We start from the raw sequence: 72,089 nt of genomic DNA on the forward strand, positions 1-72,089 counted from the left end.
TATGCTGAGTGAAGTAAGTCAATAGGAGAAGGACAAACATTATATGGTCTCATTCATTTGGGGGAATATAAAAAATAGTGAAGGGGATTAAAGGGGAAAGGAAAGAAAATGAGCGAGAAATATCAGTGAGGGTGACAGAACATGAGAGACTCCTTACTCTGGGAAACGAACAAGGGGTGGTGGAAAGGGAGGTGGGCGGGGGTTTGGGGTGACTGGGTGACAGGCACTGAGGGGGGCACTTGATGGGATGGGCACTGGGTGTTATGCTATATGTTGGCAAATCGAACTCCAATAAAAAATATACAAAAAATAAATGGAATACAATTAAATAATATAATATGCATGCAAAAAAAAAAAAAACATCCTCATGGCTCTTTAGAAAATAAGATTAATTTTACTCAACAATTAGTATTAAGTTATTGATGAATTTAAAGGTTTTAGTCTAGTAAGATATTTATCTTGACCTGACTCTTCTACATGGCAAAGAAGGAGCTAAGTATGAGCACAATCAGAGGCCTACATTTATTTGATCTGATATGCATACACTCACACCAGAATAATGCATATACAGTATGGAAATAACACTAGCACAAGCAATTTAAAGGATGATAAGATTGGCAAACATCTACTATTACAGAGGTCGAAAGTTGGTGGGGGGAGTGCATTCATTGGAGTGAACGGTACAGATATCATCAATGACTTTTCAGACAGTAGCTTCTATAAAATGTTGGGAATTGACCACAGATGGCAAGCTGCTGGGGAGTAAATGAGTGATGAGGGAATAGAAGAAAGTGCTGAGTGTATTTTACTGCTGTGGATAAGAGATTGTGATGAGATCCTAAAAAGAGACCGGGGGGTTTCTGGCCAGCATAAACCTATAGTTCATGCATTTAAATGTTCTTTTCCCTTCAAAAATGGCAATGATAATAGTAAATAAAAACGAAGCAAAATGAAATGATATAACCAGAAGCAAGAATGAGATATTTCCATGGATCAGAATATGAATAGAAACACAGTGTAGCAAGCAGAGGCTGAAGCTATGTGCCTGCTGGGATCAAGGACTGAATACATGAAGAAAGGATCTGAGGCTTCAGTTCCTGGATAACAGGGTCTAAAAGTACCTTAGGCATTACTGAGCATCAAAGTCTGGCTCGCCTTGTGAAACCAGAGGTTGGAGCTCCCTACCTATTAACAGAAGCTGAAAAAAACCTATGCCAGTTGCCTGGGGTTTGCATATAATTCCCTGCCTTCGTTGGCTAGAGGAAAAATAGAACTGGCAAAAAGCACATGGGCCAAGCTGAAATGAAGCTAGCCCCAATATCAGCAAATGCCTCAGAAAGGCACTAACAACTATGAATCCAAAATATGGGATGTATACTCCCCACTATCTCTTTGAGGATGAGCCTGAGAATGAAAATTTCAAAATAAATGGCAGGAACTAACACCCAGATTTATAGCCAACATTTGTAAAAATGAGGACTTTGGGCTATGTTATGCAAAAATACAAACATGAATTATATTAAAATACATATTTTTAATTCCTCAGATAGATCATTGTAGTACTGACATGTATTATAGTAGCATGATCAAGGGAGAAAGTTATTATAAGCACAACTAATAATATGAATTACCAATAGGTGTGTATGAAAGAAAACATATAATATAAAAAAGAACAAATAAGATGAACTAGAATTAGAATTAAGAATAATAGATCGGGACACCTGGGTGGCTCAATGGTTGAGTGTCTGCCTTTAGCTCAGAGTGTGATCCTGGGGTCCTAGATTGAGTTCCTTATCAGGCTCCCTGTAGGGAGCTCACTTCTCCCTCTGCCTATGTCTCTGCCTCTCTCTGTGTCTCTCATGAATAAGCAATTAAAATCTTTAAAAAAAGAATAGTAGATCATAATTTGTAGGCTGGATATACATGAAGTTGGAATTTAAAAACAGGAAGATGATCTTGAAAAATTCACTGTTAATTAGCATTAAAAATGTGGTGGTTATAAAAAATCAAAAACCCAAACAAACTAAATCTCTAGTGTCACCTGGCTTAATGATCAAAGGAAGAGAAGAAAAGTAGATTTCATTATGGTAAGAAGAAGGTGGATATAATGGATTTATGTCTGGAATAATAAAATTAGAATGCAGTGGGCAGCAAGATTCCTGAACCCCACTGTCAATTTCAAACAGAACTGGATTCACAGTGATTATTATAGATATGGATTCTAGCATAAGAAAAAATGATGTCAAAGGATGGTAAGACCACCAAAGACTAGATTTCAAAAGAAAAAAAGAAAAAGGAAGGAAGGAAGGAAGAAAAGAAGCAAGAAAGCAAGAAAGCAAAACAGAATTCTTACATGGATGCCAAACAGCAACAGTTTCAAAAGAAGATAAAAAACACAAGAGCTGTGGTAGATTATAAGGAATCAAAGGGGTACAACAACCACATAGAACGGATAGTCTGGATTAGATCAAACAACTGAGTGAATATGAATATAGACTGCACACGAGATGATGTTATGGAATTTCTATTACTCTTGTTAAGTGTGGGCATGTCATGGTTGGCCATATGTGAAGAGTATTTTAATATTTAGGACATACGATGAAGCATAGGACAAATGATGTCTGTAATTTACACTAAATATTCATCAAAAATAAAGTTAATACCAAGAATATGTTTAGCGCATAGTCCATAGGTGAGAATGGAAAGTAAAACTTTAGGTTTATCTTTTGGGAATTCAGCCAAGATGATCTGAACATGATTTCTTACTTTTCTGAAAGTTGCTCTGTTTTTAAATAAAGGGAAATGCTTTGGAGGCTTATGGGAGTAATCATATTTCGAGGATCCCAAAGAGAGTATCAGAGATTATTGAAATGTTCCCATAAGCCACATAAATTGTCCCTACTCCTTACCCCAAGCAAATGTGTCCAGTATTTTAAATGGTGAATTCTCAGTTTACTGGACTACATTGGTCCTAGCACTGAAAACCCCACACTGTAAGAAACCTCTTAGATGGCTAATAAACTCTAAAAGGTAGAAATATTATGGGAAACTTTGACTTTTTATGCAATCCGTGCATGAATGTACTTACATCTACAACTCTGTCTCCATAAATGAACTCTGTGTTCACAATTGTTTCTATGGTCCAAACATCTTTTGTTATTAATTCTCTGATTTTAAAGGGATCCAATTTACCAGTTCACTGACGCAAATTATGGCTTAAGTCTTTCTACATATATCTGCTTTACTTTTTTGTTTGTTTGTTTGTTTTCATATATCTGCTTTAAAATATAAACTGAACATTGCAAGTATCTCTCCAAACCCAAAATGTTTAATGAACAATTGAAATGTAAAGTGTATATATCTCTTGATATTATCTCATATACACACTTTAGTGAGAGCCTTTATTAATTTTATATTTTATAATATTTTTAAATGAAGCTTCATATGCAAATTAACATTATAAAACCAAATTTTAGGGGGAGTTGATTCATTTTATGTGAAAAAACTGTTAAGGAATGTATTTTGTACAAACTCTACCAATAACATACTTACTACAATCTTCTTTATTCTTTCATTAAGTTAGAAATAACAGTATTTCTACTTGGCAAGAAGTTAGCATTTTGTTAACCTACTATAAATATCACAAGTAGTAAAATTAAAATAATGTATATGAAAACATTTTAAGTACAAGAATATTATGCAAGTGTTAGTTATGTTTTCCTTTCCTAAAAGCATACTGTAAGTTTTATATTTTACTGAATCAACCCTCAAATCCCAAATACTTAGAATTTACTGCAGAATTATATATTAATTCTATTTGTGACTTATCTCTATTACAACTATTTCATCTTGACAATTCAGCCTTTTCTCCAGCACCATACTAAGTTTGTTTAGGAATCATCTTCAATAATATAAACTAACCTATCTTGGCTTGAAAAATGATATGTTTTTCATTGATTTCCCCTTAGCACTATATATATATATATATATATATGACTATGCACATCTTCTCTCTCTCTCTTTTTTTTTTACATCTTCTCTCTTAATAAGATTATGGCAGTAAACAAAATAAAAATAACTTTTTCTATTCTCTCGTCTATTGCTCATAAGATGATAAATACTGTGTTATTTATTATTGAGTTCCCAATGCAGGGAAGCAGTAGGCATTTAGATTAAGCAACCACCATTTTTTTTCTTTCTGACCTCTGTTCTTTGGCTTTTGCTTATCTGTTTCTGTATCAGGAATATAGGAAGTTACACAGAGAACCAATGTAACTTCACAGGAAAAATAATCCCATGAAAACTATTTCCAGCAACTCATAGACATACTCACTTAACACTAACTTCAGATACTCTCATTTTGATTTAATAACGATAAAATACCTGATCATTACACAGCAAAAGACCCTGTGCCTAGGGTATTGTCAGATATGCCCAATTATGGGATGGAATGAGCACAGACATAACTTATTTTAATATGGCAATAGTTCATATGAAATTGGATTTGAGCACATATAAAAGAGAGAAGGAAATTACATGGTGAGGAAGTCCAGACTCCCATGTTATCTGTCTCAGTTGACCTATCATCTCTTTCTCAATTCATGCTATTTATGAGTCTTTGCAATCCCTCTTTTCAGACAATACATTGTAAATCCTATTAACTACATAGTATTAGAACCAGCATCCAGAATTATTCTGAAACTGAGAAATGTGATTCCTTCATAAGGGAGGAAATGACACAAAATTAAATGACACAAGATAATCAGTGCAAATGTTTGCACTAGCTAAGGAAGATATTCTACTTAATTACAACCCATCTCAAGGATGACCTAAAACTTAATGATGAGGTAAAATCCACTGTCTAGTGGGAAAGGAGATCTGAGGTTATGGATATACCCTGAACCTTGGGTAGTGAAAAACAGCCACATGGTTTATTTAGAGGTGAGGCCTAAAAGAAACAAGATTGCAAAAATCAGGTTAAGGTTAATTGAAAAATAGGTACCCATATAAATATATGAATTTAAGAACAAAAGCCACAGCTTTTTTTCTCTTTTCTTTTTTCTTTTATATTTTCTTTTCTTTTTTCTCTTCCTTCTCCTTCTCCTTCTCCTTCTCCTTCTCCTTCTCCTTCTCCTTCTCCTTCTCCTTCTCCTTCTTTTTTGGTGGTCTCCTAGCAATGATCAGTAGAGATAATTCACCACAGATCAATTCCTCAAAAACTGTACATGGCATAGGTAACTCATCTGTGGTTGCTAATCTGACTCCTCCCTGATCATTCCTGTACTTGTATAATGTGCTCATGGTCAGAGTAACCACTGAGGAATGAGTGGAATATTTGCATGAGCCCTAAAACAGGGCTTTGCCTTCCCTAAAACTGTGCTAGCTACCGCCATCATTGAATATTCAACATACCAGCAACAGAGACCAATGCTGAAATATTAATATGGTATCCATCTTCAGGGCTATCAATCCTAATGCTGGTTGGTCAGTCTCATCAAACCACATCCATTTTAGAGACTCAACCGTATCAGAATCAATACTTAGACTAGCTATTATTGCCTATGTGTGGTATCTGAAGTACCAGATAATGCCTGGAAAATGTGGTTGCCTATATCACTATCTAAAGATTTATAGAATGCCTAATCTATTGACTTGGTATCCCACATAATATCCCATCTAACCTTCACAGAAAAGGAGCCGTGACAGTGGGCTTATACCCGCACTTTTCACTGGTAATACTACTGAATGGACCAAGAATCAGCCAGCCTGACTGAACGGGGATGCTGCTGTTGAATTGGACTGCTAAAGGCTTAATTAATGCACCAATTTGGCAACCACTTGTGGGATTGAACACTGTCTTCCAGGATGCAGCTTATGTATGAATCAATGGTTTATATCGAGTTCAGTGTCCCTAATATAATAGTACATTGGTAATGAAGGAGTAGAAGTAGGATCAATATCTCACACAATCACTCCCATTTGTCCACTTCAGGAATTTATACTTCTCATTCCCCAAATCTTAGGATCTGTCAGGTAATTGGTCCTGCTTCCTGAGGGGAACATATTGCTGTGCTCTTGCCAGGGAATATAGTAAGCTATCCACTACAATCTGGGGTTACCACTTTGCTTTCTAGGCTTTTCTTTTGTGGGAAGTAGTACAAAGGAAAGAGTTATACTACTAATAATCCATTAGTATTTTCTCAAGAGTGATAGTGAGCATATGTTTGCCCCAGGGGATCCATCAGGCTTTCTTTTGATGGTGCAGAACCCAACACTATATGAAAATAGTCAATTTCACCAACCATATCCCCAAGGACAAAGGGCAAAACAACTAAGTGTACAGACCACCATGGGCTCAATATGGACTATCCCTCTAAGTAAGCAACCCACATAAGCCAAAGTGATGGTCAAACATTAGGGGAATCTAAAACAGATGGGACAGGAGATAAATGGATATAAACATTGACTCCTGGGATCCCTGGGTAGCGCAGTGGTTTGGCGCCTGCCTTTGGCCCAGGGCGCGATCCTGGAGACCCGGGATTGAATCCCACGTCGGGCTCCCGGTGCATGGAGCCTGCTTCTCCCTCTGCCTGTGTCTCTGCCTCTCTCTCTTTCTCTCTCTCTCTGTGACTATCATAAATAAATAAAATTAAAGAAAAAAAAAACATTGACTCCTGAATTTTGCTTAAGGGTTTTTTTTTGTCTTCATAAGCCTTTTAATCTAATCTTTTGGGAATATTTAAACTGATGGTTACTTGAAGAACTAGATATGGCCTCAAATGAGGGCAACTTCCTTTTCTGCATGGTCTAACTGCACAGGAATGACATAGAAAATGGCTTTTGCTAAACTATGTGCCACCCAAGATATGCTCAACTTCACCTATTTCCCCAACTTCAACCTTGAAGAATATCTTGCTCCAAAATGGCCCTGCAGATGGTTCAAGTCTGTATTTCTGCAGCAAATGCTACCACCACCACCAGAAAGTAAGAATCTCACGTGTGCCAGGTGACAACAGTAGACAGCTGCATCTGTGTGCTAGCCTATGTGAATACACAGAGCCTCTGACATCCCCAAAAGCTTAGGTAAGGGGCCAAGTAACAGATCCTGGACATACAGATTGTTAATGACCTGTGCATAGGCTTTGATCAATAGGGAATAGAGACTGGGAAGAAGCCAGCAGATAACTTATTCTCACAGCCTACTTTTATGAAATTCCCTGAAATACAGAAATTTTACTTGGGCTTTCTAAGGCTGTCCTGTCATCAATTGTGCTTATTGAGAACTAATGCTCCTTCACTATTTGTTCTATTTCTCTGCTTCACTTCATTTAACCTTCACTTTTGCTTTTCTCTGATTAAACTCCTATAATGTGATAGCATGGAAACTTTTGCCCTAGGATCTGTTGTCTAGGAAACCTGAAATATTTAATTATTTCATATTTATATACTTCTCATATTTTTTCCTGAATATATAATTCTTTCAACTCAACTGAATAACATTTGAGATGAAAAAATAAATAAATGCTCTGGACAGTTAGTATGTGGCAAAATTTTGTGTGAAACATTAGAATTAATCATGGACAAAATTAGAGTTTGGTGAATATCTTGCCATTCCTAGGCTCTTCTCTTAGTGTTTACCGTACCACCAAGCTGCTGCCACTTGGTACCTAAAGAAGAAACAATATATTTCTAGTTACTATTAACTATTAACATCCCATGTAGCATTAACTCAGTTGTATTCTTTAATGGTGGTGATGACTTAATTAGACAAAGCTGTACCAAGATAGACTGCTAAGTGGCAAATATAGAAGGAAAATATCTGGTATTTATTAGTCTTTATGACTTTACTTTTCAGACAATACTTTGTATATCATATTAACTACATAGTATTAGAACCAGGATCCAGAATCATTCTGAGTATACAAAACTTTGATTGGAATTTTATATGCTATAGCACAATTACAAATCTCTTCTTTGAAATGAGAAACACAGATATACCAATTTCCTTTACTTGACAGCCTGTGGATTTACCTACTTAGGCAATACTCTATTCAAAAGTTACAAATTCTGAGCTTTAATCCATGGAGAAATTAAGCTACTCATGCAAGAGTGATAAAATATTTGTCAACCTCTAGGTCCCTCAAAATGTTCTTACTTTCTCCAACCACTCATCCCTTTGTAGCATCCATGACTAGCATTCATTTTTCGCAAGAGCTTATTCAATTAATGAAATCCCTAGAGTAACTCTCCTAAATTCTTCTCTGGTTTCAGCCTATATCCCCATTTCCATGGTATCAGTCTGTACTGTGAGAGTGAAAAAAAAAAAATCCCTTCACAAAATGAGGTTAGTTTTACAGGAACAAAAAGGCGACTGCATTTTATTAGGCAGTAGCATATAACCTTCCTTGGCACATACGTATACATCCACTTGTTTATTATTCTTTTAGCAAATATTCATGATTAATAAAATAGTCTTCCTTTTGTAATGTCATTTTCTTCCTTGTGAAACCTCAAATGTCTTCATAAGGAAGGATGGATTGGTGTTTGATTTGCACAACACTGATAGATGCCATGAAAATACACAGAATCACTTTAGGAGCAGAATTTAAAGACCAGCCTGGTGTTATTTAGTAGCACAGGCAGAGAGAAGAGCTCCATCTGATAAGCTGCTGCCAGCCTTTCACTATTCTTTTCACATTTGATCCTAATCCTCAAAAGGAAGAGTAGCACCTTTTTGGCAGAGTGACAATCTAGGGCTGCTGAAAGGAACACAACTAAAATAAAGGATTTGAGTGGTGCTCCTTCTCACTGTCATTTCCCAAACTCTTAGTTAATCCTACAACTTGGTTCATAGGCTTGCTATCTAATCCAGCTTCTGCCACCATTTTTAGAGACCTTGCTATACAAATAGACATCCCTTGATCTTATAAACAATAGTGATTTCAACATGTTTTCATCTATATAAAACTATGGTTGTATATAAGACTTGGCATCACAGATACTCTACTACTTCAGAATACCTATACCACCTTAGAAATCTTCAAAGCTCTGATATCATTTTTATTCACTGACATTGAGACCTCCACATTCTTGCATTTTTTATACTCTTTTTTTTTCATTTTAAAATCTGTGGTCTTTTGTCTTTATTCCATCTTTAGTGCTTTGAGTTCATTGTTTTGTGTTTTGTTTTGTTTTGTTTTGTTTTGTTTTCCATAGACCACCAGTTTCTTTTTTCTTGTTTCAGACTTATAAGCAGACTGGACACTGTGTTTAGTGAGACACATGATAAAGTACACAACTTACTGTAACTAGCAATAATTGAAATTTAATACTGTGTGTTTGAAGGAATATGCAAATAAGAACTTTGCTTCATGATTATTAATAGAACTTGGTCAGCATAATGAGTTATTTCAATGAAATCCAGACAAAATCCTGAAAGGTAAATGAGCGAATAGTACAAAACTGTGAAGTATTTTGTTCTTAATTTTTAGATATTTGAATTTTTGTTTAGCCTGTGCAACTACTCATGCATTACACAGTATATCAAGAGTCTAGCAAAGAAAAGATCCACTGCCCAGATCAGTTCTAGCATTTCCACTACCTTACCCTATCTGCTGTTCACTGTGAGTGTTTTATACTTTTACATAATTTAAGTCAGAATAAATGTTCTGCCTTCAATATCCAATAATTCTCAAAGCAGAACTCACCATCTTTCCACATTCTGGTAGTGTCTTCTCCTGTTCTGTTAGTCACTATTGGCAACTTTGCCACTTCCTTCAAAATCTAAATTGTCAAGTTTCAATCTCCCAATTACCTACAAAATTTTCAAATGTCTTTGCCCTTGGAAAAAAAGAAAAAAAGTCTTTGCCCTCTTCTTTTTCCCCCTTCAGTCCAGATGGAATTTTTTCAGTGTGAGTATAATTCTACCAATTTCTGCTTTTACAGGGAGGAAAGTGTTTTGGCAATTTGTATGTATCTGGCTTCCTTTTATTTAATGCTTTAATAATATAAACCACAGATGTTAAAACTAATTTAAATTCCAAGTGGGAAAGCCCGAGTGGACTAGTTTTGCTCAAAAACCCAAGTTTTGCCCAGAGAAGGCAATGCAATTTTGTTTTTTTAAATTAAAAAAAAAAAAAAACATTATTTGAGTATAGTTGATACACAATGCTACATTAGTTTCAGGTATACAACATAGTTATTCAACATTTCTATATGTTATACTATGCTCACCACAAGTACACCGACCATCTGTCACCATGTAACACTATCACAATACCATTGGCTATATTCCTAATGCTGTGCCTTTTTTTCCCCATGATTTACTTACTCCATAACTGAAATTTTTATCTCCCACTCCTCTACACCCACTTTGTCCATCCCTCACTCCCTTCCCTCTGGCAACCATCAGTTTGTTCTCTGTATTTATATGTCTGATTCTGCTTTTTCTTTGTTTATTCATTTGTTTTGTTTTTTAGATGCTACATATGAATGAAATCATATGATATTTTTCTTTCTCAGTCTGACATACCACTTAGCATAATACTTTATATCCATCCATGTTGTCACAAATGGCAAGATCTCATCCTATTTTGATGGTTAAGTAATACTCCATTGGGTGTGTGTGTGTGTGTGTGTGTGTGCACCTTTATCTATTCATCTATCACTGAAATCTTGGATTGTTTCCATAATTTGGCATTGTAAATAATGCTGCAATAAATGGGCACATATAACTTTTTGATTTTGTGTTTTCTTTTTCTTTGGATAAATATCCCATAGTGAAATTACTGGAACACATGGAATTTCTATTTTTAATTTTTTGAGGAGCCTCCAAACCATTTTCCATAGTGGCTGCACCAGTTTTCATTCCTACCAACAGTGCATGAGGGTTCCTTTTTCTCCACATCTTCACAATCACTTGTTATTTTCTGTCTTTTTGACTTTAGCTATTCTTACAGGGTTAAGAATATCTCACTTGGTTTTTGCATTTCCCTGGTGATTAGTGATATTGAGCATCTTTTCATGTGTATGTTGGCCATCAGTGTATTTTTCTTTGGAAAAATGCCATTCAGGTCCCCTGACCATTTTTATTTTATTTTTTCAAGATTTATTGATTTATTTTAGAGAGAAAGACAGAAAAATAGAGAGTGAGCAGGAAGTAGGCAAAGGGAGAGGTAGAGAAAGAATCTCAATCAGGCTCCTTACTCAGCATGGAGTCAGATGTCGGGCCCAATATCACCACCCTGAGAGCAAGCATGACCTGAGCCAAAACCAAGAGTCTGATGCTTAACTGACTAAGCCATCCAAGCGCCCCCTCTGCCCACTTTTAAATCAGATTTCTGTTTTGTTTTGATTTGATTTCTTGGTGTTGAATCGTGCAGCTTCTTTCTGTATTTTGGATATTAACCCCTTATCAGATATATCTTTTACAACTGTCTTCTCCCATTCAGGAGGTTGCCTTTTTGTTTTGTTGATGGTTTTCTCCATTGTACGAAAATTTTTTTTATTTTGATGTAGTCCCTATAGTTTATTTTTGCTTTTGTTTCTCTTGACTTAGAAGACATATCTAGAAATATGCTGCTATGGCCAATGTCAGAGAAATTACTGCCTGTTCTCTTAGAATTTTTATGGTTTCAGCTCTTACATTTAGGTCTTTAATCCATTTTGAGTTTATTTTTGTGTATGGTGTAAGAGAGTGGTCCAGTTTTACCAGCACCATTTATTGAAGAAAAGGTCTTTTCCCTGTTGTATATTTCTGGAACACAATGCACTTTGACTGAGAATTTTACCCAAGTCACACGTAATAACCCAAAGAAAAATTAGTGTCATGCTGGAAAAAAAAGAGGCTGAGTCATAGTTAGAAAGCCTTTCCCTATCCTAGCTTGAATGGGGAATTCACCTATATTTTCTGTCTGTATTTATATGGTTTCATTTTTTACATTTACATTCATTCCATTGACCAAATTCATACAGCAGGTAAAGGGTGGATTTGAGATATCAACTGGAATATGTCTAAACCCAAAAGTCTATATGATATTTCATTAGTATTTTTCTAACTTGATTACAGATCATACTGCTTTCATTATTTATTTTTATTCATCTCCACTTCTACAAGTTGTTTTCCCTTGCTGTATTTTCAAAAAAAGACAAGCATAGTTTTAAAACTATGGCTTTGATTTAACCATGTCGTACATGTATATACAACCCAAAGCCATTCTACTTCACAGAGAGGTTTTTGAAATTCATGTTTTAAAAGATTTTAATCTATTTATTAATGAGAGACACAGAGAGAGAGAGTCAGAGACACAGGCTGAGGAAGAAGCAGGTTCCATCCAGGGAGTCGATCCTGGGTCTCTAGGATCACACCCTGGGCCGTAGGTGGCGCTAAACCACTGAGCCACGTGGCTGCCCTGAAATTAATTTTTTTTTTTAAATAACTTTCTATTGTCCTACAATCCTAAGCAAAATCAATTCCATCCTCACTACATCAATGGTAGGCTCTCACCAAGATCATCACTGGTTAAGAAGTTAATGATCTTGACCACTCCCTATTTTGAAGTCATTAGAAACATATCCTTTCTTTAAAAAAAAAAAAGTTTTAAATTTAAATTCAATTAGCCAACATATAGTACATAATTAGTCAGATGTAGTGTTCAGTAATTCATCAGTTGCATTTAATACTCAGTGCTCATCATACCATGTGCCTCCTTAATGCCCATCACCCAATTACCCCATTCCCTGCCCACCTCCGCTCCAGCAATCCACAGTTTGTTTCCTATACTTTAGAATCTTTCATGTTTTTCAAGTCTGAAAGTAGTTATTTTGAAACTTTGGATAAAGAACTTGTCTTCCTGAACTTCTGTATCTTCATTAATAGGACATGATTATAGTAATAGCTACCCTGACATTCATGGCCTTTAAACTTTATCTTACTAATCTTACAGTCAAACAAAAAGATTGGAGCTCCAGCCAGAATTATTTGCTATCTGATTTGCCCAAGTATTTCCCAATTTTGTTTATGGACTTGTAATGCTTAAGAAAACATCCCAGTGACTACTATATTGTTACTGACTTTTAATTTTGCACAGTAAGGAGATTTTTAAGACTGCATATTCCATGTTGTTTACTGATGCTCCATGTAAAAAAGAATATTTGAAAGAGAACAAACTGGTAGTTACCGAAGGGGGAATGGAGGGAGGGGGAGAGATGCGTGAAATAGATGAAGGAGATTAAGAGCACACTTATCACGATTAGTACAGAGTAATATGTAGAACTGCTGAAAAACTATATTGTACACCTGAAACTAATATAATGTATGTTAAGTATACCGGAATTAAAACTAAAAAAAAAAAAAACTTAAAAAGTAAAATATATATAAAGTGTATATAATTATATAAAGAATATTTTTAACTGTAAAAAAAAAAGGCAATATGGTGGTGCCTGGGTGCCTCAGTCAGTTAAGTGTCTGCCTTTGGCTCAGGTCATGATCCCAGGGTCCTGGAATCAAGCTCCACGTTGGGCTCCCTTCTCAGCAGGGAGTCTGCTTCTCCCTCTCCCTCTGCCCCTTTCCCCTGCTCATGCTCTCTCTCTCAAATAAAATCTTTTTAAAAAAACAAGCAATATATAATAAAATAAAGGCCTTTATATCGAATAAATTTAGCTTTCATAATCTCTTATTTACTGATTAGTTTTGAATAAAATATCACATAGACAAATGTCTAGGTTTGGCACTGGCATATAGGTGATCTGTGATTTACCACTTGTGTGCCTGAGCTAACATTGTTCCTTGTATCTAGGTTAGTCTGTTCATGGTCTGGACCAATTCTAGACCTGCTTTTACCTTAAGGATCATACATAAGCTTCTTTGTGAAGCTCTTCCTGAATCTCATCTGCAAATTTTCTCTCTTAGTCCCAATCAGAATGAAAAATAAAATCTAGATCCAGAGAAATCTTTGACAAAATAGCCTACTCATTTACAATTGAGGCAACTGAATCTCAGAGAAAGGGAATGACTTATAAAATGGCATGCATTTTTACAATAACAAAGTGTGGCCTAATGATTCTGTTATGTCCAATTCTCTGCCTATGATTATTTCCTTTTTAGGCTAAGAAACAGTAGATCATGTCCACAGTGATCTAGTTGCTAATTAATTGATCATGGATTCAATCCCTCACTATTAGACCATATTCAATAAACCACTACCACATATTCTACAAAGATAAGTCTTAACTTAATACACTGATGTGCTACAGTTTAAGAAGAGATGAGAGGATTCCACTTGGTCATGACATTAATCAGAAATCCCTCTCACTTCTTATGGAGTTTGAAGCACTGTCCTGACACTCTGACCTATATATTATGTATCTAAATACTTCTCTGAAAGGAAGAAGTGCAATTCACAGGGAGATGGGTCAGTACACTAGAAAACAAAGGAGGACTGTTCACGAGAAAGTCCATGTTAATGTGGGACATGTTCAGTTGTCAGTAAGGTGACTACTGACCACATAATCCCTCTGAGGCTGTTACTCTGTTATCAAAAATTCAAATATCTAAATCATCTCAACTACAGTAATATCATGGTCTGTTTGTAAACTGAGAGAATTATGTTTGTTTTTAACCTAGAGATTAAAAAAAAAAAAAAGTTTTTTTTTTAGCAATCCTGAACACTAGGATTCAATTGCGACTAATCTCCACTTGGGGCATGCACGAGCCTTAATTCTTGTACCTTAGCTAATTCAGAAAACACATGAGGTGAATCTCTTTAATCCCTATCTGTAAAGGATGGAGGAGGCCACTCCCACTTTTGCATATAGGATATTTATGTGACTGAGTTTGAGAAGCAAGTGACTGGATTTCATTTATTTATTTTTATTTATCTTTTTAAAAAATTTATTTATTGGGACGCCTGGGTGGCTCAGCAGTTGAGCCTCTGCCTTCGGCCCAGGGTGTGCGTGATCCTGGAGTCCCAGGATCGAGTCCCACATCAGGAGACTCCCTGCATGAAGCCTGCTTTTCCCTCTGCCTATGTCTCTGCCTCTCTCTCTCTTTGTCTCTCATGAATAAACAAATAAAATCTTTTTTTTAAAGATTTTATTTATTTACTTGAGAGAGAGAGAGTGAAAGAGAGAAAGAGCCAGAAGAGGAGCAGAGGGAGAGAGAAAGGCAGACTCCCCACTGAGAGGGATCCCTGAAGCAGGGCTCGATCCCAGGACTCTGGGATCATGATGTAAGCTGAAGGCAGATGATTAACCCACGGAACCACCCAGGCACCCTGAGTGACTAGATTTTAAAGAAGGATTAAGGGGCCTGACAAGAAGGCAGAGTGTGAGTGTCAAATCAGAAACTTGCTCCTCACAGCTTTCACAGCCCAATGTCTTGCACTAAATATGGCAAAGCCTAGCAAGGCACAGTAATATTCTGAGTAAAGAGAGAATATAATTTAACAGGGCAGAGGTCTTTTATAGTATCAGAGATAAAGATTAAATTAGAACCATCATTGTCCGGGGTTCTGCAGTTAATCCTTTCTTGAACTTTAATCTTAGGCAATCCTAATACATGCAACAGATAACAAGGGTAGCGCTGCTTTGCTTCAATAGAATAGAATCCCATAACCCTGTCGCTCATTTCCCTTAATATCTACTGATAGTTCTGTGAAAAGCCATTCAGACTTTGTGGACCACAGTTTTTAGACATCCAGACTAGAAACAGAACTTTAATCTTGAATGTTAGACTGAGAACTTTTTGTGGTAGCTACATGATATGTGAGAAAAATTCTAGTCCATCCCTAAGTAACCGTAGTTAAATAGATTTGTAACAATCACAGGGCTTGCATTCGGCAGAAAAACACTCTTCTGTCTACAGATAAGAAAGACAATAAAATTCTCTGGATTCCCCAGCTCTCAACAGCAAAACAGTATCAATGAAGTATCAACAAAGTATAAAAAGCCAGTGCCATATATGTAGGTCTGAGTTATAAGGGGTCACTCTATGGACATAATTGCATTCTTCATATGTGGAATCAAGTCCCAAGCCCTTGGAAATTACCTTTGCATGCAACTTCCACTTAAATAGAAGAGATAGTTACTCTTTTCCACTTACTTTTGCCATTTCAGTAGGGCAGGACCCATGCCATGGTGGTCTTCAATTGGAACCAGGCTGCTTACTGTCCACAAGTCAAATATACTGTCATGCATGGCAATTATAAAGAAAATAAGAATCAATGAAATAGAACACTGTCTTAAATATATTAAATATATTCTCCTACAGAATGTCATATTACCTGACTACATGATATCTGAGAACAATTCCTTCAGTTTACAGCATTTTGAAATGCATTCTTCTAGTGTTTCTTGGGGACATCGGGAAATTTATGTCAAGATATAATCTCCCTAATTTCCATAGAAAACAAAATTCTTGCTCTTAGAGCGAGGATATGATAGTTTGATGATAAATTCTTGAAGACTTTTTGCCAAGGACTCTCTCTTCTTCTGTTTTTAGTTATAACAAACTCAAGAGAATAAGACCGAGCTGTTAATAGGAACTGCATACCAAAAGAAAATACCCTTTGTCTCTTCAAAAGTGTTAGACACTGGAGAAAAAAAAAAAGAACATTTCCAATGGTAGGACAGCAAACAAAATCCCAGATTCATTAAAAGTTAATGATGTAGGATGCAGATAATGAGAAATAGAAATGGAATGCATAGAAACATATTATCCTTCTGATGCATGGCAAAATTTAATGCATAATCAACATTACTCAACAGTCCCAGGGTCTATTTTTATCCCAGTGCCTTTAAACCTTAAAATCCATTAAAGATTCATGATCCCCAGGCCATGTGTTCTCTACAGTTAGAAACAATTATGTCATGTGAGTAAACTGCTTGCTAATAGAAACATTTGCTATTTTGCATTATAATAAAGACAGCACAGTTTTGCATAATATCACTTATTCTTTCATTCTGTAAGTAATAAGTGAAGGCTAGTAACTTGCTGTGTACTTGGTTAACCAAGAAAAGCACAGGACCAACTTTAAGAGACTTGCATCTACCTTGGGAAAGAAAAAAAAAAAAAAAAAAACCCAAAAAAACTCTTGGTATCATGTTAGATCTGAGAATACTTGAGGTTAAGAGAAATGTACTCATCCGCTATCTCGGTCTTCCCAATCTTACAGAAGAGGAAATAATACCTTCAGAGGTTCACTGTCTCATGGCTGGTAAGCATCAGAGTCCATGGACATCTGAAATTGGCTTGTGTTCTTTATACCATAACATACTCTATCTGCCATCTTTTTTTTTTTAAAGATTTTATTTATTTATTCATGAGAGACAGAGACAGACAGAGACAGAGACACAGGTAGAGGGAGAAGCAGGCTCCATGCAGGGAGCTTGACATGAGACTCAATCCCGGGTCTCCAGGATCATACCCTGGGCTGAAGGCAGCGCTAAACTGCTGAGCCACCCAGGCTGCCCCTCTATCTGCCATCTGAGATAATTTCAAGTTTGATTATTACACTCCTGCCAGAATTCTTGTGTACATTCAAAAGACTTCCCCTTGCAGTCCAAACCCCACAAAACATAAAGTTAGTGTGGGAAATAACACCAATATTATTTTTCATAAAACATCAATGAGCAAGAGGCTCCAACCACCAAAGGTATGGGCAACACATTCTTTGTTGTTTTTTGTTTTTGCCTTTTTTTTTTAATATCTGAGTTTCTCTCTATATATAACTTTCCTCTCTCCTCAAGACCAGATGAGCATTCTGTTTTTCACTGCTATAATCATTTGGCTGCTGTCTTTGTTCCCTCCATTGGCCTGGAGGACATTATAGCACACATAGAAACCCTTGCTAAATTCACCCAGCAAGTCTTAAATGATAGCCAACAAAGTGTTTTTATTGAACACTGAAATACCCCTAATAAAGAAAAGCTATCTTCCAAAATAGGATGGCCCTGGACTTTATTACTGCCTCACAGGAAGGCACCTTGCCATTAGCTAAATAGAATGCTGTGTGTTCATACCTGATGATTCTGCTAATGGGTCATTTTTACTAAATCACATGAAACAGAAGTGAACACCTGAATGATCCATCCCCCTCCATTTGGGACTTCAGAAATCAGTGGTTTAAATCAGGGGGGCTGTTACTAGATAAAGCTGTCATTGATTTGGAAATCATTGTCTTAATCTGTGTTTTCTCTTGCATGAACCTATATTGTTGCTGTGACATCTACCTCCAATGCAGCAAAAGAGCCACCTCCATGCCAGTAAAACACCCTTCTGACTACTCAGGCCATGTTATGGAGAAGAGGAGTATGTGAGATTTTAAGAGCTAGTCTGGAGGGATGGAGTGTGGAGGGAAGTCATCAAGAAGATGTAACCAGCACCTGACCTATGACCTGGACACAGGCAATTGGTGGCTCCTCCCTTGCTCCCTATCCTTAGTATGTGCATCCCACTTGCCTTCCCTCCTTCCAAAAGTTGCCTCAAGGACACAGTCTTGAGAAAGTAATATGGTATTGATATCATCTGGACAATGTGACCAAACCTGGCTAAAGCTTTATATAAATGCTTCAGGTGTTGGTGGACAGGTGTGGAGATTTACTAATTTGCAGCTGCTCATCTAAGCCTAGCATGAGTCCCTTGCTTATTAAACAAAACAAAACCAGTAACAAAATGGCAATAAAAATGTTATCTATTATTAATTACTTTGAAAGTAAAGGGACTAAATGTTCCAATCAAAAGACTAAGGGTGACAGCAGTTAAAAAAACAAGACCTATTATATGCTGCCTATTATATTTTGCCTACAGACCAAAAGACACCAGTGGACTGAAAGTTAGGGATGGAGAAATATTTGTTATGCAAATATGAATGTCAAAAGAAAGCCAGAGTAGCAATACTTACATCAGACAAAATAGATTTTAAAACAAAGATTGTAATAAGAGACTAAGAAGGACACTATATAATAATAAAGGGGACAATCCAACAAGAGGATATAACAATTGTGAATATCTATGCACCAACATGCAAGTACCCAAATACATAAAACAGCTAATAGCAAACATAATCAATAGTAATACACAATAATAGTAGGGGACTTTAATACCCTACTTACTTTGATGAAGAGATCATCCAAACAGAAAATCAACAAGGAAACAGCTTTGAGTTACACACCGGACCAGATGGATTTAACAGATATATTACTGCAGAATACACATTCTTTCTGAATGCACATAGAACATTCTTCAGAAGAGATTATGTATTAGGCCACACAATAAGTCTCAACAAATTAAAAAAACGAAAAGTCATCTTCATTTTTTTCTGAGCAAAACGCTATTAAACTGGAAATCACCACACACACACACAAAACATCTGGAAAGAGCACAATACATAGAGGTTAAATAACATACTATTACGGGCATCTGGGTAGCTTAGTTGGCTAGGTGTCTGAGTGTTGATTTTAGCTCAGATCATGATCCCAAGGTCATGGGATGGAGCCCTGAGTCTGTGCTGAATGTGGAGTATGCTTGTCCCTCTCCCTCTATTCCTCCCCCTGTTCCCATTCTCTCTCTTTCTCTCTCAAATAAATAAAATCTTACAAAAAGTAACATGCTATTAAATAGCAAATGGGTTAGCCAAGAAATAAGAGAAGAAAACAAAAATTACATGAAAATGAAAGTTTAATGGTATAAAATCTTTGGGATGCAGCAAAAATGGTTCTATGAGAGAAGTTTATAGCAGTATAGGCTTACCTCTGGAAGCAAGAAAAATCTCATATAAACAATCTGACCTTATACCTAAAGGAACTACAAAAAGAACAAACAAAACCAAACCCAGCAAAAGGAAGGAAATGATAAATATTAGAGCAGAAATGAATGATATGGAAACAAAAACAAAAACAAAAACAAAAAACCCCAACAGTAGAACAGATCAATGAAAGCAAGGAGCTAGTTCTTTGGAAAAAATCAACAAAATTGATTAACCTCTAGAAAGAGAAAAATGACTCAAATAAAAAAATTCTAATGAAAGAGGGGAAATAACAACCAACAACATAGGAATACAAACAATTGTAACAGAATATTATGAAAATCTATGTGCTAACAAACTGGACAACTTCTAAGACATTGATAAATTCTTATAAACATATAACTAACCAAAAGTAACACAGGAAGAAATAGAAAATTTGAACAAACTGGTTACCAGCAATGAAACAACCAATAATCAAAAAACAGAGTCTAAGACCAGATTGCTCCACAGGCAAATTCTACCTAATATTTAAAGAAGAGTTCTTCTTGAACTATTCCAAAGAAATACAAGAGGAAGAAAAACTTCAAAATTCATTCTATGAGACTAGTATCACCCTGATACCAAAACTAGATAAAGATACCATTAAAAAAGAGAACTATAAGCCAGTATCTCTCATGAATATAGATGAAAAATTGTCAACATGGGGTGCCTGGAGGGCCTCAGTAAGTTAAGTATCCAGCTCTTGATTTCGGCTCAGGTCATGATCTCAGGATAGTAGGATGGAACCCCAGGACACATGCCATGCTTAACATGGAATCTGCTTGTCCCTCTCCTACTGCTCCTCCCCCTACTGATGCACATGGGCTCTCTCTCTCCTTCTCTCTCTCTCAAAAATAAGTAAATAAAATATTTTTTAAAAAAATCCTCAACAAGTCTGCCTGGGTGGCTCAGTCGATTTGGCCTCTGACTCTTGATTTCAGTTCAGGTCATGATCTTGGGGTCATGGGTCTGAGTCAAGCCCTGGGCTCCCCACTCAGTGTCTATATTCTGCTGTCCCTCTCCCTTTGCTTCTCCCCCACCTCTCTTGCTCACTTGTACCCCCCTCATAAATATATGAATAAAATCTTTTTTAAAAATGCTCAACAAAATATTAGCAAACTGAATCCAAAAATATATTTTTAAAAAACATACATCACAATCAAGTGGGATTTATTTCCAAGATGCAAAAGTGGTTCAATAGTCACAAAATAATCAATGTTATATATCACGTTAATAAGAGAAAGGATTAAAAAAAAAGAAAAGAAAAACATGATCAGGGCACCTGGGTGGATCAGTTGGTTGAGCAGTGGACTCTTGAATTCAGCTCAGGTAACAATCTCAGGGTCCTGGGATCAAGTCCTGTGCTGTGCTCTGTGCTCTGCAGGGAGTTTGCTTGAGGATCCTCTCTTTCTCTCTCCCTCCGCCCTTCCCCTTGTTCTCTCTCTCTCTCTCTCTCTCTCATGAATAAATCTTTAAAAAATGCCAAGTGCATTGATTTACAAAAAAAAAAAAAAAACTATATTTGATCATTTTAATAGATGCAGAAAAAGCATCTGACAAAGTCCAACATCCAATCATGATAAAAACTTTCTCAAAGTAGTCTAGAGGAAACATCTCAACACAGTGAAAGCCTTATATGAAAAACCCATAGGCAATATCATATCAATGGTGAAAAACTGAGAACTTTTATGCTAAGGTCAGGAACAAAACAAGAATGGTCACTCTCACCACTTTTATTCAACATATTAGTGGGAGTCTTAGCCACAGCAATAAGACAACATTAAAAAATGAAAGTCATCTAAACTGGTAAGAAAGAAGTAAAATTCTCACTATATGTAGATGACATAATACTATATAGAAAGCCCAAAAGACTCCACCAAAAAAACTACTAGAACTGATAAATAAATTCAGGAAAGTGACAGAATATAAAAACAATGTATAAAAATTAGTTGCATTCCTATAGACTATTAATGAAGCAGCAGAAAGTGAAATTAAGAAAACAATCCCATTTATAATTGCACCACGTACAATAAAATACCTAAGAATAAGCTTAACCAAAGAGGTGAAAGGCCTGTACTCTAAAATCTATTAAAACACTGATGACAGAAATTGAACACGGCATAAAGAAATGGAAAGATATTCCATGTACATGAGTTGAGAGAATCGTGTTAAAATATCTATACTACTCAAAGTATTCCATAGATTTAATGCAATCCCTATCAAAATACCAACAGCATTTTTCACATAACCAGAACAACAACAAAAAAAAACCCAAATTTGCAAAGACCTCAAAAAGCAAAAGCAATCTTGAAAAAAAAAAAACCTGGAGGTATCATAATTCTAGATTTCAAGTTATATTACAAAGCAGTTGTAGGGGCACCTGAGTGGCTCAGTGGTTGAGTGTCTGCCTTTGGCTCAGGTTGTGGTCCTGGGGTTCTAGGATCCAGTCCCACATCAAGCTCCTCACAGGGAGCCTGCTTCTCCCTCTGCCTATATCTTTGCCTCTCTCTGTGTCTCTCATGAATAAATAATAAAATCTTTAAAAACAAAAACAAAACAAAACAAAACCACAAAGCAGTTGTAATTAAAACAGTATGGTGACAGCATAAAAATAGAAGCATAGATCAATGGAATAGAACAGAAAACACAGAAATAAGACCACAATTATATGGTCAATCAATCTTCCACAAAGGAGGAATGAATATCCAATGGGAAAAATGTGTCCCTTCAACAAAATGTGCTAGGAAAACTGGAAAGCTACATGCAAAATAATGAAACTAGACCACTTTCTTTTACCATACACAAAAACAAATTCAAAACAGATGAAAGACCTAAATGTAAGACAGGAATCTATCAAAATCCTTGAAAAGAGCACAGGCAGTAATCTCTTTGACATCGGCTGTAACAACATTTTTCTAGATTGTCTCCTGAGGCAAAGGAAATAAAAGCAAAAATAAACTGTTGGATGTGCATCAAAATAAAAAAGCTTCTGCACATCAAAGGAAACAATCAACAAAACTGAAAGGCAACCTACAGAGTGGGAGAAGATATTTGCTAATGATATATCTGATAAAGGGTTAGGATCCCAAATGTATAAAGAACTGATATCAGATAAAGGGCTAGTTTCAAAGATCTATAAAGAACTTATTAAACTCAACAGCAAAGAAATAAACAATCCAATCATGAAATCCAATCATGTTCATGAAAGACACGAACAGAAATCTCACAGAGGAAGACATAGACATGGCCAACAAGCACATAAGAAAATGCTCCGCATCACTTGCCATCAGGGAAATACAAATGAAAACCATAATGAGATACCACCTCACACCAGTGAGAATGGGGAAAATTAACAAGACAGGAAACCACAAATGTTGGAGAGGATGTGGAGAAAGGGGAACCCTCTTGCACTGTTGGTGGGAATGTGAACTGGTGCAGCCACTCTGGAAAACTGTGTGGAGGTTCCTCAAACAGTTAAAAATAGATCTGCCCTATGACCCAGCAATTGCACTGCTGGGGATTTACCCCAAAGATACAGATGCAATGAAACACCGGGACAACTGCAGCCCGATGTTTCTAGCAGCAATGTCCACAATAGCCAAACTGTGGAAGGAGCCTCGGTGTCCATCAAAAGATGAATGGATAAAGAAGATGCGGTCTATGTATACATGGAATATTACTCAGCAATTAGAAACAACAAGTACCCACCTTTTGCTTCGATGTGGAGAGACCTGGAGGGTATTATGCTGAGTGAAATAAGTCAATCGGAAAAGGACAAGCATCATATGGTCTCATTCATTTGGGGAATATAAAAAATAGTGAAAGGGAATAAAGGGGAAAGGAGAGAAAATGAGTGGGAAGTATCAGAGAGGGAGACAGAACATGAGAGATTCCTAGCTCTGGGAAACAAGGGGTGGTGGAAAGGGAGGTGGGTGGGGGGTGGTGGTGACTGGGTGACAGGCACTGAGGTGGGCACTTGATGAGATGAGAACTGGGTGTTATGCTATATACTGGCAAATTGAACTCCAATAAAAAAAAAGATTCATGCATAACCGTGAAAAAAAAAAAAAAAAAAAAGAACTGATATGATTCAACACTCAAAAAACAATTCAATAAAAAAAATAGAAGACATGAACAAACATTTCTCCAAAGAAGATATACAGATGGCCAACAGATGCATGAAAAGATGCTCATCATCACTTACCACCAGGGAAATGCAAATCACAAATTCAATGAAATATCACCTCACACCTGTCAGAATGGCTAAAATAAAAAACACAAGAAACAACAGGTGTTGGTGAGGATGTGGAAAAAGGGGAACACTGTTGCACTGTTCATGGAATGCAAACTGGCGTAGTCACTCTGGAAAATAGCATGGAGTTTCCTCAAAAATTAAAAATAGAACTACCCTATGATCCAAGAATCACACTCACCAAAAGAATACAGAATACCCAAGGAATACAAAAATACTAATTCAAAGGGATATATGCACTTCTATATTAATTTTTTGTGATTTTTTTAAATTATAGAGATAGCGGGAGGGGGAAGAAGCAGAGGAAGGAGTACAGGCAGACGCCATGCTGAGAGCAGAGCCCAACATGGGGCTCGATCCCACAAACCTGAGATCATGACCTGAGCCGAAATCAAGAGCCAGACACTCAACAGATTGAGTCACCCAGGTACCCCCTTGTACTCCATGTTTACTGCAGCATTACTTACAATAACCAAATTATGGAAGCGGCCCAAATGTCTATTTATGAATGGATAAAGAAGAAGTGATATATACATATATATTAAAAATAATGAAATATTTGAAATATATTGAAATATATGAAACAAAAATATATATATGAAATACATAATAATGAAATCTTGCCATTTGTAACAACATGGATAGAGCTAGAGAGTATAATCATAAGCAAAATAAGTCAAAGATGAATATCATATGATCTTACTCATATGTGGAATTTAAGAAACAAAACAAATGAGCCAAGGAAAAACAAAGAGAGACAAACCAAGAAACAGACTCTTAACTACAAAGAATGAACTGATGGTTACCAGAGGGAAGGGGGGGTGGGGCATATAGGAGAACTAGGGGAGGAGGATTAAAGAGTACACTTTTTTTAAAGATCTTATTCATTTATTCATGAGAGACACACACACACAGAGAGTGAGGCAGAGACATAGGCAGAGAGAGAAGCAGGCTCCATGCAGGAAGACTGATGGGGGACTTGATCCTGGGACTCCAGGATTATGCCCTGAACCAAAGGCAGATGCTCGACCACTGAGAGGTGTCTCGGATTAAAGAGTACACTTATCGTAAAGGGGAAAAACAAAAAAACAAAAAACAAAACAAAACAAAAAAACCCTAAAAATTAAAAAAAAAAAAAAAAAAAAAAAAAAACTTGTCTCATACCAATCTGGGATGGCCTGCCTCTTTCTTTGGTCTCTCCTTGCCCTTCCTATACAAGAACTAGTGGTTGCAAGCCAACAATGTTCCTAGTCATCTACAAAAGGGCCCAACCTGACACATTATTCTCTTGGAAGCACAGCTTTTTCTGAGATATCAAGTGTCATTGACCTTAAATACGCATGTTTTGCTACAGCTTAAAAAATTTTTACTAAGTGTGTACAATATTCTACTAATGTTTTTTGCTATGATGTTCCACTATTCTTTTCAAGACAATTACTTGATATCCTACTACTTACATCTATTAAGTTAGTTCCATTTTCTTCTACCACAGTTGTGTCTTGGAATATTTTTTTAGAACTAAGCCATTATTTCCTTTTCTATCCTTTGCCCTCTGAATAAGATATTGATTTTGCTCTCTAACATATTTGTCTAGACTTTGTCTTAGGATGTCTCAGAGTATGAGAGCTATTAAATTGTAAAATCCTAACTGTCCCAAAATCAAGAATGATTTTTTTAAAGCTCCCATCTACTTTCCCCTTCTTCAGCTGGATGATACCACCCAGGAATTTTTCCTATCAGATTAATAGATAAACCAGCTCTGGCTTCAATATGATCTTGTCACCAATCTGATCTGACCTAAAATCTAACCTCATTTTAACTTAAATAATGATTTCTTGATCATATTCCTTTAAAGCACAAGAAATATTTGTTGTTTATCTTATAAAAATGTGTCTGAATCTTAGCCAATAACTCTTTGAATATTTTCTATAAATATTACTGTATTTCTTCTCAGATATGTCCAGATTACTTAAATACTACCAAATATTTATGGTAAACTCTAAAGTCAAAATATCAAATCATCTTGAAAATTAAAGTTCAAAAATTCCAAGAGGACATCCCACCTCCTCTTACTATAGAATCCCATGTGCAGCATTAATAATATTTTAGAGTTTGGTTTATTATATGGATCAAGTATATAGTTAACAGTCAAGTCTACCTTGTAGAGCTCTTGACTGGGGGAGAGTGAGGTAAGTTGGTAAATTTCCTACTTATGGGAATCAAAGTCATATATCTAATTGTTATATGACTCAGTTAAGTGTAATTTTCTTGGTAAATGCAGCGTGTACCCACTGGTATCATCGATGATGTCCTTCACTAGCCTTCCAGATATAATTGAACATATTGTCTTCATTGCCTTTGTGAACTTTGAACGTCTATCAGAGCACCTAGAGTAAGTTATTACACTTGTTTATTTTCATCCCTTTTAACTAGCATTTTTGTTAAAAATATCTAAAGGTTAGTATCAGATAGTATTAGAGGAGTTCTTACTAATTCACTTTTACAAACAGCAAAATAATCTAAACGTATGTTGAAAAAAAATAAACCTATGTTGAGTCAATAATTGATATTTGATAATATGTTTATAAAATATAATATTAATATTCAATATTGTATAGTCATATATTATATATTCTCAATATTATATGGTAATAAAAAATATGCATTATTGTTATTATATTAACATGTTAATATAACTATATGATAATGTATTTTATATTTTATATGTATATTAGGTCTGAGTTTTTAAGTAGGTTTTAGGTTAAAAGAAAACATAAGCATTATAATGTATCCTTGATTTCAGTGGAAACTCTTCAACTGTATGCTAGTATCAAAATTGGTCTTTTCTGGATAAATACGCAGAAGTGCAATTGCTGGATCATATGGTAGTCCTATTTTTAATTTTTTGAGGAACCTCCATGTTTTTTCCATAATGGCTGCACCAGTTTACAATCCCATCAACAGTGCATAAGGGTTCCCTTTCTTCCACATGCTTGCCAACACTTGTTATTTCTAGTCTTTATGATAACAGCCCTCGTGGTTTTTTTAATTTTTTAAAAATAGATTTTTATGTATTTATTTTTAATTAATTTTTAAATTCCAGTACAATTAACATATTTATTGTGGTTTTGATTTGCATTTCCCTGGTGATTAATAATGTAAAGCATCTTTTCATTTATCTATTGGCCACCTATATGTCTGTTTTGAAAAAAGGTCTATTCACATTTCATTTTTTGGTCTGATCATTTTCTTTTTTTCCACTGAGTTAAGTTTTTTATATCTTTTGGATATCACCCCCTCATCTGATACATGATTTACAAGTACTGTCCTACATTCAGTTGGTTGCCTTTTCATTTTGTTGATAGCTTCCTTTACCATGCAGAAGCTTTTTAACTTGATATAGTCCTATTCGTTTGTCTTTGCTTTTGGTGTCAGATTAAACAAAATCATCATCAAGATATATGTCAAGGCGTTTACTGCTTATGTATAGAGGTTCCTCAAAAAGCTAAAAATAGATTTACCATATGATCCAGCAATTTCACTTCTAGGTATTTATCTGAACAAAACAAACATACTAACTTGGAAAGGTACATGCATCCCCATGTTTACTGCAGCATTATCTACAATAGCCAAGATACAGAAACAGCCTAAGTGTCCAACAATAGATGAATGAATAAACAAATTGTGGTATACATATATAATGGAATATTATTTAGTCATAAAAAATAATGAAATCTGGCCATTTGCAATGACATGGATGGACCTCAAGCACATATGCCAAATGAAATAAGACAGACTGAGAAAGACAATGCCTTATGATTTCTCTTATATGTGGAATCCAAAAAAAAAAATAAAATTTAAAGAATAAACTTATGGACAGAGAGAATAGAGAACACACTAATGGTTACTAGAGATGGGAGGGTACAGGGGGGACAAATGGGTGAACTGCTTTTCTTTCATCTTGTTTAAATAACCTGTATTAAAAACAAAACAAGGGGATCCCTCGATGGCTCAGGGGTTTAGCGCCTGCCTTCGCTCCAGGGCATGATCCTGCAGTCCCGGGATCAAGTCCCACATCTGGCTCCTTGCATGGAGCCTGCTTCTCCCTCTGCTTCTCTCTCTCTCTCTCTCTCTCTCTCTCTCTGTGTGTGTGTGTGTGTGTGTGTGTGTCTCATTAATAGATAAATAAAATCTTTAAAAAAAAAGAAAGTCAAATCAAACAACCACCATTATCACCAGAACAAAAACACTAGCCCCTTGCAGTAAGTACCTGAAAGAAGGAAATAGACTGATGACTTTCACATTTTGTATGTCATTCTTCCTGACTGCAGGCCACAGACAGTACCTTACAGGGGATTTAAAACTCATAAAGAAATCTGCAGTCTTTTGAGTTTGAATAATAACACATAAAAAAGAATGAGGATAGCCTATCTAGAATGGCTAATGTTGGCTAACTGCAGACTCAATTCCAGAAGTTTTCTTGGCCAAGGCTGGTAACATCAATGCACAATAGTCAAGGGGGCTGAAAGTAGTTCTTGGCAATGTATAGTGGAATCAAGAGCTCTGAAGAGGAAATGGCATGTGTCTTGCCAAACTTGTTTCCAAAGCGACAGAATTTTCTCCTCATTGTTCTGGTCTCTGGCCACAGTTCTTCCTTTAAAAGACCAGTAGCCCAGAAAGGCAATAATCCTATTTAATTTTGTTGCTTACTGAAATAATTCATTTTAGTTACTGTGTCTCGTATGCTAGAGACATGAAGCAATACAGCTTTTGTCTTCATGCTGGCTTAATACAAATCCATGACCTATGAGTTAAAACCCAAGCCCTGTAGCCATATTAATCCCCAAAGCAACTTGATCACCTGCTTTTGACTCTTTCCTTTTCTATAGGTGGAAGTTGCTAATAACTACTATGCATTGGACCTGTCTTGTTGACTCTGACATCTTTTTATTTACAGAGAAATCAGGAACTCATTATATTTTCTTCAATGGTGATAACCAAAAACAAAACATTTACAATTGTCTCCTTTTTAAAAAAAAAAATATTTATTCATGAGAGACACAGAGAGAAAGAGGTAGAGACATAGGCAGAGAGAGAAGCAGGCTCCATGCAGGGAGCCCGATGTGGGACTCCATCCCAGGTCTCCAGGATCATGCCCTGGGCCGATAAACCACTGAGCCTCCTGGGCTGCCCTGATCATCACTTTTCATATTTACGGGAAGAGTTGCTGGTTTGTGTAACTGGACCATAATATTTCAATACATAATCATTAGGTTATTATGCACTCTCTTCATTGGTATATATTAGCACCTGCAAGGTATTAGCATTTGCAAATCTATAAGCAACAAAGCTGAGATCTTGATAACAATCTACATCTAATCACATGGTCCCCAGTATTAATCCATCTTGGTGTCCCATGTTCTAAATTAAGCATTGCCTGGAATACTTTGCTATCATGGTTACAAAGTTATATATATATATATATATATATATATATATATATAAAGTTATATATAACTTTATACATATTTATATATTATAAATGGGTGTAAAGTTATATATAAAGTTATATATATTTTATATATTTATAATATATATAAACATATTTATAATATATTATATATTTATATAATATATTATAAGTAAATAGTATGTTTATACTCTTTTCAAATACAATTTAAATGATATAAATATATAACTATATTTTAAGCATGTTTATATATTTATATTATTTATATATTTAACTATCATTATATATGATATATAAATTTATTTATTTGTTTATTATTTATTTATTTCAGTTAATACTGTATTGCTAAGATTTAGGAATATTATGTGAGTCTTTGTAGTTCATTCATTTTGAGTGTCACATTATATTCGCATTATATTCGACACAAGCATTCAAGCTCGAGAGCACAAGCATTCTGACTGCTTGAATATACTGCAGTTAATTTACTTATTCTCCCTTTGATAGCCATTTGAATTGTGTGATAGACTTTAAGTTCGTCCCTATGATGCCTATACCATGTATCTAAATATGAGAATGGACTTATTTTTAATAAATAAAATAAAATATGGCAAAAATGATCATCTGTCAGCCCCAAAAGTAGGTTATAAAAAGATTATGACTTTTGTCTTGCCCTGTTTTTCAAAGCCTTCATTCTGGAGAAGGCAACCGTACTGGGAGTACCCCAATGAAAGATTCACCTGGTAAAAACCTAATATTTTAAGCAAATGATTGAGGACCTAAGAACTGCCAAAGTTCATATAACAGACACTGAAAACAGTCCCTTAGTTAAGCCTTTAAATGACCGTAGCTCTGACCATCATCTTGATTTCAGTCTTTTGAGTGACCCTGAGCACAAGCATTCTGACTCAATCATAGAAAAAATACCACATAATTTCTAAAGAAATACACAAATTTATACACTTCCTAAAATGTAAAACACAATATGGATAACATATTTTCCCATGCCATGTATGTCAAATTATATCTCTTTATTGTCTTGATTTGTATTTCTTGGCTATGGATAATATTTAATATCTGGCCTTATATTTATAAGTGTATTTGCTTCCTCTTCTGTTAAATGTTTATTTATGTTTCTTACCCATTTTTCTATTAGTTACATGAGTTTTTCTCATTAATATAGGACTTGTGAATAATTTCTTGGTAGCCAATCCTTTGCTAATTATGGGTATCAAAACCATATTTTCTGATTCTTGTTATAGTTCTACTTTCTTTGAAGGGGCCCTTAGGTGAACAAGAATGGTGAACTTCTGTTGTTTTCTTTAAAAATATTCAGTACTTTTGGGTCATATTTAAGAAATCATTGCATACTCCAGATTGTAAAATATATTAACCTACATTCTCTAATGAGAGTATTCAAGTTTAATTTTAACAATGAATTCCTTAATTTTTCTGAGGAAGATATTGTCATATTATTTCAATATAAATAATATTTATAACTATTTTATTGAAAAAAAGCCTTTCCCCTCACTACTTTTACATAACCCTTTGTCCATTTACCAAAATTCAAATCCTGTACAGCCCTGTTTTTTTTTTTGTTTTGTTTTTTTGTTTTTTTTGTTTTTTTTAATTTTTATTTATTTATGATAGTCACACACAGAGAGAGAGAGAGAGGCAGAGACACAGGCAGAGAGAGAAACAGGCTCCATGCACTGGGAGCCCGACGTGGGATTCGATCCCGGGTCTCCAGGATCGCGCCCTGGGCCAAAGGCAGGCGCCAAACCTCTGCACCACCCAGGGATCCCCTGTACAGCCCTGTTTTGAGGCACTTATTCTAATCCACTTACCAATTTGGTGGTTGATATACTAACATCACACTTAATATGTCTTAATAAACACAACTTTTTGATATATCTGGTAGATAAAGTCTTACTTTTCTTCTTCAGATTTTTGACAATAAGTTGAGCTTTTAAAAAATATATAGAATTAATTAATCAAGTTCCATAAAAAATCTACTGGGGATATTACTGAAATTATTTTGAATCTCTTTAAAAAGAAAAGATTTTATTTATTTGTTCCTGAGAGACACAGAGAGAGAGAGGCAGACAGGCAGAGGGAGAAGCAGACTCCCTGCAGGGAGCCAGATGTGGGGACTTGATCCTCAGACCCTGGGATCACGCCCTGAGCTGGAGGCAGACACTCAACCACTAAACCACCCAGGCGTCCCTATATTGAATCTCTTTATCAATTTGACATTAAATTACCACTTTATAAATCTGACTTTTCATTACTAAACACTGTATATCTTTTCCATTAATTAAAATTGCTAATGTTATTTAAATTCTATACTTTCTGGGGACCCCTGGATGGTTCAGTGGTTGAGTGTCTGCCTTTGGCTCAGGCCATGATCCCAGGGTCCTGGGATCCAGTTCCACGTTGGGCTCCCTGCAGGGAGCCTGCTTCTCCTTCTACTACAGAGGAAATGCCTCTAGAAGTCTAACATGTGACTCAGAATAAATGGCTATTCTCTCTCTCCCTCTCTTTCTCCCCAAACCTGTGATGGGCACTGTGCTTGGCCCTGCCAGTGCTGATTTATACAGCCAGTGCCCAACCTAAAATCAGACCCTGGAAATAATAGCCTTAAACTGGGGGAAGGTACTTGTTATTTAGGTGAGATTGGCTGGAAAAGATCATAATTGTTGAAATTAGAAACTTGACCCCATCAATAATGGCAATCTTGTATGCTACAGCCAGAACTGTCAGTCATAGCCTTTGAGAGCTTTGCAGTGATCAGAATGCTGAGTAGTAAACCAAGAGAGAACAGATACCAACAATTACAAAAGAAGAAGAAAAAATGATCTTTTGACAGTACATGTATAACATATCCAATATTGTTTCAGTGATATCGCTGCTGCAAAAACAATTACTTTATCGCATTCATTGGGACTCATTTCCCAGAAGTACCCTTATTGGTACTGGCTTGAAAAAGGGAAAAAAATAAATAAATAAATAAAACAAAACATGTATTTTTCTTATTTACTTGGGATCCTTATCTCCTTTACCTCTTCCTTGCCCTAGTTGAGTGAATTTTAGGATTGAATTCTGAGGACACAATTTTAAGAATTTCTTGGAAGTTAATAAGTATAACATTTGAAGCTACTTAGGAAAAGCTAAATAGTTAAAACTAATCTGATCTTCCAGGCCTCAGAGTAAGTTGGCAACCTAGTACATGCTCAGAAATGAAGGCAAGTGGGACAGGCATGGATTGAGTTATTTAACTTAGTTTAGCAGTACTGATCTCTTCGAATGATAATCATCAGTATCATGAGTTGTGGAGTGAAATAAGTTTGGCCCAAATATTAGCTTAGCCATCTACCAGCTGTGTGGCCTGGGATATATTTTTCAAATGTCTTTAAGTTTTGGTTCCCTCATTTATCAAATATGGACAAATGCTAATCTTTTGATGAAGACTAAAAAATACCATGTGTTTAATAACCTAGAACAATAAATGTCATCCACTGCTATTATTTGCTATTATTGTTGTTGCTATCATCATTATTATTATCATATCAGTGATATGTGGTAAGACAATAAGATTCTACAACTGACTTACTCTGTCTGATGCAAATATATTAAATCCAAAGGGTTTTACATAAAATGGGCTTTTAAGGGATCCCTGGGTGGTGCAGCGATTTAGCGCCTGCCTCTGGCCCAGGGCGTGATCCTGGAGACCCGGGATCGAATCCCACGTCAGGCTCCCGGTGCATGGAGCCTGCTTCTCCCTCTGCCTATGTCTCTGCCTCTCTCTCTCTCTCTGTGTGTGACTATCATAAATAAATAAAAATTTAAAAAAATCTAAAAAATTAAAAAAAAAGGGGCTTTTAAGGAGGCATGGAGTCCAGGTAAATCATATTCCACATTAAGTAAACATGAAATGGTAGTTTTAAGAAAAAAAAATCTGTTTAAAAAGCAGGTTAAGGAGTTAATAATTTAATATCAATTACTTTTTATACATCACTATGGACTTTGTACTTTTTTTCTTTATAACAACTCTTAGACTGCAAAACTGTTATCCTCAAATAAGTGTGCAAAGAACACTGATACTAGTGAAAGATACTTACTTGCTGAAATGCATAACAAATCACAGGTGATGGACTCAAAGTAAAACTGCTATGCCTAGAAACAAAACCAGTACTTTTGACAGACTATATTGTTGGGAATGATAGGAGCTTCAGTTGACTTCACTGTGATTATTAAATGGCATGAGCCCTGGGTTTCATTGGGAGCCGTTCTTCTTCTCCCTAAAATCTAAGTCACTGCTCAGATTCCTAGGCATGGCTGTGGCTCATATTTACAATTTTAAAACAATAATTAAAAGGGGATGACAAAATGGGTAAAGGGGAGTAGAGTTACAGGCTTTCAGCTATGGAATGGATAATAAAAGGTACAGCATAGGTAATATAGTCAACAATATTATAATAGTGTTGTTTGGTGACAGATGTTAGCTACACTTGTGAGCATAGCACAACATATAGAGTTGTTGAATCACTATGTTGTACACCTGAAACTAATGTAGTATTTACTGTGTGTCAACTATATTTCAATTTTTAAAAAAGGGTCACATTATATTTATCACCATATGTATTCTATATTTTAACTACAGGGCAGTGTTACACTTGGGCCAAAATTTATCACGTGTGTGTATTTAATTTTAACTATTTCTATGCATTCATCAGAAGGAAATTATGATTTTGGGGCTAAAATATTTTCTCTTTAAAAACTTAGTTTTTAAAAAATTGTCCAGTTATGCAGTATGAAAAACTGAAATAATCATTGGGGCATATAAAGCTTTACTTTGGATGATTTAAACCTGGCAAACCAATATGTCATCATTTGAAAATTAAATACATACCTGCAAAATGGAACTGCTGGAGATGAGAAATTTGGGTTGAAATTATTCTGCATATATAAGGTATGCATTGTCATTATTATCATCATTGTTATTATTTTGAATATAAGACAAGTTCTTTTCAGCCATAGTTCACCTAAATTAATTAGAGCTCATTTCATTTGGTAGAAGATATACTTTCTACCTAAATAGCTATTAATCAGAATTTATAGACTTGATATAAATATTATGCAAGTCATGCAATAAACATAATTAAACTAGTAATAATAAAGAGTGAAGTATTTACACATATTGTCTTTTCCTTGAAAATATTTTATAGTTTCAAAAGTATAACTTCAGCTTCTTGGGATGCCTGAGCTCAGCGGTTGAGGGTCTGCCTTTGGCTCAGGGCATGATCCCAGGATCCAGGATCAAGTCCCACATTGGGCTCCCTGCATGAAGCCTGCTTCTCCCTTTGCCTGTGTCTCTGCCCTCTCTCTGTCTCTCATGAATAAATAAATAAAATCTTTTAAAAAACACTAAATTATAACTTCAGCTTCTTAGCATGATTCCAGGAAGGGAGGCTATAGTAATAACAAGACTCACCAATGCTTACCAGTAAAAAGAAAAATCATTGAGTCCTTAAAGCCTCCTCTCTGCCCTTCCCTGAACCATAAATATTAGACTTAATCTTTCAGATGTAATTTATTAGATTAATTCAGAAACTTAATTAAAATTCCTATTAGATTATTTGCATATAATAATGACATTAATTTGTCGTATGTGGGTTGTATCTTCATGTTATGATATTTATATTTGTGAAACACAAATATTATTCTTTTTAAAAGATATCACAGCTTAACTCTAGTCTACTGGAGCTCTTTGTCTATGTTCTTCTTTTTACTATTAGTATTATCAACAGAGAAATATCATAACACTCATATCTGAACAATTTAAAAGAAATATAATCTCTTCCTAAGAAAAGGTAATATATGTACAAAATAATAAAAACAAAAATAAATAAAAAGCCATTTCCCTGAAACTTGTTCCCATCATCCTGCAAGATTCAGATGATGTGGGAGGGAGAGAAACATAGCATTTCTGTTTAGCTCTACATAATGCAAATTCAATGCCAAAGTTACAAAACTTCTCTTTCTACTAATCTAGCATTTTCCCAGTGGATTATTTTATATATTGGGTTGACCTTGAATAATTTTCAGGGGTAAATATAGAAAATTTATATTGGCTTTAGGGAAGATCTGGATATGTATATGAATTTTTTATTAGTAAGATATAAATTGTGTATATAATAAACATTTTTTAATTTGAACATTTTGATTATATAGTGAGACCTGTAACCTTCTATACTCTGTTTACTATCTACATCAACAGCATTTTATTCTTCAGCCTTCTTCACTAATAGGATTCTACAGTCTTCACCAATACAACTTTACTATTCCAGGGCATTCCTGTCTAGCAAGATAAAGGTCATAAATAACATTCCTGTTTGTCTCAGAGACTTTCTGAATAATCCACTTGAAAATATATAAGATTGTTCACCTTTTCAGTAGATAACATGAAACAACTGTTTACTCTCTAGAAAGTTTCTGAAATGAATGTCTTGCTATTGTAGCTATCAAATCTAAAATATAGTATCATGTTCCTTATTCAATCTTAATCTAACTCCTTCATTGAAACAGCTACTTTGAGCTAGACTCCCAAACCTTATAAATATCTCCCCGGTGATACTGAAACTCTGTCAAGGTACAAGTCTCCCTTACTGCAGCGTTCCATGAACCCAGCTTTGACTTGTCCACATGTTGCCTTGGTGGTATTTCTGAGAAGTGACATTTGACAAAAGATTGCTTTCTTGTAATTTCTCTTACTATATGTATAACATGTATTTTGAAAGTAAACAAAAAATTTATTTCGAATAATGTTGAAAGAGAATCTATTAACAGGATTTCAGTGTGATGCTTCTCCCAAGACTGATGTCTACAAACAATGTCTATGAATTATTATTTATTTTCTGTATAATAGTTTGACTTCTATGTTAAACACCAAATCAGGAAAATCATAATAGTTAGAGAATATTTTATTGTCACATTATCTTCATATTGTAATGAAGAAGGCTGATCCTAGGCAATAGATATTTTTTTTCCCAAGGTTACAAATCAAGCAAATCAAAAACAAGGACTTAAACCCAGGTGTTTGGACAACTGTATCAGTTGTAGTCTATCTTGAACAGGTGGTAGACATTATTTCCATCTGTAGAATTAGTCACCCATGAAATTACTTTTGTCCATTTAAAACATTTAATCATCAAAAAGATAGACTCATGTGTTACACATATAAATTTAAGAATCCTCATTTTTAGATGAAAACATCTGATCCAAGGGCACTGTATCACTTCAGGATTTGAAACTTCCTCAACTGACTTCACCTCTCCATTACATATTTAAAAATAAGAGTAGTAAAACCATGTGCTTTATTGATTTAATTTCCTGTTTGAGGAAATTCTGTTATTTGTTGCTGGATTCCTCTTAATTGAAAACACATTGCAAAGTAATGTTAAGCTCAGTCAAGCTTGACTGTATCATTTATTCATAACAGGTCATGCTGTTTAATATTTGCTAAAATTATTTTTTTAGGAAATCATAATTTTTGGTTAAGAAAAAAAGCCCTACCAACTATCTTGTTAGAAAAAAGCAAAAAAAACTTTATCTTAAATTATGAATTATAGCAGTGTGCCTGGCACATGTCATGAAAACTTACAGCAGTTAATTTTTGGTAATTGTTAAATGAAGGGTGAATAAATCTGGTTGTAGCTCTTTATAATACTAAATCTACTTTTTGAATTATTAAAACCAATAAGATAATGATTAATCTTGACAAGGCAAGATGGAATAATGAATTGGGCATACAGGTGAACCAATTAGAGAAGAGGAAGAATTAAAAATGGGTACTTCAATATTAAATTTTTTCTTTATATTATTTGTGTCAAGAACATTCCTGCTTGGGCAACCCAGTTGGCTCAGTGGTTGAGCGCCTGCCTTAGGCCCAGTACGTCATCCTGGAAATCCCGGATCGAGTCCCACATCAGGCTCCCTGCATGGAGCCTGCTTCTCCCTCTGCCTGTGTCTCTGCCTCTCTTTCTCTCTCTCTCTCTCTCTCTTTTCTCTCTCTCTCTCTCTGTCTCTCAAGAATAAATAAATAAAATCTTAAAAAAAAGAACATTCCTGCTTGTATTTGAATTTCTTAAATGTGTGGTTACAAAGGCGCTGAGGCTTGATGACAGCTTAAAATGCAGCTACTCAGGCTAGAAAATTATTCAACTCAAGATATCTCTGGCAAATGCGTGGACTATCAAGGCTGAGTTAATTAAAATTATTTGTATTATTGAATGAGGTTCTAAAGAAATTATAATACTTATTAGATTAATTAGTAGGGCAATGAAAGAAACTGAAGATAAATTACAAGTCAGAAAAAGATGTATTTAGTGACAGTAGCCAGTAAGGTAAAAAGTTACTTTGAAGAAACCCAAACATTTTTAAGTATTTCCTCTACTAAACCAAAATAAGAGTACTTTGAAGAATTGCATTCTTTAAATGATGTGCTCCTAAACTTTGAACAATTCTTCAGTGTGTTCAGATTGTAAAGATGAAACACAGTTGAAACAAACAAAAAAATTTTTCCCTCCAGCTTTTTCTCACTGTGGCTGTAGAGCATCACAACATATGAAGTAATAATTAGGCTAAGATATATTCCAATTCTGAAATCAGCTTATGCACCTATTTTTCCCCAGCACTGCAATTTTTTTCTATCTTCCAAAAAGAAGAGATAGCTCTTCTGTGGCTAATATAACAGACTACTAATGAGCGACACAAGTCATGCAGGGGGGAGAAAAAATATCACAAAATGGAGAATGACAGGGAGTGAAAATCCAGGGCTGAGGACTTAGGAAACAAAAATGTGCCTGTGTTTGTCATAGTTATTGGTTGTAAGCATTAAAAACTATTCTGGTTATCTTAAACTTAAAACAAACAAACAAACAAACAACAACAACAACAACAAAAAAAAAACAGATGTACACAGCCTATCAGGTTCTCCCAGAATGGGTAGTTGCCTCGAGAACCAGAGTTGGGAAATAGGTGGGAAGAAAGGTAACTCTGGAAGATCATGAAACAGAAAACTCTATAACTATCTCACATGTGAAATAAAACATTTATGCAATCCTACAGACACAGACATAAACAGACACATGGACCTAAACAGACACATGGACACTTGTGTATGTGCATATGGACGTACACCTGAGCTTATTTTTTACTGATTATTCTATGTAAAGGAATACTATATAACCTTTATTATAGTTTTCTCTCTCATGCTGCCTTATTATAATTCCTTCCTGCCCAGTCTGATTAATGCTTTCTTTTTCCAATGGCTACATAATATTCCATGTATCATAATCTATTTATTTCCTTTATGGGTATTCATATTTTTCAACTGTCCTAAATTGATGTAATAAATATCTTTGCTCATGTTTTTATGAATTGGCTCTTTTATTTCTATAAAATAGATCCCCAATAACAGAATCATTAGAATTAATATTATATATTTTAAGTTTTAAATATTCACTATGTTAGTTTCTGAAACTTGTTAACACTTTATATGCCTACCATTAATTTACAAAAATATAAACATACACTTTACTCAATTCCCCCCCCCCTTGCCCCTTGAGCACCAGAATCTCCCTGATTAAAGTAAACACTTTCTTTTTGTTTCTTATCACCTAGAGTTCCAGAGTCGGTGTCTTGACTGTAGCAGGCACCTGACTCCTCTGTGCTTGTAGAATGGGGACAGGAAGCATTTTTCTATCTCAGCTTTCTTATTTTATAGCAGGCATTGAATCTCATCAACACCTATAATATATAATAAATGATGTAACAGATAGGAAGCTAATTTAAGTTCACCAATAAGATGTCTAGCCAGGCATAATTAGTTTAGAAATTTCAAATTTCCTAGAATTCGAAACGCTATGTACCTATACCTAAACACCTCAGTCCAAAGGATACTGCTTTCCCTAGTGGAATGTCAGACTTTGACTTTTGAACTAAGCAGCTTAAAAAGATTTGAAGGAAATGAGGATATTCAAATCCTGAGTATGGCATGATCTTGAAGTTTAGTAAAAGCTGAAGCCAGCCACTGAGACAGTTGTGCTATTAAAAATAGCAAAATTTAGTTTAATTAGCTGACCCTATCCCAGCACTACATTTTATTTTTATAAATTTTTTTAAAGATTATTTATTTATTTATTTATTTATTTATTTATTTATTTATTCATGAGAGACAAACACAGAGAAAGGCAGAGACACAAGCAGAGACACAGGCAGAGGGAGAAGCAGGCTCCATGCAGGGAGCCCGATGTGGGACTTGATCCCGGGTCTCCAGGATCATGCCCTGGGGAAGGCCGCACTAAACTGCTGAGCCAACCGGGCTGCCACTACAGACATTTTAATAGCATAATTCTTCATCTGATGGAAGTCCTGTGTATTATAAAATATTTAACAGCAGCCCTGGCCTTTACCTTCTAGATAACAATGGCTGTCCCTACAAAATTGTTGCAAACTAAAATGTCCCCCAACATTGCAAAACATCCCCTGGGGAACAGAATTTTTCCTTAGCGAAGTCATACTGCTTATTCTAAATAAAAAGAGAAGATTAGAGTTTGAAAATTTGTCCTATTAGGCCAATCTAGCTCACAATGTAATGTATAGTAATTCAGTTATGAATATTGTTATATTTTGAGTTACGGAGTACAGCTTAAGTGAAAATCTTACAACATTGCATTATTCTTTAAACAGACAAGTGAAACAAACAATAATATTGCTTTAATTTTGTAAGGATTTTCCAACCATTTTCTTATTTCTCTGCAAGGCATTTGTAGGAAAGATTCAATTTTAAAGCAACATCACAAGCATGAATAATTTGAGCAGCTTTGGCTTGAAAGATGGCCAAATCTGAAGGATTTATAGTTAAGAAAGTCAGAAGAGTAGTAACTCTAAAGTCTATCGTCAGCAGAATTTTATTAAAACTTGGCAATGCATCTTGCCAAATACCTGAAGGTCTCCATTCTGTTGTAAGATGAAGACTCTATGGACAAAGATTTATACAATAAAAAGTTGATGATGAAGGCTGGGTATAAATGAGAGTATTTTATCCCATAGTTTATTCTTTTATATTTAAAGACATACAAAAACAAATTTTAGTATATATATATATATATATATACAATTAATCAATAGTTATTTACTGAAAACCGTGTAAGTGCAGATCAATATGATAGCTACTGTTGTTGTGGGGTATGAGTAAGGAGATATAAGAAGATCTAAAATATCATATACTAGAATGTTCCCAAATTACATATACAATGTCAAGGTGATGGCAAATGTGTCTAAAGATAATGAATATATACTGGCCTTTACCATTAACTGTCAGATGAATGTCATCCAAAATTCTTAAAGGTGGCAGATATAGATTCCTTTGCAATTTCTTAGAAGTAAATATTTATTTTTATTTAAATTTTATTTCAGAAATAAATATTATTAAGAAATAAATGGATTAAAACCACTGCATATGATATATAATCTGTTTATGTATCAAAAATTTTGTTATCCCTAAGACACTTGACTTACCAAGTTTAAGTATTCTTTTATAATTATATTCTGCAACATAAAGGCAAGGCAACTGGTAAATTTATATATGTTTATGCATATATATTTGGTAAAGTTATATATATATATATGTAAAATATATATAATACCTACATGTATAGAAATGTATTGCTATTGATTTTCTGGTTTCCTATATGCAGAGTAAATTGCTAACTGCATAGAGCTAAGCTCTTAATAATACCACCCTTTTAATTAATTCAGTTAAGTAGTTTGTTCATGGGACGCCTGTCTTTGGCTCAGGTCATGATCCCAAGATCTAGGATCGAGTCCCACATCATGCTCCTTGCAGAGAGCCTGAATCTCCCTCTGCCTATGTTTCTGTCTCTAGAATAAATAAATAAAATCTTAAAGAAAAAAAAAAAAGAAAACACAGTCTTAACTTAGGCCCATGGACCTGAAATTGATTTCTGGACCAACTGGCCTTTGGCCACCAAAAAACCATCTCCTTTATCTCCTCATATATATAGCTCAGTGAGACAGATCTGTATCTGGAAAGCTGTAGGAAAGGGTGTGTATGGGTCCATTTAGGACTGCAGATGTATCACAATCTGTGTAGTATAATTTTTACAATTGCCACAAGCCAGAAAGGAAGCATAATGAGAATTTTGGCAAAGAATTAGTGACATTAATTATTGATTTATTTATGTGTTCAGAGTTAAGCAGTAGAAGTCTATATTTCAAACCAACGAAATTACATTAGATCAAAGACAGCTACAGGAACTTGGAACTGGCATAAAGTCATTAAATATCTGCCTGTCATCTCTCTAGATCTAATAGAGATCTGATCAGTACTTACTAATCAGAGTTACGCCAAGGGCAATAATCAAACCCTATTTATAAGCAAAATTGATGCAGAGGGTTAGTCTTACTGAATATGAAGAAATGCAAAATAACCTAACAGTATAAGACTTATTAAAAATCAATACAGATTGAGGAAAAAAAGCATGTCATCATATACTAAGCAGAAGCAGATAACTAAAATAATTCACTACAAAAAAACAAACAAACAAAAGACATGTAAAGGCATCATCTTTGTAGAAAATCACAAGTTGGAAACAAGAGAAAAAGTCAATTAGGTGAAATTAAAAGATAAGAATGGCAAGAAATTACAAACACCAAAAACAAAATATAAAAGTCTCAACACAAATCAAGAGTTAACTTGTAGCTATCACTTAGTAATGGAATCTTGACGTAAAGAAAGTCTCATTTTTTGAAGATTTTCTCCAGAAAATGATCAGAGTATGCTCGATATGGTAAAAAGAAATGAACTAAATTAAAATAATAATCATCATTGTAATATTACAAAAAAAACTTCCTAAAATTCCTGATTATATCAACTAAAAGGGTTGCTCACATCCAAAGAAAAATAATAAAATAACTATATCTTGTCATATTTCAATGTTTTTAAAAGCCATGATTACAAAGACAAATGCCTTTAGATATCTAGACATTAAACAAAGAAAATCAAATGTCCTACAAAGAAAATTAATAAAGTCAGCTGGCATCAGACTTCTGATTATCACTCCATTTTGGGAAGTAGGAAAGCATCTCCAACAGATTCATGGAGAAAGATTGTATGCCAGTAAGTTTTCATCTAGTAATGTTCTCTTTCAAGTATGAAATCAACAGAAGTGAATTTCCCAGATGGCAAAAAAAATGTGTCCTGTGTGAAATAAATACTCAAAGAAGTGAGTTAACAAGATATGTATGATAAAACAATACTAGAGAAATGATGAAATAAAATTCATTGCAGAAATTCCTCTTTTACTCCATTATTTAATCATACATCCTTAATATCCAAACTAAAATGTTTAGAATATTTGACATTATGCTTACAAAAGAGCCCTGTCCTCTTTATTTGACATCAAAGTAAATGGGCTTTCTAATATAAGTTATACCTATTATCTACATGTGACCAAGTGGTTACATCTCTGGAAACAAGCTGCAGAATTTTCCCTTTTTGTCCGTATATTGCTTAATATGCGGTTACAGTCTGTATTAGTCAGAGTCCTCAAGGGAAAAAGAACCAATAGGAGGGATATATTTATTTTAAGGGGTTGGATCACATGATTTGGGACGGGCAAGTCTGAAGTTTGGTATACAGGCCAAAATTCTGCCAGCAGTAAGTACTGCAGTCTTGAGTCCAAGGCAGTCTGGAAGTTAAATTCCTTCCTTTTTTGGGGGTCCCTCAGTCTTTTCTGTTAAAGCCTTCAACTGACTGGATGAGACCTACCCATGTTATGGAGATTAATCTAATTTATTCAACGTCTACTTATTTATGTGTTAATCACATCTAAAAAAATACTTTTACAGAGACATTGAGACTAGTGTTGGACCAAAAAAAATAGGTAACACAGGCTAGCCAAGCTGACACATAAAATTAGCTATCACAATAGTTATATGATTCATAAGTCATTTTAAGTTTGATAAAAGCAGGCCTTGGGGATCGCTGGGTGGTTCAGTGGTTAAGTGTCTGCCTTCTGCCCAGGGCCTGATCCTGGAGTCCCGGGATCAACCTACATCAGGCTCCCTGCATGGAGCCTGCTTCTCCCTCTGCCTGTGTCTCTGCCTCTCTCTCTTCCTCTCTGTGTCTCTAATGAACAAATAAATAAAATTGTTAAAAAAAATAAAAAGCAGGCCTTCTGATTTGTTTTTAGCACTCTTTACCCCCAGATTTATACATCCCACATAATATGCTATAAATAAGTATGTGTTGGTTGTCTGAATAGACAGAGGTTAACTATATGTATTGCCATAGAGTATTTTAATTATGCTATAAGAAATTCATGGGAGACAAATGAGGCTAAGTCTTTAAATGTAATTATATTTTCAATGCAAAAATTTAAACTAGGCAAACTTTTAAAATCAAACCTCTAGCTTTGCCACTGTAAGCGATGGAAGTCATACGCAATGGGGTTTATTCTATATAAAGAAAATATATTCACACATCACACACACAGTTTCCCTACATTTCAATTTGTGATCATTCCCAAACCTTCATTTTGAGCTACTGGTATTCTGTAGAATGTTTCAATCTGATGGTACTCCTAGAAGCAAGTTTACATTTAGTTTCCACGGAACGAAATGAAGGAAGAATGAAACTTGTGTAATATTTATCCCACAACTGTTGAGTGCAGGAAGAACAGGAATTAGTTTAAGAAGAATGAGAAAGAAAGATTTTTTTTTTTTTTTTTTAAGTAGGCATGGAGCCCAGAGCAGGGTTCAAACTCACAACTATGATATCAGGACCTGAGCAAGATCAAGAACCAGACATTCAACCAACTGAGCCACCCAAGCAACCCAAGAGAAAGGACAAATATTGATAAGAGTGTGAATACCTAGAATGTTTCGGAGCTTGACTACTGGATCACATGGTAAGAGTATGCGGCTTTGTAAGAAATTGCCAAAGTCTCTCCTAAAATGATGTATGATTTTACATCTCTACCAAAAATGAATCAGGGCTGCCACTATTGTGTCATCTACTTGGCAACCGATATTACAGTTTTTAGGATTTTAGCCATTCTAATAGTTAGGTGGTGGTATCTCATTTTAATTTGCATCTCCCTAATTGTGAATGATGCTGAGAATTTTTTCTTATTCCTATTTTTCTATCTCCTTTGGTGAAGCCTATGTTCAGATATTTGCCCACTTTTAATCGAGTTTTTTATTTTCTTATTGCTCAGTTTTAAAGATTTCATTTATTTATTCACGAGAGATACAGAGACAGAGGCAGAGATACAGGCAGTGGACGAGGCAGGCTCTCTGTGGGAAGCCTGAAGAGGGACTTGATCTCAGGACCCTCCGATCATGCCCTCAGCTGAAGGCAGTGCTCAACCACTGAGCCACCCAAGAGTCCCTTACTGTACAGTTTTAAGAATAGTTTACATAGGTCCTTTAACAGATAAATGTTTTGCAAATACTTTCTCCTAGTCTGTGGCTTATCTCTTCATTCTCTTGTCTTTCATAGAGAAGTTTTTAATTTTAATGAAGTCCAATTTATTAATTTTTAGGCGTTGTGTTTTATTTTTTTTATTTATTTTTAATTTTTTTTAAAATTTTTATTTATTTATGATAGTCACAGAGAGAGAGAGAGGCAGAGACACAGGCAGAGGGAGAAACAGGCTCCATGCACCGGGAGCCCGACGTGGGATTCGATACCGGGTCTCCAGGATCGCGCCCTGGGCCAAAGGCAGGCGCCAAACCGCTGCGCCACCCGGGGATCCCAGGCGTTGTGTTTTAATGACATGTTTTAAAATTCATTACCAAACCTCAGGTCATACAGATTTTCTCATAGTTTTTTATAGAAATTATATATTTTTTCATTTTATATTTAGATCTAGGATCTGTTTTGAATTCATTTTTGTGAAAAGCATAAACTCTGTTTCTAGGCCCTTTTTAATATATTATTTCCAATTGTTCTATCACTGTATGTTGGAAAGACAATCCTGTATCCATTGCATCATCTGTGTGCCTTTGTCAAAAATCAGTTCACTATGTATGTGTGAATCTATTCCAGGGTTCTCTATTTTGTTCCATACATGCATGTATTCTTTCACCACTAAAATGGTATCCTCACTACAACAGTTTCATAGTTAGACTTCAATTTTTTTGTGTGTGACTCTTCCAGCTTTCTTCTGTTAATCACTGTTCTACTTTCCACATGTAGGTCTTTTTTTAGAATAAGCTGTTGATATATATTAAGTGGCTGTGATTTTGACTGGAACAGCACTGATCCCATTGATTGATTTGGGAAAATTAATGCCTTGATAATACTTGTAATATATGAACATAGAACATATCACATTTATATCTCATTTGATTTATTTCATTTGTCTTTTATCTGCATATGTATCCTGTACATATTGTCTTTTTTCTGCATACAGATCTTGCACATATTTTGTTAGATTTATAGCTAAATAGGTCAGTTTGTGCTGCTATTGTAAATGATACATAGCCTTTTAATTTCAAAGCCAACTTGCTTATTGCTGGTAAAAAGTAAAGTGACTGGTATTTGTATATTGATCTTCTATCCTGTGACCTTGATAAGTCATTGTTTCCAGGAGTTTTACTGTACAATAGCTGAAATTGTCTACATAGACAATAATGTCATCAATTAATAAAGACAATTTTCTTTCTTTTTTCCAATCTGTTTACCTTTTGTTTTCCTTGTTTTATCATGCCAGTTAGAATGCTCAGTACAACATTGAGTAAGAGTACTGAAAGATCTCTGTGCCTTTTTCCCTGTCTTAGATGGGAAATGCCTAGTCTTTTACCAAGAATAATGCTAAATGTAGGTGATTTTGCAGATATTCTTTATGAAGTTGAGAAAGTTCTCATCTATTTCTAGTCTGTGTATAATTTTATCATAAATATGTGCTGCATTTTGTCACTTTTTTTTTGTCTGCATCAACTGGTATGATGGTATGATTTTTCTTCTTTAGATATGGTGGATTACATTAATGTTGAACCAGCTTTGCTTATCCCACTTGGGGTGTATAATTCTTCTATATTGTTGATTCTGTTTACTATTTTTTTGAGATTTTGCATATATGTTCATGAGGAATACTGGACTATAGTTTTCTTGGAATTCTTTATCAGGTTTTGGTTTAGGAACTATTTCCTCTATTTTCTGGAACAGATTGTAGAATTGGAATTCTCTGGAATAGAGTGGGATTTTTCTGTAGAAAATTCATACATTATTTTCTATAAATGTTTGGTAGAATTTATAAGTGAAATTACCTGGGCTTGTTTGTTTTATGAAAGAAAGGTATTAATTAGTGATTCATTTCTTTTTTTTTTTTCAATTCTTAAATAGATACAGCATACTGAAGTTATCTATTTCTTTTCATCTGAGTTTGGTAGTTTTCTTCAAAGGAATTGTTCTATTAAAAAAAAGGAATTGTTCTATTTCACATAGGATATCAAATTTTGATTGTAGTTGTTCATAATACTCCTTCATTATCCTTATAACATCCGTTTGTTGAACAGTAATGGACTCATTTTTATTTTACTCTTTTTTTTCTTGGTTAACCTGCCTAGAGGTTGATCGATTTTATTTATTTTTTCAACAGAATATGTTTTGGTGTCTTTATATATCTCTGTTGTTTCCTATTTTCAATTTTATTGATTTCTTCTATAAGTTTATTATTTCTGTTCACCACCTGCTTTAGGCTTAATTTTATCTTTATTAGAATTCTTAGAAATCTTAATAGATTTGGATCATTAAGATATTGTAAGGGATAAAGATTATATTAACTATGGAAGAGTTTAGAATTTCAAGCTTTATATTTTGAAATTTTAATTAGTAATATCAAATTCTTTTGGCCTCTTGATCTTTTTTTTTCCAGCCACTATAAAGTATTCTTTACCCTTCTTTAAAAAGTTAAGATGAATAATTTCCTTCTCATTGAATACATAGTGCTAAGTATACAGTTCTGTCATTTCTTGACCGAACTATTGTATATCTCTGCTTTATTACTCAACTCTGTCTTCAACGTTGCTGCCCAAGTTTATGTAGACATGAGTTTTTTATTGTGGAATTTTTTTTGTGGAATGTTTTGTTAACCTCTGGTCTGTGCTACAGAGGTTAATATCAAGTATCTTGCTATGATATTGATACATTATTTATGACATTTCCTTTTAATATGTACTGACTACTTCAGTGTTACGCCCCACTGTTGTGCATCACAATACTGTTCTGCTATAATGAATGTATCAAAATGTATACACTTGATTTTCACTTTTTTGACATTACATATGTAAGCCCTGTGGTACATCACTCTCTTCTACCCTCTCCTTATCAGTCTTAAATTTCATCACTGAAGAATTACCTCAAATGTCCCCTTATTTGTAAAGCATTCCCTAATCACTTTCTTCTTTGGGCAAAATGCTCCCTTTTCCTGATATCCAATATATTTGAAAAATGTTTACATATCATAGGAAAGCAACCTATTGTGTTGTTTCTCCTCCCAAAGGTGATAATCTCATTTCTAAAGTATGAAAATTATGTTGATAGTAATCTTGGTATATATGATAACCTATATTTAAAGTGGAATATTCCCTGAGTCTTTATTCTTTCAACAGTGATATTATTGCAATTTAGAAAGGCCTGATACAAATGATTATACAGTTTTATTGTATGGAATATGCTTAGGAGCTTCAGAAAGCTTCTTCTACTTTTCCTGAGTCCTTTTAAGTTCCTGATCAGAGTGAATGAATAAGCTACGTAAGTCACAAAACTATCCTTCAAGGATGGTATAAGAGTTCAGATTGGAAAGAGGAAGTGCATTGACTTAATTGTACATTAATTGGAAATTACCATTATAGACTTTCTGAGATAGGATATAGGGAAGAGAAGTAAACACAAGGACTCCTATACGTAATTATGGGTATGAGGCACCAAGCATTGCTAAGTGATAAATAAAACAGTGAAATTAGGGAGACAAAAGTTTACATGGTAATTTCACTGGTTATTTCAGAAAAACCAAGACTGAGAAAGAAGAAAGAATAGAGATTATATTTTCTCTAATGGATTCTGTTTCTTTTTTTAAGCACACATTTGGGTATTAAAAAAAAAAGACAAAAATTGAACTAGTATCATCAACCTTATCAGTTCAAAGTATAAGAAAAATGTTCAAAGTGTTTAGTTGTTTCTCTTTTTTATAATAATGTAGTAACTCTTTTATTCAAATGAATTCTACACTTGACAGCACAGCTCCTATTCCTAGTTATAAAACAAATGCAGAATTAGTGTGTGGTCATTTGTACCTCATTAGATTAGTCACTAATGCCTGTCCTTTAAATTAAAAGCCATATAATTACTGTTACCATTTAATGAAGTCACATAATATGTTAGTCATTCAATTAATATGCTTTCTGTTAAAATCACCAGGGGTTCAACATAAGGTATTCTGTCTCATTTATCTGAGAGAACACATGGCTGTTAAATGGACAACTGTGGAGGTATGTAACTCAATGACCCTCTGTGTGGTCAATGAATTATTCATTGCAGCGGAAAAGATTACTTTAAATGGATATTAAATCCCATGGAAGGGACTAAGGTTTTCAAAATACTTCACAGATGAAATAAGACTTCCTATCAAGTCACTGGCAGTGCCTGATTTACCAACTGGTCTATGAGATAAGAGTTGTACTCCATTAATTCAAGAGTCCACTCACTATAATGTAATTTCTGAAAGAAAAAATAATGCTCTTCCTGTTTTTGTATATTTCTCCTGACTCCTTAACTCAGTTTCCTACATTTATAAATAAACCACACATTCTACCAATATTAATAAAAGATCCCTTCTCCATTTCTTTATATTTGTTTCTTGATAAAACACTATCATCAATTATTGCCTTCATAATACTTTCCTATGAATATAACCAGTTTCCAATCTTGTGTGTGCATGTTTGTGTGTGTGTGTGTGTGTGTGTGTGTAATTTTCTTGCTTATCATTTAAGGCATCACTTCTTTCTTTTTTCTCCACATCCAAGCCAACACTTGTTATTTCTTGTCTTTTCATTCCAGACATTCTGACAGGTGTAAAGTAATGTATCATTGTGGTTTGGATTTGCATTTCCCTGATGATTAGTAATGTTAAGTACCTTTTCATGCATCTGTTGGCTATGTCTATGTCTTCCTTGGAAAAATATCTATTCTGATCCACTAACCATTCTTTAATTGAATTATTTTGGGGTTTTTGGTGTTGAGTTGTATAAGCTCTTTACATATTTTGGATATTAACTTGCTATCAGATATATATCATTTACAAATACTTTTACCAATTGAGTAGGCTGGCTTTTTTGTTTTATTGATGGTTTCTTTCGCTGTGCAAAGGTTTTTTTTTTAAGATTTTATTTATTTATTCACAAGAGACACACACACAGAGAGAGAGGCACAGACACAGGCAGAGGAAGAAGCAGACTTCATGAAGGGAGCCTGACATGGGACTCGATCCCGGGTCTCCAGGATCACACCTTGGGCTGAAGGCAGTGCTTAACCAATGAGCCACCCAGGCTGCCCCTGTGCAAAGGTTTTTAATCTTGATATAAGTCCCAAGAGTTTATTTTTGCTTTCCCCCCCTTGCCTTAGGATACATATCTAGAAAAAATGTACTTATCCAAAGAAGACAAGAACATTAATTCTAAAAGACAAATTCACTTCTATGTTTAGAGCAGGATTATTTACAATAATAAAGATACAATGTTGCTCAAGTGTCCACTGGCAGATGAAGGGATAAAGAAGATGTGGTGTATATATATGCAATGGAATATTAGCCATCAAAAAGGATAAGATCTTGCCATTTGTGACAATATGAATGGACCTAGAGGGTATTATGCTAAATGAAGTAAGTCAGAATATGATTTCACTTATATAGAATCTAAAAAAATAAAAACAGAATCAGACTAGAAATAAAGAGAACTGATGGTTGCCAGAGGGGAGAGAGATAGGCAGATGGGCAAAATTTGTAAAAGGGGAGTGGGAGATACAAGCTTCCAGTTATGGAATTTATTCATGGGAATAAAAGGTACAGCATAGGGAACATAGACAACGGTATTATAATAACACTGCATGATGACAGATGGTAGCTACACTTATGGTGAGCACAGCATAACATGTAGAATTACTGAATCACTATGCTGTACATCTGAAACTAATGTAACATTGTGTGTCAATTATACTATCAATCTATCAATATATGTAGATAGATATCTGTAGATAGATAGATAGATAGATAGATAGATGCAGATGTACTATGCATTACTCCATGCAAATGCTTTAAAAGTTGATGTGCTATGTGTCTCACTCTCACCCTTCTATTTACTTTCTCTCTCTGTCTACTGCCATGGTAATTATAGAAGTACAAGTCAAGAGGAAATGCTACTAGGCTGAATCCTTGATGGATTAAAATGAACAGAGCTAGAGGGCCAATTGCTGTTCAACTTGTGGTTTGAGTGGGAAATAAATACTGTATTATTGTGGCACTGAGATTTTGGGGTCATTTGCAACATAAAGTGGCTTAGCGAGGTAGCCACATATAGGTTTACAACCTAATATTACCTATTTCTCATCCTGTTTTCTTTTCTCTTTAGCTTAACAACTTTATAATATATGAAGCATTTCTTTTTAATTAAAGTTTTCTTATTTGTTTCTCATTTTCCCTCTAACAGCAAGAAGAAATTGAACCAGAGGGTGCACAAGCTATAAGGAAGTACTAGAAAGTAGGAAAATATATAAAATATACTAGGGAATTTACCTAACTATTGACTGTAAAATAAATTTATATTTTCATTTATGGTTTTATTTTTTCCTCCAAAGAAGGTAAACTAAATTTCAAGGCCAGTAGTGTTTAATATGAGAGATGCTAGATAAAGGTAACTATTTCAATTTAATTATAACAAAATAAAATTAAATTAAAATTCATTGCCTCAGTCACATATTTCAAGTGCTCAGTAGCTACATGAAGTCAGTCAGTGTTGACTGTATCAATCAGAATGAAGATACTGATTATTTCCATCATTGTAGGACATTGTATTGGACAACATGGTCTTGATAACAATAGGAGAAAGGAAAGAATGCTTATCCAGGAGTTGAAGCAATTTCATCATATTGTGGGTGGGGTATTATAAGTACTAAACACATTCGATTTCTAAGAAATAATATATCGTTACTGTAAAAATTGAGCGCTGAATACCAAAAGAACAGAAATTACTTCTAAAGTGATAAATTCTCTTAAAATTAGAAACTTTAGAGAGATAGCATAGTACAGTGCTTAAAACTACAAACTCTACTGCCGTTATGTCTAGTTATCAGCTCAATAACCTTTGGAAATTACCTTTCTATGCCTTGGCTTTTTTGTCTGTAATGTGTGATGACAGTGGTACCTAGATCATAGGTGCATGTGAGGATTAAATAAACAATTATGTGCAAAACTCTTAAAACTGGGAGTATCTTGGTATCTGAAGAAGGAGGCAAGTTGTATACACCATTGAAATTGGATTACTAGAGTTTTGATAGCATTAAATGGGTCATTCACTTTCCTCTGGCTTTGTCCAAGCAGCCTCCCTACAATGAATGATTAGGAGTAAGTTGATGTGATTATCATATCTTCAAATGAAGAGAGGCCACTGCATTTATGAGATCAGCAGATGATTAGGTGCCTTGGGAACATCTAATTGAAGAATAAAGAAGACTTAGTATGCAAATGCTCTATTACCCATAGGAAGAGGGAAAACAGAGACATCAAGAATTCAGTTCAATCTTCATAAAATCTCCCTAACATAAACTGAAAATACCAATCAATCCATCTTTTCAGTCAGTTAAATGATTTTATGAATCTATTGTGACAGTTTTAAATAATTATCTCATTCATTTATTAAATACACATGTGAATATCTCCTTTTAAAAATTCATTGCAATAACCATCTACAAGTCCTTTATGTAAGCTTCTGTTTCAAACCCAGATTAGACTTGGAATGGAATCCTAGATGTCAAGGTAAATATATGGTTCTGTAGTTTTAATTTTTGTTATCAGAGAAAATTAAAAAATTTTTACAATCTACTGTAAATACTTCACTGTGTCTAGAACTATACTTATGCAGACATTTATTTTGTAGGTTATTTATATAGGGTTATTTATATAGTGCTTAAAAATAAGCACTGCTACTAAAACTAAAATTCAGATTTGAAAGAAATTTAATGTCTTTGTGTAGAAATCCTTATTTCTGTCTGTTGTACATGGGGGTAAAAGAAAATAAGTAACTAATAGTAGAATAAAATCACAACAGGGAATGCTGAATAGAGGCTGAATCACCTCTTGAGAAAAAGTAGATGACTTGAAGAAATATATTATTTATCATCTCCTACTGACTACAAGAACATAAAAGCACACATAGTTTGTGATAATGACTCCTGCTTCCCACATATTTGGCTTACAAAGCGCAATCATGAATAGCAAATATACCCAACAATATATGTTTATGTCATATACTTCTTTCAAACATCTTTTGGTAATGTGTCTATGTATGTAGAAGTCAATAATTTAAAATTGTGCATTTGTAAGCCTGGATTGATACTAAAATTTTATATTTTCAGAGATTTCCAACTGAATGAGTTTTGGAATAGAATTACTGACTTTTATCACCCAGAAGCTACTGAAGAAGGACCATAGCCACTGCAGAGGAAATGTAAAATACTTGAAACTTCTGGATATTCTGAACTATATCTTTCCTATTTTGATGGTCTATGAAGTGCAAAAGAAAGAATAAACATTTATCAAGAATGATTCAACACAAACACACACCCCAAAACCAAACAAACAAAAATATCTACTCTATTTCTATGGAGAAGAAAGTTGCTAGTTTTACACAATACACAATTATCTACACAATACGCAATTTTTAATAGTGGTCCCTCTATTACATTTCACTGATATAGACATAAGTCTGAAATAAATAACTTTGCAGTTAAAACATGTAAGTATGTTTTATGGCTCAAAGTGATTGACTTATTTCTTATCCATGCTGTAATAGTTTCTGGTAAATCAGAGAGAGGTACAATTATGGTGATACTGACACCAGTAAATAATCTCAACGATCTAACAAACATTTTGTTAATTGCCTTTGTAATGGATTTTAATTCTCAGTGAAAAATATATTTAATTTAATATTAAAATAGAACTAAACTGTTAGATACTTCTGAGGAACAAGACAGGTTAAGGTATAATTCTCTTTGTTCAATGTTGCCACAGCTCTGGGCATGCTAGACATTCAACAATTTTGATGATTATGAAGATGAAGATGATGATATATCAAATCATAAAGCAAATGTTGAACACTCTGTGTACAATTGTACATATCAAAAGGACAAAGTATATGCTTATATTTGTGTAATCAAATATTCCACAAATCATCTGGTTTTCCATTTCTACCAAGTGTCTATATGTTATATATGACTCAGTGAAAAAAAAATCTGGAAATATATATAGTGTAATTTATCAGCGTAGTGTAATTAGTGTAGTTTATTTTTTCTGAATACCTGCAATAATCAAGTATAATCTAATAGAAACCTAAGAAATTAAATAAAAGAAGTTACTGACTTTCAATAAAAATGAAAAATTAGCTTAAAAAAAACAGACTTAGAGTCAAATTAATAACACAGAGTTATAGTCCTATAAACTGATTATTAAATGATTCAGAAATTATTGTTTCCAGAAGAATTTTGAGAAAAAGAATGTATTTTGGAGGAAGAGAATCAGTTACAGGAGCTAAGTACATCACTTGAATTGATAAAGCATGAAATGACAGTTATGTCGCCTAGAAATACTTAAGTATATACCCTAAGCTTCCGAAAATATTGTAAGGTGAGGATGCCGAAGTGGCTCAGTCAGTTAAGCGTTTGCCTTCTGCTCAGGTCATGATCTCAGGGTCCTGGGATCGAGCGCCACAAGGGGCGCCCTGTTTAGCGGGGATCCTGCTTCTCCCTCTCCTCCCTGCTTATGCTCTCTCTTGTTATCTCTCTCAAATAAATAAAATCTTTTTTAAAAATGTGGAAAGCTATGTATGAAAGCTTAGCTGCCAATTCAGTTGCCTCTACTTCTATCCTCAATCATTCTTTATTCTATCATTCTAAAAAAAAGAATATAATCACATCCATCCATCACATTGTTAATTCTGACTAGACTGGGAAGGAATAGGGAATTCCTACTTTGATTTTGTGCTTCTTACTCTTTTGCAAAAATTCTGCAAAATACCTTAAAAAGTAAAGACAAGAGACAAAAAGTGGAATTTGAATGTGTTAGTGTAAAAACTTCAGAAAGGTAAGAAATGAATGAAAATTATCCTTTTTAATAAAAGTGAATTTAAAAAAAAAATCATCAAAATGAGTTTGTGTGTGATTTCGAGGGAGGAAAAAGTGTCAATGAAAAAACCAAGGATATGAGTTAAGCTTATTTGCAGAGTTGAAAAATAAATAGCAATGATGGATATAACTATCAACTTTAATAACTGGTGAAACTCTAAGAAGGAAGACTATCTGAAGATCAAATGTGAAGAGAGGAGATTGGACAGCATGATTGTGGGAAGATGAGTGGGCATGTGCTGTTTACCTGGCAAAATGGAAGGAAAAGAGACAGAATATAAGTAAGGCTGTAGGTGGAATGGCAGGTTGTTGTCTAGGAATTAGAGTCATATCCTCTATCATTTTTCTGGGACATATGTTTGGGAATTGTTTTCTATTATAAGAGAGGAATCTGTGATTATGAATGCAAAGAGAAGAAATATAATCTGAAGACTCCACACAGGCACACTTGTGGCCATCCTATGCTTTGTTATATCTCAAGAGTGTTACATCATATCTTGCATATGGGTGCTCAGTGATGACTATATAAAAAGCAAAAACCTCTTAAAGAAAAAGAATAACTAAATTGGACTTTCCAAACCCTAATAGGTTTGTTGACAACACAGAGGCTTCCATTCTTCTTTATTTTCTCCATGATATTTGTTTCTATCTTTCTATAACTCTTACAAATGTTCTGAAAATTAGAGAGAGACTTGGCATCATGGACATGGAATGTGTACACAGCTGTCCAGGATCCTGTGTGCTCAGATAAACTGGAGCTCAATATAATGTTCTGCTGTTGCAATCCTGAAATTCTTTAAAACAATTTTTGAACCAGAGGTCCCACATTTTCATTTTACACTAGGCCCCACAAATTAGATAGCTATTCATTACTAAGGGATAAAAAAGAATGAAGTTTCCTCAGGTACCTGGGTGTCTCAGTAGATTAAGCCTCTGACTCTTGATTTTGGCTCAAGTCATTATCTCAGGGTCATGAGACTGAGCCCTGCATCAGGCTCTGAGCTCAGTGCAGAGTCTACTTGTCCCTCTACCTCTGTTCTTCCCCCTCTCCTCTGCATGCTCTCTCTCTCAAATAAATAAACTCTTAAAAAAAAAAGAAACAAAAAAAAAAGAAAGAAACAAGTTTCTTGATATTAGAAGCCTCTTTTGCTTCTATAAATGGTTGTTATAAACCATTTATAAATCAATACTATTTGTATTAAATTGATTAACCAAGGATTTTTCTTTGTGCACCATAACATTTCATATCTTTCAATCTTATTAACAAGAACAAAATGAATACCATTATTATCAAATGTATCTCTCCATTATAATAATGTTATATAATTAGAGGTTAATGTCCTTAATTTGAACAAAGATCATAGATATACTTGGCCAACATTTGAAGATTTCTCATTTTCTTCTTCCCACATCCATTCCTCTGCCCACCGCAAAAGGTTTAGTCTGCATATCTAGACTGAAATTTTAACATTTTGTGTCATGAGTCCTTTTGAGAAAAAGATTGAGGATACTGAGCCTCTCCCTAAGTACATGTATACATGTGTATGACTAGTATATAGTTGATTCAACATTTGGTAGAACCCAAAACATGAATTCACATTTACAAAATTTCTTTTTTTTTTTGAATATTTTATTTATTTATTATTTATTTATTTATTATAGTCACAGACAGAGAGAGAGAGAGAGGCAGAGACACAGGCAGAGGGAGAAGCAGGCTCCATGCACCGGGAGCCGGATGTGGGATTCGATCCCGGGTCTCCAGGATCGCGCCCTGGGCCAAAGGCAGGCGCCAAACTGCTGCGCCACCCAGGGATCCCACATTTACAAAATTTCTAATGAGAAACATCCATTATTCCTTCTGATCATGTGCTCCATTCTGCCCTATACCATATTCACTCTAATTCTGCATTAAACTGAAATAAAAAATTTGTGCCTAATAAAGGACTCAACGAGAGGGGAACAATTCAGGTTACAGAGATGTGTTTTATGTTACCAATCACAAAATGCTGACTCAAAATAAAAACTGACAAGCACCTAATATCTATAGCTTTCACATCTTCCCCAACCTATTCACTAACTTTTCACCACTTGTAAACAATTACACTGTTGAGTATAAATACATTTCTCCCCAAGAAACCTGAGATTTTGAACTGCTGCTGTCTTATAAAATATATTTCTACAGAGAGAATGGATTTGGGGGGGGAAGCTAAATCCTTTCTGAGGAACTGCATTTTGTCACATGCAATGATTTATTCTGTCAGGAAAATAGATTCTATGAAGTACTATAAGCCCCTTTGGCAAGAAAATTCATTTAGTCAAAACCTTTAATCTATCCTGGTGACAAAATTCTCTCTTTAGTTTATTGCTTAAAAATTGAGTTCTATAATTTCCATGCACTTTTGCAAAAAAAAAAAAAAGATAATCGTACAGTGATCTTGGGTCATATAAAAAGAAATTGATCACTATGTAGGAAGTGAGATTTTATGTATTAAAAATGGGTGGTTATTTTTGGTGTAAATATACATCTTTCTCCAAAATGTTTGAGCATTATAATTTATTCCCCATAAAGTCTTCTTTAAGTCTGCATATCTCAAAACAAGGGCAATAACTTTAAATGGCACAATTGTCATTTAATGTGTCTTATGCTAAAACTAACTTTTCTAATTTCCGTAAAAAAATAGAACATGGCCGAAGAGTAGGGGTTCTCATTTCATCTGGTGTCCCAAATTTAGCTAGATAATTTTCAACCTATCCTGAACACTTATGAATTTAACCTGAAATGTATAGAAAGAACAACTGGAATGGTACAAAGAGAAGTGTCCGCTTTTTGCAAGGTAGGAGTGCAGAGAAGAGAAACAGAGCGGATATATCAGAAGGTAAACGTTGGGTGGTGGGGGAGCCTCTGCAAGCTGGCTGCAGGAAAGTGATAGAGCCCTGGGGCACAAAAGTGGGACCTTTAGAAACTGCTCCTGAAAAAGTCTTCCCCACCTGAAAAGTGCTCAGTGATGAAACAGGGCAGATTCTCAGGAGGGGCAGGGAGGTCTTGATATTCCCAGAGGCACAGAAAGAACAAGGGTTCCTAAACCAACAAAATTCTCAAGCATTGTAGTGGGAAATGGGTTTAGGTCAGTGAGCCTGGGAGAAAGTTCAACATATGCCATAAACCAAAAAAACCCAGTCAGATCTGGGGACAACTGTTGGCTGTGGGTCCCTGTAATGGACCTGAATGCAGCAACCCTCTGACTGCATCTGAGAAAGGCAGAGTGAGTGTGCACTGGAGCAGGTGAACACTCTCCACCCAGGGCCTGGCAATGGAGGGAAGCGGGCTATCTTCCATTCCCTCCAGGAGGGATGGAACCAATGACTGTACGAGGCGGCAAAAGATCTCCTGCCACCTGAAATCCATTGAATTCTACAAATCAGTGCCCCTACTCTTGTGCCCAGGAGGATCTGAGCCAGTGTGCACTAAGACTGCAGTTCTGTACGTGCTGGGAGCTCCTGGCTCCCAGGCTGGAGATCTGGCTGCCACCATTTTTTTTTTTCTCCATTCACCCTGGAGTGACATGGCCTCCAAGGAACAAAGGCCTCCCAAGGCAAAGAGCTCACACTGAACCTGGCCACCTGGCAAGAGGTAGGGCATCTCGGCTCAGGCACAGACACCTGAGAATCAGTGCATTAGGTCCCTACCCCAGAAGATCAGCTGGAAGAACAAGGGAAGAGCGAGTTTATTGATCAAGCAGCACTGGGAAGCTCCAGAACTGAGGGAAAATAGTATATAGAACTCGAGATTCTTTTCCTTATGATTCATTTATCTTTCAGGTTAAAAATTTCCAATATTCTTTCTTTTTTCCTGTCTTAACTATGATACTTTATCAACTCTTCATTTTTAGATATTTTTCTTTTTGGACTTTAATATTTTTATAATTACATGTCATAGATATATTCATTTTTGGTTTCCTTTCAATGTATTCAATTTAATTTTTGTAGACATATAAGTCTGTTTTTTTTTTGTTTGTTTGTTTGTTTGTTTGTTTGTAATTTTGGAATTTAGTACCTTCTAACACATAGACCAAAATACACTCAGAACCAAGTGGAGCACTCTGTGAGATTATATTCTCTCTTTCTTCCCATTTCTTGTCTCCTTGTCTTTTTATTTTGTTTTGTTTGTTGTTTTTGCTATTGTTTCTTATATAAGTTTTGCTTTTTTAAATAAATTTGGAATTTATTTTTTTTTATAATTTTTTTTTTTTTAATTTATGATAGTCACAGAGAGAGAGAGGCAGAGACATAGGCAGAGGGAGAAGCAGGCCCCATGCACCGGGAGCCCGATGTGGGATTCGATCCTGGGTCTCCAGGATCGCGCCCTGGGCCAAAGGCAGGCGCCAAACCGCTGCGCCACCCAGGGATCCCTAAATTTGGAATTTAGAACCTACTTACATACCAACCAAAACACACTCAGAACCAAGAGGATCACCATCTTGGTCCATTCTGTGAAACTATATTCTCTCTCCCACACCATCCCCCCTCTTTTTTGAAATTCTTACTATTTTTTTAAATTTTTCTTCACTTTTGTTGTTGTTTCTTTCATTTTCTGGACCCTAACCTCTTCAAAATTGTCTAGGGTATCTTTTGCTTAGGTTTGTTCACTCATACAGCGATTCTGCACTGGACAAAATGACTAGAAGGAAGAAGTCACCACAAAAGAAAGAACTAGAAGTAATACTCTCTGCCTCAAATCTAATGGGTATGGAGTTAAGTAAAATGTCAGAAATAGAATTCAAGATTACAATAATAAAATAACTGGCGGATTATGAAAAAAGCATAAAAGACTCTAGAGATTCTCTTACTGCAGAATTGAGATCTAAGCAGGCCAAAATTAAAAATTTTTTAACTGAGATTCAGTCTAACCTGGGTGTTCTAACAGGGTTAATGAAGCAGAAGAGAGTGAGTGTCATAGAAGGCAAGTTCATGGAAAAGCAGGAAGCTGAGGAAAAGAGAGAAAAACAACAAAGAGCACGAGGAGAGACACTGAGAATTAAGTGATAGTTTTAGAAATAATAACATCTGTTTTAGTGGGATTCCAAAGGATAAGGAGAGAGATATGTTTAAACAAATCATAGCTGAGAACTCCCCTAATCTGGGGAAGGAAACAGGCATTCATATCCAAGAAACAGAGAGGATTCCCCCACCAAATCAACAAAAACTAATCAATACCTGGACATATAATAGTGAAGCTTGCAAACTTCAGAGATAAAGAGAAAATCTTAAAGCAGCTTGAGACAAGAGATTCCTAACTTTAATGAGAACAAATATCAGATTAACAGTAGACCTATCCACAGAGTTCTTGCAGGCCAGAAAGGGCTGGCATGATATAGTCAGGGTACTAAATGAGAAAAAAAAAATGCAGCCAGGAATACTTTCTTCAACAAGGCTGCCATTCAGAATAGAAGGAGAGATAAAGAGTTTCCAGGATAGACAGAAATGGAAAGAATATGTGACCACCAAACCATCTCAGCAAGGAATATTAAGGGGGACCCTGTGAGTGAAGAGGGAGCCCAAAGAAACAATCTTCAGAAACAGGAACTGTATAGGTAGTACTATGACACTAAATTCATATCTTTCAGTAGTTACTCTGAACATGAATGGGCTAAATGATCCAGCCAAAACCAACATGGTATCACACTGGATAAAAAAGCAAGACCCATCTATACACCATCTAGAAGAGACTCATTTTAAACCTAAGGACTCCTTCAGACTGAAGATGAAGGGGTGGAAACCATTTACCATGCAAACGGACCTCAAAAGAAAACTGGGGAAACAATCCTCATGAGATAAATTTGATAAGCCAAAAGCTGTATTAAGAGATGAAGAGGGACACTATATCATAATTAAAGGGTCTATCCAACAAGAATACCTAACAATTATTAATATTTATGCCCCTAATGTGGGAGGAGCCAATTCTATTAACCTATTAACAACTGAAATAAAGAGACAAGTAGATAATACATCAATTGTAGGAGACTTCAACATGGCACTCTCAGTAAAGGACAGGTAACCAAAGCAAAACATCACCAAAGAAACAAGGGCTTTGAATGACACACTAGACCAAATGGATTTCACAGATATATACAGAACATTCCATCCTAATGCAACTGAATACACATTCCTCTCAAGTGCACATGGAACTCTCCAGAATAGACCACATACTGGCTCACAAATCAGGTCTCAATCGATACCAAAAGATTGGGATTGTCCCCTGCATATTTTCAAACCACAATGCTTTGAAACTAGAACTCAATCACAAGAAAAATTTGAAAGGAACTCAAACACTTGGAGGTTAAAGAGCATCCTACTAAAAAACAAATGGGTCAACCAAGAAATTAGAGAAGAATTAAAAAGATTCATGCAAACTAATTAAAATGAAAACACAACTATTCAAATCCTTCAGGATTCAGCAAAAGTAGTCCTAAGAGAGAAATACATTCCAATACAAGGCTCCCTCAAAAAATTGGAAATATGGGATCCCTGGGTGGCGCAGCGGTTTGGCGCCTGCCTTTGGCCCAGGGCGTGATCCTGGAGACCCGGGATCGAATCCCACGTCGGGCTCCCAGTGCATGGAGCCTGCTTCTCCCTCTGCCTCTCTCTCTCTCTCTCTCTGTGACTATCATAAATAAATAAAAATTTAAAAAAAAATTGGAAATATCTCAAATACACAAGCTCACCTTACACCTAAAGGAACTGGAGAAATAGCAGCAAATAAAGCCTAAACCAAGCAGGAGAAGAGAAATAATAAAAACTAGAGCAGAAATCAGTGAAATACAGACCAGAAGAACTATAGAACAGATCAACAAAACCAGGAGCTAGTTCTTTGAAAGAATTAATAAGATAGACAAACCCCTAGCCAGACTTATTAAAAAGAAAAAAGACTCAAATCAATAAAATCATGAATGAAAGAGGAGAGAACACAACCAATACCAAGGAAATACAAACTATTTTAAAAACGTACTATGATCTATTATATGCCAACAAATTAGGCAATCTGGAAGAAATGGATGTGTTCCTAGAAACCTACAAATTACCAAAACTGAAACAGGAAGAAATAGAAAACATGAACAGGCCAATAACCAGGGAGGAAATTGAAGCAGTCATCAAAAACCTCCCAAGACACAAAAGTCCAGGGCCAGATGGCTCCCAGGGGAATTCTACCAAACATTTAAAGAAGAAATAATACCTATTCTACTAAAGCTATTTCAAAGGATATAAATGGAAAGAATACTTCCAAACCCATTCTATGAGGACAGCATTACTTTGATCCCAAAACCAGACAAAGCTCCCACCAAAAAGGAGAATTAGCAATATCCCTGATGAATGTGGATGCAAAAATTCTCAACATGATAGTAGCCAATAGGATCCAATAGTACATTAAGAGAATTATTCATCATGACCAAGTGGGATTTATCCCTGGGATGCAAGGCTGGTTCAACATTTGTAAATCAATCAGTGTGATGTATCACATTAATAAAGGAAAAGAGAACTCTATTATCCTCTCAACAGATGCAGAGAAAGCATTTGACAAAATACAGCACCCTTTCCTGCTTAAAATTCTTCAAAATATAGGGACAGAGACAACATATCTCAATAGCATAAAAGCTATCTCTGAAAAGCCCACAGCAAATATCATTCTCAATGGGGAAACACTGAAAGCTTTTTCCTTAAGGTCAGGAACATGACAGGGATGCCCACTCTCACCATTGTTGTTCAACATAGTACTAGAAGTCCTAGTCTCAGCAATCAGACAGCAAAAAGAAACAAAAGGCATTCAAATTAGCAAGGAAGTCAAACTCTCCCTCTTCACAGATACTGTACATAAAAAACCCAAGACTCCACCCCAAGATTGCTAGAAATCATACAGCAATTCGGCAATGTAGTAGGATACAAAATCAATGCCCAGAAACCAGTGGCATTTCTTTTTATATATATAAATTTATTTTTTATTGGAGTTCAATTTGCCAATATATATAAGAACACCCAGTGTTCATCCTGCCAAGTGCCCACCTCAGTGCTCGTCACCCAGTCATCCCCACTCCCCCCACCCACCTCCCCTTCCACCACCCCTAGTTCGTTTCCCAGAGTTAGGAGTCTTTCATATTCTGTCTCCCCTTCTGATATTTCCCACTCATTTTTTCTCCTTTCCCCTTTATTCCCTTTCACTCTTTTTTATATTCCCCAAATGAATGAGACCATATAATGTTTGTCTTTCTCCGATTGACTTATTTCACTCAGCATAATACCCTCCAGTTCCATCCACGTTGAAGCAAATGGTGGGTATTTGTCATTTCTAATGGCTGAGTAATATTCCATTATATATATAAACCACATCTTCTTTATCCATTCATCTTTTGATGGAAGATACAGATGCAATGAAACGCCGGGACACCTGCACCCCGATGTTTATAGCAGCAATGTCCACAATAGCCAAACTGTGGAAGGAGCCTTGGTGTCCATCAGTGGCATTTCTATACACTGACAAGAAGACTGAAGAAAGAGAAATTAAGGAGTCAGTCCCATTTACAATTGCACCCAAAGCATAAGATACCTAGGAATAAACGTCATCAAAGATCTATACCTGAAAAACTACAGAACACTTCTGAAAGAAATTGAGGAAGACACAAAGAGATGGAAAAATATTCCATGCTCATGGATTGGAAGAATAAATATTGTGAAATTATCTATGCTACCCAGGGCATTTTCACATTCAATCAATCCCTAAAGAAACTCTGTCTTTCTTCACAGAGTTGGAACAAATAATCTTAAGATTTGTAATGGAACAGAAAAGACCCTGAATAGCCAGAGGGATATTGAAAAAGAAAGCCAAAGCTGGGGGCATCACAATGCCTGACTTCAAACTGTATTACAAAGCTGTGATCATCAAGACAGTATGGTACTGGTACAAAAACAGACACATAGGTCAGTGGAAGAGAATAGAGAACCCAGAAATGGACCCTCAACTCTGTGGGCAACTAATCTTCAATAAACCAGGAAAGAATATCCAATGGGGGGAAAAACAGTGTCTTCAGTAAATGTTGTTGGGATAATTGGACATCCACATGCAGAAGAATAAAACTGGACCAATCTCTCACATCATACACAAAGATAAACTCAAAATGTTTCCAAGATCTAAATGTTAGACAAGCATCCATCAAAATCTTAGAGGAGAACACAGGCAACAACCTTTTTGAACTTGGCCACAGCAACTTCTTGCAGGACACATCCATGAGGGCAAGGGAGACAAAGCAGTAATGATCTATTGGAACTTCATCAATATAAAAAGTTTCTGCCTAGCAAAGGAAACAGTCAACAAAAAAGACAACCTACAGAATGGGAGAAATTATTTGCAAATGACATATCAGATAAAGGACTAGTGTCCAAGATCTATAAAGAACTTACCAAACTCAACACCCAAAAATAAACAAGCCAGGCAAGAAATGGGCAGAACACATGAACAGACATTTCTCCAAGGAAGACTCACACATGATCAACAAACACAGGAAACAATGTTCCACATTACTTGTCATCAGGGAAATACAAATCAAAACCACAACGAGATACCGCTTTACACTGATGAGAATGGCTAAAGCTAACGAGACAGGAAATAACAAATGTTGGCAAGGATGGGAGAAAGAGGAGCCCTCTTGCACTGCTGGTGAGAATGCAAGCAGGTACAGGCACTCTGGAAAACAGTATGGAGGTTCCTCAAGTAATTAAAGATAGAGCTACCCTATGAACCAGCAATTGCACTACTGGGTATTTACTCCAAAGGTACAGATGGTTTGAAACAAAGGGGCACCCACATCCCAATGTTCATAGTAGCAATGTCCACAGTGGTCAATCTATAGAAGAAGCCATAATGTCCTTCGACAGATGGATGGATAAAGAAAACACACACACACACACACACACACACACACACACGCAATGGAATACTACTCAGCCATCAGAAAGGACGAATACCTACCATTTACATTGATGTGGATGGAACTGGAGAGTGTCATGCTTAGTGAAATAAGTCAATCGGAAAAAGGCAATTATCCTATTGTCTCAATCATATGTGGAATATAGGAAGTACTGAAAGGTACCATAAAGGAAGGGGGAAACTGAGTGGGGGAAATTTAGAAAGGAAGACAAACCATGAGAGTCTCCAAACTCTGGGAAACAAACAGAGGGTTGCAGAATGGGAGGTGTTTGGTGGGGGTGGGGGTATTGGGTAACTGGTGATTAGCATTAAGGATGGCATATGATGAGATGAGCACTGAGTGTTATAAATTAATTTAAATAAAATTTTACAAAAAACTAAAGTTAGGTTCTTTGTCAAAGTCACTTTTGTCCTCTAAATCACAGTATTCTTATCCATAGAGTGTATTTCAAATGTCTGGGTCTAGGATTCTAAATGAGGTAAAATGTGTGAACCTTTGGGGACTCTAGAGAATCCTCATTTCTCTACCCATCTCCAAGCTGATTTAGCTGGCTTATTGCTCTTAACTTGGGGATTAAAATATATTTTAATATTATTTTCCTTTATAATCCTACATATTTTATTTGAAGTTTTTGAAAACATTGAGAGTAAGGGTCCACAGGTTTTATCAGACTGCTAGAAGGATCTGTAGAACAAACAAAAAAATTATTAAGAACTGAAACTAAGGACTCTCTCTTTAGAATTAAGTGTATGAAATGGCAGCTGTGCTTGTCCTTAGGTGGAGATCAAAGTCACTTACACGTTGCATTGGATTCATTTTCTCCCTTGGTCTAGTCAAGACCATAATTTTATGCAGGATGCCATAAATATATTATTTTCTTTTGGGACATAAAGCAATAACCACCTTAATCTTTGCTATTAGTCTCCTAGCTACCATCAAAGCTCCCAAAAGCCTAATAGCATCATCTATTTGCAGATGTTCCTGCTCCACTAAGGGAGTTGTGAGATACCAGAAAGGTATCAGCTCCAGACATTACTCCTGACTCCAAAGAAATTTCCTCTGGCAGGGTTAATTCATCATCTTTTTTTGTAGACAGGGTTGTATTAGGACACACAAAGCATCAAGTTTAAAAAGGACCATAATGTCTATAATTGTTCATTTGATAGAGGCAAGGAAAAAAACAGTAACTTTTCTGTGGTCTTGTGGCCCACTGTTCAAAAATTGTACAAACAGCAAAGCCACTCTAAATCCCATGTTAGTTGAACTAAATTGCCATAAATTTACCATAATGGTCCGCAGGCTCCACTAGGGCTTGGCTCAATGGTATCTTCTATAAAATGTTAGCTGATAGCTGAACTAAAACACTGATATTTGCAACACCAGTTTGTGAAAATGCTCAGAAATTCTCTTCAAGATAAACTGATAGAGCCACTTACCTACTCAACTTCTACTTTTATTTTTTAACAGCAAAGCAAGACTTCTGAATGAATCAGAACCATCCAAAGTCACAGAAATGTGTATATGAAGCCCATCACATGGTATTAATATACATGCCACTTCTGTTACTTGGGCGTTGATCTAGCTGAAACTCTGTCCTAACAAACTACAGAGGGACCAAATACTTCCATTGTATTGACCTTCTGATATCATGTTTACTAATTTTTCCTTTGAGACAATTCATACTTGTCACCTATGCATGACTATTAGGTGAAAAGTTGCACTCACACTAAAGTAAAAGATTTATTCTCTGGCAGCTATTTTTTCTAATGTAAATGTTTAATGTAAATCCAAGACTTTGGGAAGTATCTTTACCTTAATATTAAAAAAGAAATCCTAACGTAAAGGGTTCTTAATTCTTTGTCCAAAGATAGACCCACACCCACAGAAAAAGGAAGATTGTGATTCTGTTGGAAGTGACAACCTGATTACCATCGTGCCTCAGTTTCCTTTGCAAACTGGGATAATAACAGGACCCATTTTATAAAGTTCTAAGCCTTAAATAAATATCTATACTGTTCTTAGAAGTGTGCCTGAGGTATACAAAGTGTTTTATAATTGTTGGTTTTGTTGTTTCTGAATTATTGTTGCTGTTATATTGTTATTTATATATTTACATAAATTATTTATATATAATTATATTTATATATTCATATTTATATATTTTTGTTTTTGGTGTCTCACTAATATGGGACACCCTGGACCAATGTCATATATTCTAGATGTTATTAAATTAGCTCCTCAGAATACTACAACCTTGTCAGTATCAGGCAACCTGGCCATCATGACTCACATGGTGTGACCAGATAGTTCTGGCTATCTACTAACTTTGATCTGAGTACCTTGGGTGGCATTTTGTTTTTTATTTATTTTTTATTTTTATGTATTTATTTTTGGGGGGTGGCATTTTAGATACTTCATATAGTCTATTGACTATCATTGGGATTTCTTCCCAAATAATCCTTTTATAATTCTTGGTGTTGAGAGAAGTTCAAATATATCCTTTATCACTCAGTCCATGAATGTAAATTCAGAAAGGAAAACAGGACAATCAAGGAAGAGATGCATCCTGCACCCATGTTAACGAAGAAATATGTATTTTCTGTTAATTATTATTATTGGTGTGTCCAAAAAAACCCATAGCTTATATTTAGGTTTTTAAATTAACTCTGGGATTTTTATTATTTGAATAATTACATTTATTCTGCTTAAATTTATAAACATCTATTTCATTATTTCATGTTCTCTTAATCTTACATAATTTCTGTATTTTCTGTCTTTGTAATCTAGTCAGCATTAGATTTTTTTTCTATAACCCTTTTGGAAGGTACTTTGCCCTTATTCCCTGACACTGATCTTTAGAGCTTTACATTATATATGTAAATCTACATATTTACATTTATGCACTTCATTTATGAATCTAGAAAAACATTTTATAATTTCAATATACTTTATATCTACCTTTCTAAAATAGTCAACTTCAATAATGTAATATATTTGGACACTACAGACAAAGGAAAAATTATTGAAAAATCCTAATTTTATACTCACTCCTGGTATTATTTTTGTTAATACAGTTATTATGGAATTTTGGCTTTGGTCTATTATTGTGGAAGTATAGTTATATTTTTTATTAGGTATCCTACTGTATCATGAAAACTATACCAAATAACTTTTTTGTTTTTTAATAAAAATCTCACAAATCAATGCCATTATTTACTGAAGTATATCTTTAGCTACATTAAATATACTGAGTTAATTATTTCATACAAAATCTTCACGATTTGTTGACTTTTTTGTTTCATTTTTCTTTATCTATACTCTCTACAGGAGTAGTAAGAGTGATACATTTCAAAATTTCTTATGTATCTGGTACTAGATAACTGTTAACTTTATGAAAAATAATTTGGTAACATATATCTTAAGACTTGAACTCCTGAAAGATACTCTGTTGTCAATTAATTGTGTAAAAGACTTAAAAAACCCGCTTAATTTTCTCCCCATTTTAAGTTAACTTTTTTCTTATAAGTCTTTCTTAATATAATTATAAATAATATTTTCCATTCGAACTGTGGCTTGTTAATTGTCCTAGGGAGAAAGAAGCTGCATTTTTTAGCCTGCTAATAGGCATCTTGTGTTTCAGAAAAATTAATGTATACGTGTGTGTGTGTGTGTGTGTGTGTGTGTGTATGGGTTTTTTCCACAAGTGATTATTTTTTATCTGGTAACAGAGACTTCAATATAAAGGATCTTTATCTCTGTCCTCCAGAATTATTATTTACTTTTTTTTTAAAATTTATTTATGATAGTCATACAGAGAGAGAGAGAGAGGCAGAGACACAGGCAGAGAGAGAAGCAGGCTCCATGCACCGGGAGCCCGATGTGGGATTCGATCCCGGGTCTCCAGGATCGCGCCCTGGGCCAAAGGCAGGCGCCAAACCGCTGCGCCACCCAGGGATCCCTATTATTTACTTTTTATTAGCAATGAGATTACTGGTCATTTATTTATAAATTGTTCCATTTATGGACCAAGTTTTGGGTGTCAAGTCTAAACATTTTATCTAACTCTAGATCCTTGATACTGTCTCCTGTTTTTTTTCTAAAACGTTTATAGTTTTACATTTGGCTTTTAAATCATGATTGATTTTTTTTAGTGGAACAGGACATAGAACCCAGAAAAAAATACAATTATATGGTCAACTAATTTATTACAACAAAGGAAGCAAGAATATGCAATGGGAAAAAGTCTCTTCAACAAATGGTATTAGGAAATAGTCAGTTACATGTGCAAAAGAATGAAACCAGAGCACTTTCTTATACCATACACAAAAATAAACTCAAAATATATTGAAGACTTAAATGTGAGACCTGTAAACATAAAAATCCTAGAACAGAGACCAGAGGCAGTAATTTCTGTGACAATGGCCTCAGCTGCATTTTTCTAGATATGCCTCCTAAGGCAAGAGAAACAAAAGCAAAAATAAATTACTGGGACTATATCAAAATAAAAAGCTTCTGCCCAGCAAAGGAAACAATCAACAAAACTAAAAGACAGCCTACTGAATGAGAGAAGATATTTGCAGGTGATAAGGAGTTAATATATAAAATATATCTAATAAGAGGTTAATATACAAAATATATAAAAAATTTACACAACTCAACACCAAAAAACCTCCAAATAATCCAATTAAAAATGAGCAAAAGACATGAACAGACATTTCTCCAAAGGAGATATGTGTATATGTATATATCACATATACACATATAGGAGATATGTGTATATGTGAGATATATATATATATATATATATATATATATATATATATATATATCAAACAGATGCTTGAAAACATGCTCATCATCACTCATCATCAGGGAAATGCAAATCAAAACCACAGTAAGATATTGCTTTGCTGGCCAGAATGGCTAAAATCAAAACACAACAAACAAGTGTTGGCAAGGATGTGGAGAAGAAGGAACAGTGGCATGTTGTTCATGGGAGTATACACTGGTGCATCCACTGTGGAAAACATTATGTAGGTTCCTCAAAAAATAAAAAGTAGAACTACCATATGATTTCAGTAATAATTCCACTACTAGATATCTTTCCAAAGAAAACAAAAGAACTAATTCAAAAAGATATATGTACTCAATTGTTTTAATTGCACCCCTTTATTTTCTTTCTATTAATTCCAATACCCCTATGTTTATTGCAGCATTATTTACCATAGCCAATATATGGAAGCAATCCCAGTCTCCATCAATTATGAATGGATAAAGATGTGAGAATAGCTAGATAGCTAGATAGCTAGATAGACACACACACAATGGAGTATTACTTAGTCATAAAAAATGAAATCTTGCCATTTGTAAAAACATGGATGGATGTAGAGGGTATAAGGCTAAGTGAAATAAGTCAGTCAGAGAAAGACAAATAACATGACTTCACTCATGAGTAATTTAAGAAAGAAAACAGACAAACAAAGAAAACAAATGGGAAAAGAGATTCTTAAATATAGAGAAATGATGGTTGTCAGAGGGGAGGTGAGCTGGGAGAAATGGGGGAAAGAGAAGATGATGATAATGAAGTGTACTTGTGATGAGCACTGGTGATACATGAAATTTTTCAGGTGTTGTACATTATACTAGAATATTTTTTAAAGGAGGTAATTTGAGAAAAATGATTTTAGTTATTCTTTTGACTTTTACCATCCTTTTTATTATTTTTTAGGTGTTGTTTTGGTAATTTCCATATCCATCATTCATTTAATACAGTGTACTTAAAATTAATGTTATTACTCTTCACATAAGTTGTACAGATCTTACAACAGTAAAATTGCATTTATCTGCAGATAAATATATAAATTCATAAACTCATGATTGATATTGAGTCAATTTCTATATAACATGTGAGACTTACATCTCAATTCACTTTTTCTTGCTTACAAATATGTAATTACAACCTCATTTGTTGAAAAATCAATCCTCATTCCATTGAATTGATTTTGTGTGTTTATTAAAGTCAATTGGGCATATTTATTAGGTTCTATTTTTTGGTTCTCTATTCACTTCTGCTGAGTTACATGTCATGTAAACACACACAGTCTGAATTACTATACTGTAGTCATATAAATCCTGACTGTGGTAGATGATACCTTATACTTTATTCTTCCATTTCAAAATCTATTTTAGATATTCTAGTGTCTTTGCCTTTACATGTAAATTATAGAGCATATTTGTCTATTTCTACAAAAAACTCACTGAGATTTTGGTAAGAATTGTATTAAATCTGTAAATCAATTTGGACATAATTAGCATTTTATTGTGCTGAATCTTCTAATCCATGAAGATAGGATATTTGTTGATTTGTTCATATTTTTAAAATTTGTTTCAACAGCATTTTATAGATCTCAGCATTCAAATCTTGTACTTGCTTTGTTAGATTACACCTATATATTTCATTTTAAGTGTTTATTAATCTATCATATTTTCAATTTTAGTTTCTGCATACTCTTTGCTAGTAAACTGATAGGAAATTAAATTTTGTGCATTTTTCTATTGTGAACTTGCTGAAATAATTTATAAATTCTAATGTATTTCGACCATTTACATATAATGTAATGTAATTATTAGTATGGCAGGGAGTCTGTCACTTAATTCTTTGTTTAATATTTGCTGCTTGTTCTTTTCCTTTATTTCCCTGCTTATTCTTTTTTTCATTTCTTTCTCTCCTGGTTTCCATCTTCCTGTGGATCACATCAACATTTTTATAATTCAATATCGATTTATCTATAATCTATTTCAGTATTATCTATATCTAGTACTTCTTAGGGGTTGCTCTAGGAACTTTATAGCTTGTAAGATTCTATTGATGTTAAGATTTTATCAGTTTAAGGGAAGTGTAGAAACCTTACCTGCCTTTAGATCCCTTATCACCTTTTCATAATATATTTTTTACAAATGTTTCCTCCTTACATGTGGAGAACCACAATAGATGTCATAATTTTTGCTTCTGCCTTGCAAGCCAAGGAGTACAGTGGTTAATTAAAGGCTCTTGAATTAAACAGCCTATCTTGGAACCTGGCTATACTTCCTATTACTTTCATGGCATTAGTGATGTAACAACCTCTCTGCT

General features: G+C 34.9%; 1 long non-coding RNA gene across 1 annotated transcript; it reads right to left on the minus strand.

Moving 5' to 3' along the window:
* Positions 1 to 7,539: 7,539 nt before the first annotated feature.
* On the minus strand, positions 7,540 to 28,614 carry LOC102152789. The gene is made up of 3 exons (XR_005371884.1): positions 28,304 to 28,614; positions 16,100 to 16,183; positions 7,540 to 7,667 (listed from the first exon to the last, which is right to left on the minus strand). It is a non-coding gene; the product is annotated as an uncharacterized LOC102152789 (long non-coding RNA).
* Positions 28,615 to 72,089: the final 43,475 nt, after the last annotated feature.

Source organism: Canis lupus, chromosome 17 (assembly GCF_011100685.1).
Source record: "Canis lupus familiaris isolate Mischka breed German Shepherd chromosome 17, alternate assembly UU_Cfam_GSD_1.0, whole genome shotgun sequence".
In the NCBI taxonomy this organism is placed as follows: Eukaryota; Metazoa; Chordata; class Mammalia; order Carnivora; family Canidae; genus Canis; species Canis lupus.